Source organism: Eschrichtius robustus, chromosome 21, assembly GCF_028021215.1.
Source record: "Eschrichtius robustus isolate mEscRob2 chromosome 21, mEscRob2.pri, whole genome shotgun sequence".
Lineage (NCBI taxonomy): Eukaryota > Metazoa > Chordata > Mammalia > Artiodactyla > Eschrichtiidae > Eschrichtius > Eschrichtius robustus.
In genome coordinates, this window is record NC_090844.1 from 7,102,380 (window position 1) to 7,174,468 (window position 72,089).

The following is a 72,089-nucleotide window of genomic DNA, read 5'->3' on the forward strand; positions in this document are numbered from 1 at the left end:
TCATGTGGTTCCTCTTCTTGATGTTTCTGGTTCTGGCTGGAATCTATTTTATCACTTAAAGAAAGCTAGAGGGAGGAGGAAGAAAGGAAACAATATATATATAGATTAAAAAGTAATGTTGATTTACTCTCCAGACGATAGGATACATGAAACGATTTTTTTTCCTGGTGTTATTTTTTTAAATCTTTTTAAAAATTGAGGTATAGTTGATTTATAATAGTATTAGTTTCAGGTGTACAACATAGTGATTCACAATTTTTAAAGGTTATACTACATTATAGTTATTATAAAATATTGGCTATGTTCCCTGTGTTGTATAACATGTCCTTGTAACTTATTTATTTTATACATAGTAGTTTGTACCTCTTAATCCCTTTTCAGAGGCTGTGGTACCACAGATATGGAGGAACCATTTATACAGAGGGCCAAGTTCCACCAGTTATATACAGATTTCTGACTGTGTGGAGGGTTGGTGCTCCTCACCCCCATGTAGTTCAACTGTAATTTGAACTTGTAGTTCAACTTGGTCTCTTGAAAAAGGTCAAAAGTGTTCGATTCATAAATAAAAAAACAAAACTCCAAAATCTTTTCTCATCTATTCCCCCAACCTCACTCATCGTAGCCTTCCATATACTTTTAGTCTCTCTCTGTTTTTCTCAAAACTCCCTAAAACTCACTCAGACTCAGCCCAAAGCGGGTCTTGCATTTCCTGGTTTTTTCTCTGTTCTGCCTTTCTTGTATAATTCAAGCGAGCCCAATTTTAAAAGACTCAGGACTGGAGAGGGAGGGAAAGAAAGGCCTCCACTGGCTGTGTGTAGTATGTTGGATATTGCATTGGGACGAAGGGGGAAAAGTTAGGAAAAGCAGAATAGAGGCTGAGAAAACTCATTTAAATTTTTTTCCCTGTCACAGTTATTTTTTTGCATTAACTTTCACCCTACTGAAGTGATTGGTGCTCGTAAATATTCAGTGAGTGACCAGAGAGATGTGATGTTTTATAAATGAACTTCTCTTTGAAGTGCTTGAACTTCAAATGAAATCAGAAGTAGTTTTGGACACTGTACCATTTCAAATTTCACAAAATACAAACATTACCAGAAGGATTCTTTTTTTTTTTTTTTTTTCCCTTCTTCTTTTTCTCCTATCTTCAAAAGAAACCTCTTTGGGTGGAATCTAGTCATGAAGAATTAAAATCTAAATTTTAAAAAAGGCAAATATTATGAACTATTAAAAAGAGATCTTTAAAGGGAAGACCCATTTTAAAATTCTCTCTCCCCTCCTGTCAGAATAGGTTAACTCAGTGCTTTGTGACTACCTAGAGGGGTGGGATAGGGAGGGTGGGAGGGAGGGAGACGCAAGAGGGAAGAGTTATGGGAACATATGTGTATGTATAACTGATTCATTTTATTATAAAGCAGAAACTAACACACCATTGTAAAGCAATTATACTCCAATAAAGATGTTAAAAAAAAAAAAAAGAATAGGTTAACATTTTCATTCAGAATCAACAAGTATTTATTGAGCTCCTAAAGAATCTCAGGTGCCATGTGACTCACTGGGTGTGAAGTGGGGCTCAACACAGACTGTCCTTGTCCTCTTGGAGCTTTCAGATTTAGCATGTGTCTGTGTGTGCAATATAAAATATAAAAACAACCACCAAACACAAGTATGTGGAATCTAAAAAAGTCAAACTCTTAGAACTAAGGAGTAAAATGGTGGTTGTCAAGGATAGAGGTGCAGGAAACGGGGAGATGTTGGTCAAGGGGTACAAATTTTTAATTATGAAATGAATAAGTTCCGGGGATCTAATGTACAGCACAGTTACCGTAGTTAATAATACTGTATCATATACTTGAAATTTGCTGAGAGAGTAGATCTTAAATGCTCTCACCACACACACACACACACAAAAAGTTAACTGAGTGAGATAATGGATGTGTTCATTGATTGTGGTCATCATTTTACGATGTATAAGTATATTAAATCATCATGTTGTACCTTAAAAAATCACATTGTATTGTACAACCTAAATAAATAGAATTCATTATAGTCAATAAAACTGGGAAAATTAATAAACATGAGAAATAATATGGAAGAATAGAATTTTGGCGATAATTAAAAAACAATTGGGAATTTATCACGAGGGTGTGGAAAGCCACAGGAAGTAATCCCCTCACCTGACATCCTGGGGGTAGGGGATAGCATCTTAGGGCTCAGACCAGGAGCCAGGCCCCTGGGTCCTGCCTTGGCTCCGCCCCCTACCTGTCTGTACCACTGGCTCTAGACCATCCATCAGCACCTTGATAGGCCTCTTCCCCCTTACCCTTCTCTTTACTCATAAATAATAACCGCCTGGTATTTGTAACAGTGCAGGATGTATTATAAAGTAACAAGAGACTTTCACATACGAAACCAGGCTGTGCTTCATACGGATCTCTGTGGTAGCGTGGAGGTATAGTTAATGCAAGCATAGCATAATTCAGCTGTGGAAGTATCCCTTGGGCCTGCATAATGATTATGATGACACGTCACACATGGTGTGAACAAACGGTGACATTACACTGACCTGGCAGCCAACTGCAATGTTCTCTCCCATGTTCTAAAGGGAAACCGTTGGGTTCACAGCCCTGTATTTATAGATGGTGTTCACTGAAGGAGAAAGGCAAAATCTAATTTATTTTTTACATCTCACATCAGTTCACTTAACGTATCTCGTCGTACAGAGTTCGCAAGTTGGGAGCAGAGAGGGACGCTTCAATGTGGGCAGATTTTGGCTGAGAATTGCTTGCTGTTTTGAAATTCCTCTCCCAGGCTTGTGAGGTGCTTTGGGGTATTGCTGTTCAGATAATAAAGCAGGCATCCTCTGAAAGGAAGAGGAAGCAAACTGTGCTTTGCCTGTTGTTACGGCTTCGGCCTCAGGCAACCTTTCAAAAGTTCCCATTTACCACGGCCTAGCTCAAGATACCTTCAGAAACTGCACTGAAGTCTTGTTTGAAACCCTAGGCGCTGCAGACAGATCAGAACCGCAGAAGAACTAATGGAAGGCCGGTGGGTGGCTGGTAGCGTCCAAGGGTGACACACTCAAGAATGGTAAATTCATTCGGGAGGAAAGGGAGCCATTTCCCTAACAGGCCCCATCCCGATCCTTCAGGTGGACGCCACGCCCCTTCACCTCCTCGGTGAGCCGCAAAGACCTCCAGCGAGTCTCGGTCAAGGTCATTGACTGGGGCCTTCGTGGCGCGCATGCTCCCGGGGGAACTTCGTGGGCGGCCTCCCGGAAAAGTTCACTTACAACTTGAGACGATCACCTTGGCCCCTGTGGTGAGAGAAACTGTCTCTTCATAAACATGGCATTTGTGAACCATCCAGTAAGAGATTCCGTACTGAACTTCTACGGAGAATCACTTTGTGACCAAGTTCCTTTGACACGCGCTAAAGGAACGCACTTCTCTGCCGGTGTCTCCACGGCTGTAGAATAAAGGGGTCCAGCTAGACCGTCTCAGGCCTCCTCTGGCTCCGAACAGCTCTGATTTTCTTTCCTGTTTAACGTAACTGCGCTCCTTCGTCCTTCTGTTCAAAGCGCCCCCTCCTTCCATGTTTTTTCTCTCCAAACACTCTTTTCCATTTTTTCATTTTATTTAAAGGAAATACTAGATCTGAGATTTCATGATACAGGCGTCGTTCAATTCCATTAGTTAATTGATTCCAATTAATTTAATTTAACCAGTCTCCTTATGTTTGCCGTCCCACGCAGGGTACCGCCCTGGGCTCCCTCTCGTCTCCTCTCTCCATCTCCATCCTTCCTCAGGTTTCTTTATTTATTGCTTATTTTCCCTCTCATCTTTCTTTCATTTTTTTTTTTAATAATTACCAAATTGACCAGATACTTTATTTATTTGTTTGTTTGTTTGTTTGTTTGTTTGTTTATTTTTGGCTGTGTTGGGTCTTCGTTTCTCTGCGAGGGCTTTCTCTAGTTGTGGCAAGCGGGGGCCACTCTTCATCACGGTGCGCGGGCCTCTCACCATCGCGGCCTCTCTTGTTGCAGAGCACAGGCTCCAGACGCGCAGGCTCAGTAGTTGTGGCTCACGGGCCTAGTCGCTCCGTGGCATGTGGGATCTTCCCAGACCAGGGCTCAAGCCCGTGTCCCCTGCATTGGCAGGCAGATTCTCAACCACTGCACCACCAGGGAAGCCCCTCTTTCATCTTATCTCACTACTCACGCTTACTTTTACTCTGCTTCTTGATTTCAAGTGTGACTAGAATCAGCTAGGCTGTGAGGTGATCAAAATAAAGCATGAAATTTAAGAGTTTCACCACAATCAAAGTGTATTTCTAGTGTGTGTCAAAGTCCAGTATGGGTTGGATGGTTCTCCTGGGAGGCTGTCCTCCAGGCTGTGACTCAGGGGTCCAAGCCACTTCCATCCAGTGATGTCACCGTCCCCAGCACAGGCCTCAGTGACAGGGAGGTCACCCAGGGGGTTTCAGGCCAGGCCTGGAAACGATGTACATGGCAGTGATCCCAGTTCTACCGGCCTGAACCCAGGCATGTGGTCCCAGTTTACCTGCAGGGATGCCTATACGTTATTCTGCCTGAATGGCCAGGTGTGTATCTAGGGAATCGCAACCAAATTATGTTAAAGTCTGAGTATTCAGAAAGGAGAAAATTGTAAAATGAGGGCACTTGAGAAATTGATTAAGTGGGGGAGAAGAAATAAATGTGATTTTGTACTCATCATAGTTAAAAAAAGTAAAAACTAACTTTAATTTGTGACTGTAAAATCAACTGCTACGGTAATGATGACGGGGATAATAATCCTGCTAGTAGAGACCGAACGCTTTCTCTATGGCAGGCACTGTGCAGTGTACATCACCTCCTCATCGTCTGTCTACACAGACGATGTCTACTACTGCTCTTCCTCTTTGAGGTGAAGAAGCTGAGGCTTGGAGATCAAGCCTGAGTTCTGTCAGGGAGTTAGTGACAGACTGAGGTTCCAAAGCCAGCTTCTCGAGATCATCACCCTCAGGTCCCTCCCCTAAAATAACAATGACTCTTCATCTCATTGAACTTAATCCTCACTGCGGACCTAGGATGTAGTTTCACCACAGAAAGGAAAACTGAAATTTTCACAGATGTGGAAATTGAGCCTTGCACCCAAACCACAGTTCTTAAAAATATCAAGCGTCAGTGACAAGGCAAATTAATCTAATTGACTTCATCCAAGTTTTACAGTTTGACCTTCAAACCTAGAACATCTGCCCCAACTCCTAGGGTTTCCAGCTAGATGACCTCCAAGTCTTTTTTGCTCCCCATTTCAAGACAGTGTGTATGGCGGCCACTGAGCCCAGGCACGATTTCCAAGGTGATATTGCAAAAGAGGGATTGGTCCTAGTTTGGATCTGACTCGACTTTTTTGATGACTGCTGCTGCTTTCACATAACACTACGCTATGTTTCCACCTCGTTCTGATGTTTTTATGCAAACAATTCTCAATTATTAAATTTCATTGAAGTGTAACACAAGTCACCTCTTATTTTATAATATTCTATATCTTTAGATACATCACAGAATTGGGTAAAGACTTCTTGAAAGACCAGAACATAAAATATGGCATTGCTTATTTGAGAGCAATTTGTTTTGAAGGCCTCTGCTGTATTTATGGGGAGAAAAAAACAACTATGATAAAACCATAAAGCAAAATATTCTGAAAGGTTCCGTGACATTGGGCTATTCAAGTTGCTTTCATCTGTTGCCCAAGAAATTGGATCATCTAACTTCAGACATGCAATTCAAAGACGTAACCTCTAAACTGCATTCTTAATATTTGGGACACTTTCCTTTTAGTGACAATAAACTAATTAGATATAATAAATCTGCAGTTTATATAACAAGTTTTTTGTTTCCTTTCTTTTGAAACCCACACTCCAAGGCCCTATGCAGCATTATTGTAGTTAAAGGATGGACCCAGACTGTCTGCCATGGAGGTACTTAGTGAGTGACCTTGCTCAGGCCACTCACTTTCTGTGTCTTGGATTCTGTAAATGAGGTAGTAACAGCAGCCGCTTTATACAGTGGCTATGAAATTAAACAAGCAATATTTATAAACTAAGGAAGAGCAATTCCTGGCACAACGAAATAGCTTTATAAGCATTTGATTTTTTTTTTTGAAAAAATCTTTTTTTGTGTCATTAATCAGCAGCACATCCTTGCCCAGAGTCAATATCATCTACATTTTGCTTAGAAGTTGGTTTTCTTTTGGGAGAGGTCAACCCGATGTGACGAGAGGTAGAATGGCCTTTTAGTGACCAGTACGCAACCGGCTACTGAGAACAGGATGCACTGTTGATTCTTTATTCTGCTGAGAAAAGACCTTGAAGAAATAGACTGAATTATGGCAAATCAAATACGAGGACACTTCACTCTTCTTGAATCTTCCTAAGCAGCAAGCTCGAGTTCAAGAGGCAGGGATGGAAATGCACATGGATGACCACAGGATGGGGTATGAGCTCTAACAGAGGGCCCCTGTGAAAGGAGGGGAGCGGGACAGCACGGTTCAGTTTGCACCGAGTGTCCATCAGAAGAGCCTTGTGGAGGTGACAAAGTCTCTGCCAAGGGGCACCCAAAACATAATTCCTCTGGATGCGTTACAGATCACTTTCTTCCTTTGGTTCTTCTTTGAAGAATCTGTTTTCTCTTTTCCATCCTACTTGTCAAGAACCCTCCTGATCTTAAGGCCAGTCAACTCCTGTGATTTCCCCCCTGGTTTTCTGCCATATTCCATGCCTTTCTGCTTTATCCTCTTTTATTCGCTCTGTTGGGGGAAGGGTCCTGCCTCCTCAGAAGATTCTGCTCTCCTGAACAGAGCTGCAATTTGTGCCACTGTGAGGCCAGATCTACAGTTTGTGTGACAAGGTTCGGATTGAAGAAATGTAGTGTAAAAGGAACATTTCTTGGAACAGACAGCAGCGAAGGGGAGTGGACCTCATGGGGGAGGCTCAGAGACCAAATGTTCACACGGCAGAATGTACGGGGAGTGGGTGTGGATGAAAGTGGTTGGAAGAGGTCCTGGGGAGCAGTTCTGTGGGTCCTTGAAAGAGAGAAGACATCCGTTCTGTGGTTCCCTGGGAAGAATCTAGGTGCTCGTATCAGCTGAATCCACCTGGGTGATCAGGAAGACCCCGCTTCCTATTGGGGTTGGGACGCCTCCTGCTATGGTTGTAGGCACCTGGCACAGCCGGCTTCCTTGTCTGGACCAAGACGTGGGTTGCCTGGGAACGCGAGGGACCTGAATTCCTTCAGGAGGGGCCAGGGAGCTCGCCTGGACCTCTTGAGCATCTTCACATGAGAGGCTACAACAGGTTTTGATGGAGGCAAAGGATGCAGGTCCTAAGGTCAGTCCCTGTTCAAGACAGAGTACGTTACGAACAAAACAACCACGTGTGTTCCCTGGAAAGAAGCCCCAGCAGGGACAGAGTGGGGGGCAGCAAACACATAGTTTCCCCAGATGCTGGGGGGGCCGTGGAAGGAAGGCGGGGTGGGCGCAGCTGTGACCGTTTGTCCTCACAGGGGCGCGCTCTGAAGGAGGCTCGTACATTTCACTAGGAGACACGACCTGCATGACAGGTGTGTGGCTTCATGACTGTGCTCTGCTCCCCACTTCAGCCTCCTAATGGGGACAAACCACAGGCCCAGCAGGCTGCGCATGGGGGCCATTCAGTCAGCTTTCCCGGACCACCGGGAGGAATAATTGTAATAAAACAGAGATGCCTGTTAACAGTCGTTTGGGGCCCATCTTCTTAAGTCTGCATATATTTCAGGAAAATAAAGAAAGCTGTCCTTTCTCATGGGTGTGGTAGGAGCCCATCAAGTGGGTGTCATGCTTTCAGATTTTAAAACAATTTAAAAGTATTTCATGATTGCTTACTAAATATTTGTAGAGGAGCTATTATTACTATTTTATATGTGAGGAACACAGAACAGATGACTGGCTTAGGTCAGAGAGCAGTGGTTGCTTTATCCATTACACTACCTTGGCCATTGGCTAATTATGCATTTCAATCCGATAGTTTCCTGGAATGGAATATTCTCAGAACGAGAAATCCGTGCATTGTCAAGTTCCACCATCCGATACTTTTAACAGACTAAGAATTCCAGGAAAGTATAGTCAACTTGCGTTTTTAATATTACGGAAAGAAGAGAAAACAGAAGACATTCAAACAAATCTATATCTCTTTATGTCTCAGAGTAGCCTCTGAATGAGATTATTTATACACATACATATATATATATACACACACACATACATATACAGTTTAAACATTACATCTAATTAAGCTAATTAAATTACCTTATAATTAATTAGTTAAATTAATTCATTATGTTTTAACTTAAGAATTAAGGCTCTGGACATTGACATCCTATCTGGGGTAAAGGTGAACCTAGGGTTTGGTCTGGGTTTTGATCCTTGGGACCTGACCTGGGTTCAACTGGGCATTTATCACGAGTGACTACAGATCACATAACACAAGGCACACGTGGACACAGCTGAGGAAAGTGTCGGGAAGGGTGAGGAGAGAAGAAACAGCTCTGGAAACCGAATACAAGGCACGGTGAGCTGAAGTGGCTCAGGGCGCTGTGGGAATCAAGGCACGGGTGTCAGGGACCCGTCTCGTGGGTGCTGGCCTCAGGGGATTGTGCAACTTAAGGTCAGAGAGCGGGCCGGACACCGGACCCTTCTTCCAGTGACCACTCTCGGGCCTAACCTTGAAATGTTCAGCTCAGCGTCTCCCCACGCTTTCCCTCCTCAGCACGTTTATGAATCACACACGTACGTCTGTGGGCTGTGGGTGTGGGTTTGGGGATGAGGAAGAGGCAGTATTTCTCCTAGTATTTCTCCAGGTGCTGACAACGTTGGCCAGGGGCCCTAAGGGAGGGTGGGAAGGTCGTCTGCTTCCTAAGCGCCTAACCCCACGTGAACCTGGCTGGCATGACTGGGTCTGCATCTCGTGGCCCAGAATTCACACTCACTTCTGCTTTTTTAGTTACCGACCCCTGCCCTTTGCCTTGTGACCCTTCCTCTGGTGTAAAGGGGAGATCCCTTAGTTCACTTTTCAGATGAGTGACTCTAGATTCAAAATGTGAAATGCAAAGTCTTATCACTTGTACGAAATAAGACAGACTGCTTATCTGGCTTTCCCCCGTGCCCAGAGATTCAGAAGGATGCACCCTCCAAATTCTTGAAAACAGGAGGAGCCCCGAGAGTTCCCTGCCTCATCGAACATGACAGAGGAGTAATTGCAGGCAGCTGAGAGGGTTATTGAAGGGGGTTATTGCCTCAACCTGGAGAGTGGCTGTCTGGGCTATCTCAGTGTGGTCAGAGGGGGGTCTCTCTATTAACTACATGCAAGTAATTTCTTTGGAGAAACAAGGAAACTGAACACACTTGCCTGAGTGAGCCTCATCAGGGTCTTAGGAGCACAGAGGTTGAGGGGAAAATCCTGGCTGCCTGTGGTTCCTACACGTTCCAGAACCCCCTTCCTGCACGTGTGCAATGAATACTAACACCGATGGTGTGATCGTGGACAGAAGAGTTTAAAAAGAAGCATTGAATGCACTGAGCTATTTTCTTGGGAGAAAGTACTGAGCCTTTTTTAATACAGTTGAAGAGACTTTTCAACTATAATTAAAACTTTAATCAAACTTGTTAATTTTTTTCAGATTTCCAGTGAAGAAACATTGAGTTAATGATATGGACTCTTAAGTGTGTATAATCCAAATGTTCTTGGGTGCTACAGATGAGTCAGATATTAGTATTTGTAGTGGACATGATCTCCCCAGTATTCCTGCCTGTCTTCTCCTTTCTTAACAGCTGATTGATTGTGGAATCAATGAGATTTCAGAGAAATGGATCCCACCCCCAATTTAAGGGGTGAAGCATGACAGCAGCTAGACAAATTGTCACAGTTCAGCTCCTAAGCCGTGGATGAGTTGGAGGTGGGATGTGGCTTAAACCTGTATAATTAGAATAAATGTGTTAGTCATGCTTGGGTCAGGGTTCCCCAAGGAAACAGACCCATGGCAGATGCGCATAAAGGAGATTTATCATGAGGCATTGGCTCCAGTGATTAAGGGGGCTTAGAAGCCCAAGATTTGCCATCTGCAAGCTGGGGACTCAGGAAACCAGTCCAAATGCGAAGGCCTGAGAACCAGGGGTGTCCATGGTGTGAATCCCAGTTCAAGGGCAGGAACAGATGAAATGAGATGTCGCAGCTCAAGCTGTAGAGCGGAAAAAGGGGGAGAATTCCTCTTTCCTCTGCCTTTTGTAATATTCAGGTCCATATTGGATTGGGTAATTCCCATCCTATCTAAAGTAGATTGGCGAAGGCAGTCTATCAATACTTTCCTGAGTTCACTGATTCACATGCTAATCTCATCCAGAAACACCCTCCCAGACACACCCAGAAATAAATTAACCATCACAGGGCATTTCCTAAGCATGTTGGAGGGAAGATGCTTCCTCTGGGAGGAGGGAATGAATGAGGAAGCATGTAACCCTGGAAACTGCTGGCAGGCATCTTGGGACCATCGGGAGACCCAGATAACACCAGGGAAGGGAGAGTAGAGAAACAGAGGGAAAGAGACCTCTTGCTGACATTGCTGCGCTGCTGGATCAAGCCTCACCTGAGGCTCCAGGACTTCCTTTGGACTCTTTGTCATGAGAGCCAATAAAGTTCCTTTCCTGTTCACTCTGATTTGGGTAGGTTTTCTGTAATTCACAGTGGAAATGTTCCTCACTGATATGGACAGAGTAAGTGCCTCTGGCTGCCACTCCCCTGAGAGAACATTGTTCACCAGGATGTGCCATCTCCCAGATGCTCCCCTAAGTTACAAAGCTTGCCCAGCGCTAACTGGTTGCTTCCTTCCATTCAACTTTGCTGCGCTGGCATCCCACAGAATGGAGAACACCCTCTGTCTCGGACATTATCACGCTCTCCAGGAAATGGCTTATGTGGCAGCAAAGCATACAGGTGAGTTGAAGAGAATCAGGAGGTCCAGCTACGTTGGACGTTCACCTTAGACACTCATTGCTTCTCTTATGGTCCCAGCATGAATTAAACTTCCCGGGCCTTTTTATATTATATAAACTTACACTCAGCATTTTCTGGGCAGATTCGCTTCTCTCTGAGTGTCTCACATGATGGTTTTGCAGGTGCGCGATATCCCTGAAGGCTGGGCTGAGTTTTATCAACTAACAAGAGCATCCACCCCGCCCCCAGTTGTGTCAAGTGGTTTGTGAGCTCCTGTCTGGCAAGCACTCACTCTCGCAGGTGCTCTGTGCTGAGTCACCTATGTCTGTCGCAGTCCCTCTGCAGACGCGGTCGCAGTGTAGCCTCCTGTTCTCAAGGATCCAGACCCATGTCGCCCTCCTGCCAGGAGGCCTGGCTACGTACCCCCAAGTCTCCTCTCGACCCACGTGACGGCATCACGGGCTCCCCTTGCTGTCTTCTCAGCCCCCTGCTTGGAGGACCTCTGTGTCAGGAGGGCTCCCCCTGGAACCTTCCCTTTGCCGTTTACAACACGACCACGGAAACTGATGGCGTCCGAGCAGCGTTATCGCAGACGAGAAAGCATTGGAGGGAAGTAGGACCACGGCAGCCCAGGCTCAGTCCTGTGGGTGTGAAGCTGTTCAATTTCTCCAGGCTTTTGTTCACTCATCTGTGAAAAGGAGATGCCTGGGGTCCTGCCCTCAGAGGATGGCCCTGAAAACAGAGCTGCTGTCTGTGATGGGTCCAGCATCAACACGGTCTGGGAAAGCACAACTCAGTTATCATTGACAAAAGATTGGAACCCAGCTTCTCTAGTACCCGGACTAGTATTCTTTCTACCCTGGCTTGTTGTTTGAAAACCTCAGGCTTTTTTAATGGTACTTAAAACTAGACAGACAAGACAAGCAGCATACAGGAAGAAAACCACACCGCAAATGAACCACGACCTACATTCAGTAGTTGCCTCTTAATCAGTACAAGTCCCCATCATGTATGCCCCGCCTGGTTAACACTACGTGTTTTCAAGACTCGACTCTGGAATTGGTTTTTCTAGGAAATCCTCTGCTCCCTGCCTGCTTCTCCCAACACAGACTTGTCTCCTGTCTTCCGCTGACAGCACACTTTTCCTTTCTTGTGCTTCCGTGGATGCCCCACCTGGATGCCATTGAATGCGTGGTCTCACCTCATCCCTCAGCCTGACCCAAAGAGACCACAGGGCAAGGACTCGGGGACCAAGCCATGGGTGCAGGTGTGAAATCTTTGCTACCTGACATGGTGACTTTTTAAAGTCCAACATTAATGAAAACGCTTTCCTCTGACTTAAACCCTTCGGTGTGACCTGGGTTTCCTTGTATGAACAGTGCAGACCACTCTCCAAGCTCGAGCCCAGAGTTGCCAGAAGTCAGAACCCCCAGAAGCAGACCTGTCAGGCCGCTGTCCTGCTGGACACACAAAATCAACGTCTCCCATCGGACAGCACACGGGGAGGAAGACGTCCTCATTGCTTTTCCCAACTCAGCTTCGCAGCGATCCTGAGACACGGAAACGCGGCGGCCGGGGAAACTCAGCCGAGCACCAAGGCCTAACGTTTCTTCCATGTCCCTGAGGTCACTGGTATCCTCCGCTTACCCTCTAAATAGTCGGTCTTCGTCAGTGCGGGCTGCTGTGAAAAAACACCATCGGCGGTGGGGCTTAAACAAGAGGTAATCATTTTCTCACAGCCCTGGAGGCTGGGAGTCCAAGAGAGGGGTGCCCGCATGGTCGGGTCCCGGTGAGGGTCCTCTTCTGTGTTGCAGACGGTCAAGTTCTCACTGTGCGCACACGTGGCTGTTCCTTGGTGCGTGTGCTTGGATTTGGAAGCAGGGAGGAATCTCTCTCTCCCTCTTCCAAGAGCACCAACCCCATCATGACGACCTAACTTCATGACCTCATCTACCTTATTAGCTCCCAAAGGCCCTACCTTCAAATACGATCACACTGGAAGTTAGGGTTTCAACATAGTAACTCTGTATGGGGTCACAGACATTCAGTCCATAGCAAATTCTAAAGAAGGCAGACACCCCAACTTATCTGTGTCCCAGCAATGTTCTTTGGAAAACAGAACCCTTGAATAGGCAGGGTGCTTGGAAACTGCTACCTCTTTTGTTACCTGGTGGGATCTTGGAAAGAGAGGCTCAAACGTGAGCCAGAAGGAATTCTGACCGTGTCGATACGTAGGAGGAATTAAATATGTATTTAATATATTATAAATGATTCCTAAGTTCCAAATTGACCTGGAGGTCACCTTTTATTTATCTTTTAATCAAAGTGCAGGGTGTACATAACTGCTTTTGCATTAGTTTCATTAGTCAAGAGTCATTTTATCGTTAATTGGAGAAATGATCATTCATCTTTGTGTGAGTGCTTCCTAGCTTCCCAATTTAGGATTTGAAAGGCTGCTGTTGAATTCAGCTCTTGACTCCCAGCCTCTGCTGTGACGTGGGAAGAGCGAGTCTGATTAGGAAAAGAGAGACACGCAGAATCCTGGACTTGTTCAACGTTCCTGCCCCTTGGTACCGAGCAGTTGAAACCAGCATTTTCTCTTTTCTGCTGTTATCAAGCAAATAGGCAGAGAGAACACTCTAATTAAATGCAGCATGCATGTGTCCCGTGGCTAATTCAGATGGGTGGTGGCATTTTAATTAGAAGCCGCAAGACGTTTGTCTGTGCTCTGCTTTCGGAACCCACAGTCTGCTGGCCCTGGTTAGAGTAGCATGATGGCAGGGATTTGGCATTGGATAAGACAGAGGATCATTGCAGGGAACTCCAGTGATGCCACTTCATGATAAATGAGAACATCTTGTGAGGTGAGGGCTTTGAGGAAGAGTACATTAACCCTTGAACAGTGCGTTTGAAATATCCCTGGGCATTACGGTACGAGATAGCGTGTGAGAATTATAGGTCAGAATGTGAGTCCTTCAGAGTAGGGCCTGCGTCTTACCCTTCCTGGTTCCACAGCCCAGCATACACCCAGACACATGCTAGGTCATCAATAATTGCTTTTTTTAAATTAAAAATTGTGGTAAAATATACATAACATAAAATTTACCCTTTTAAGCCATTTTTACGTTCAGTGTCATTAAACCTGTTCACGTTTCTGCACAGACGTCACCCCCATCCAGCTTCAGAACTTTTTTTTTTTTATAATTACTAAGATGTTACTATTTTTTTTAAATTAATTTATTTATTTTTTGGCTGTGTTGGGTCTTCGTTTCTGTGTGAGGGCTTTCTCCAGTTGCGGCAAGCGGGGGCCACTCTTCATTGCGGTGCGTGGGCCTCTCACTATCGCGGCCTCTCTTGTTGCGGAGCACAGGCTCCAGATGCGCAGGCTCAGTAGTTGTGGCTCACGGGCCCAGCTGCTCCGCGGCATGTGGGATCTTCCCAGACCAGGGCCTGAACCCGTGTCCCCTGCATTAGCAGGCAGATTCTCAACCACTGCGCCACCAGGGAAGCCCCCATCTTCAGAACTTTTTCATCTTCTCCAACTCGAATGCCTGTAACACTCATTAAATAATATCTCCCTGACCCCCCTCCTTCAGCCCTTGGAAGCCTCCCCTCTCCTTTCTATCTCTGTGAATTTGACTTCTCTGGGAATTTCATAGAAGCGGAATCAGAAGTATTTGTCCTTCTGTGGCTGGCGTGTTTAACTTGACATGATGTCTTCAAAGCTCATCCCTGTCAGAGCCTGTGTCAGAATTTCCTTCCTTTTTAAGGCAGAATAATAGTCCATTGTATGTTGTGATGGTTAATTTTACATGTCCACTGCCATGGCCGAGGAGGTGTCTAGAGAGCTGGTAAAGCCTTCTTTCTGGGTGTCTTTGAGGGCGTCTCCAAGAGATCAGCACTTGAACCGGTAGACTGAGTAAAGAAGATCACCCTCCCCCATGTGGGTGGGCCTCATCCAATCTGTTGAAAAGAACAAAAGGCAGAAGAAGGGCGAATTTGCTCTCCTGCTCGAGCTGAGACTGGCAACTCTTCTCCTGTCCTTGGACATCAGAGCTCCTGGGTTCTGGGGCCTTTGGATTTGGGCCGAATCACACCACTGGTTTTCCTGGGTCTCCAGCTCGCAGAGGGCAGACCGTGGAACTTCTCAGCCTCTATAATCATAAGAACCAATTCCCATAATAAATTTCTTCTTATGTCTCTCTCTCTGTACATATCGTGTTGGTTCAGTTTCTATGGAGAGCTCCAACTAATTCCTATGTACTTATCACATTTTGTTTATCCATTCATCCATTGATGGGCAACTTAGGTTGCTTCCATGTTTTTGGCCATTGTGGATATGCTGCAGTGAACATGGGTGTACAGATGTTTGTCTGAGTCTGCTTTCAGTTCCTTCGGGAGCGTAAGTGATTTTTTTTAAGCTGGCATTTGAAGTGAGAAGACAAAACTGAATCTGAAGAGTGAGGACATGTCACACATTTGAAGTTCGAGGACTAAAGTTCCCACTCTGGCATTCGGGGCTGGTTTTGATCTGACCCCACATGACCTGCAGGGCGCCTACACTTCGTGCCATGGCCCATCTTCCAGGCTTGTGCCCATTCTCACCCCGTCTGGAATCCTTCTCTCCTGATCCGTTGTCCAAAATCCCGCATCCTTCGAGGCCCGCTTTGTGCCGTGTCCCCACCAGCCCTCCTGGACGCAGCAGGTCCCACGGCTCCCTCTCTCCCACGCGGCGGTCAGAGCGGCCTGGGCACTTGCCGGCAGTCAGCCTGGTGTGCCTGCACACGGCTGCAGCCTTCCTGGGGACCAGGACGTGGCATCTGCTGACTCCTGCTGTCCCAGCCTCGGGCAGGAGGGGCCTCAGGCTTCTGCTTAGACTGGCTGGGTCAGTCCGGGTCAGAGGACAGTCCAGGGCCAGTAAGCCCGGGTGTGATGCCCAGGACAGTAGACAGTCTGGAGGTGTCGTCCTGTGTCCTCTCTTGCTCTCGTCTTGATTCATTACTAAAGAGGGCTCCCTTAACCGAAACCTAGCCCTTGTGTTCCCCGCGTACTGTTCAAGAAAGGCCAGAGGACGGGAATCACCCGTCTTCTCATTCGATCATCAGAACGATGCCGTGTGGCAGGCGCCATTCCCAGAGTGGGAAACGAGGCTCAGAGAGGCTAAGCAACCTACCCGAGTCCCCCAGCTAGCGGGGGGGCGGGGCTGGGAGCCAAACTTATGTCGTCACCTGATGCGAGTTCTAGCAGACAGACCATGCTCCTCACTGCTCCCAGAGACACAGGTGCACCCTTGGAGCCTTGGGGCCGTGTGCATCACCCTGGGGTGGTGGGTGGGTTTAGCTGAGTCCCCTTTCCAGTGCCCGAGATGAGTGACGGTGACTGATTGCAGCTAAGTGCTGGGCTGGGTGTTGAGGAACTTCTCTGACTGGAGGGAAGAGAGAGGGGCTGCCAGCAACTCCGTCCTCTCCCTTGGGGCCTCCTCCTCCTGGGCCACCTCCAGGGCCTGGACCCACCTCTTCTCCCCGGGAGATGAAGACAGTGCTAACAGCTGTTGGCTCTTCCGAGTCCTCTGAATAAGACTTTCCTTAGGTCTTTGCTGCCTTAACTAGAGTTAAGCTGTCCTTACAACCAGTACTTGATGGTAGATTTATTTCTTTTTAATTGTAGTTTCGGCCCATCCACACTCCCCATACCACCCACACAGATTACCCTGATTAATTATGAATTGACTGCAATTTCATCAGTACTGAATGATTTCTTCTTCCTGCCGTGGTCCCAGGTCCTCCAGGGCATCTGGCTTCCTCCTCGGCTTGTCCCTCCCTCTGAGTGTTGCTGCGTTTGGAATGCAGCCTTCTTTCTGATAGAGACATTACACATTGTTGGAGGGAGTGTTTACAAAGAGCCTGGTGGCATCAATGCCCCACACAGACCTCCCCCCGGCCAGGGAAGCTGCCACTGGGGCCTCCTTGGAAGGTGGCCTGACAACGAGCATCTTCATTACACACGTTGGATTTGTCTAAGGGAGCCGGTGTTCCTGTGGTTGGGAGTTAAAAGGGTGGGTTGTTGGCGTCAGCCTCTCCCTATCAGGAAACCAAAAGAAAAAAAGTGTCCTGGCCGCCTGGGAGAAAGGGCACATCCTCCTGCATAGTGACAGAAAACACAGCTCCGTGCTGCCTGTTGGTTTCAGAGGAAAGAAGCAGGTCAGGGACTAGTGCTTGAGGCGTGTTCCACCAAATCGTGAAAATGTGGAGTTAGAGATGGAGGGAGTGAGAAAATAGGGCACAAGCTAGGAGGTGGATAAGGAGATGGGTTGTGAAGCCTGTTGTATCTTGGATCCTTTAACAGTTGGAGAGGTTACAGATCAGATGCACATTGGCACATACGTTTCTCCTGCATCGTCCCTGGGTTTCAGGACTGCATCAATGGACCCCAGGCTAAGAACCCTGGCTGGTCTCCTGGTTCTGCCCCCTCTGCAGCCACTCCCACCGTCCTCTCAACTAAGTCCTCACTAGATTGTTCCAGAGTGTGTATCCGATTGGCTTCCTCCTGGCGTAAAGCCTCTTTAAAGCAGAGATTCTCAAGTATGCGGCGTTCACAGCCCTCTCGTCCAGCTCCTGCCTGCTTGCCTCTTCTGTGAACCTCCCTCGCCCACGTTCTTTCGTGCTTGTATCTGGTGGCAGTGTCCTCGCAGGCCTCTGCATATCTGCCATGCGTGCGCACATGCATTTGGATTCTCACTTACTAAGGAAGGAATTCAAGCCGCACTCTGCCTGGAACACGCTGGCCCTGATGTATCTGCCTGGATCTCCTTTTCACCCCCCACGGACACTCGGTGTAGGAGGCCGCTCCTCTAGGAACTTTCCCGAGCCTTCGCGATCTGGATTTCCTGTTGCGCCTATGTGCTCCTGAGTGTCCCGTGGACAGCCCAGCTTCACCTGCCTCTTCCCACATGGTATCAGTGTCCCTGCCAGGTGGTAGCGGCGGGCAGCGACAAGGCCTCACTGCCCCCAGTACACAGCAGACGCTCAAGTGGTAGAAACTGTCGGGGACAAATTACCTTCACTCTGTATCAAGTTAAATAAGTACAGGAGACAGAAGTGTTCCCAGGGATAAGAGTCATTGCAAAACAACCAATGAAATAAAAGAATGCAGAAAATATTTGCATGAGGAACCTAATAGTTTAGAACTTTTAAAGAAAAACAAAAGAAACCACCTGGCTTTACCTTCTCAGCGATTGCATAAAGTGACAGTAATTCCCGGTTGCTGCTCCCTGCCCCACGTGGGTCAGTACTGGTCACCATGATGACTCTTGTTCAGTTAGATTGTGCACATCCCTGGCTGACGTCACTATTGGTGACAGCTCCTTCCCGGCTGCTACCTTTCCGAGCTGTAGTTCATGATTCTGATGCCGTCCCCAGGCAAATATCTAAGTGTGGTTTGAAGACCAGAGTGTGACACACACCTTCTCTGAATGTGTGCACAGGTGACCCACCCCTTGCTTTCAGGACCGGAAGGTAACTTGGGAACTTCGTTCTCCAATTTGAGGCTTAGGCAAAACCAGGAAGCAGGAGAAGCCTGTCTTTCCTCCTCAGTCTCCTTGAAAAGGGCAACGTGCGCTGTGAAAAAGGGACAATGAGTGAGTCCAGGCAGAGGTTTGAAAATGCTGCTTCCCTTCCTGTAGCTGCCCGTGATCAGGCACAGGAAGAGGGACTCGGGCTTCAGGGAGGACCGCTTGGTGGGCAAGCATGAAAGGCAAGACTTGCTGATGGGAAAATAAAACTGTTTCACATTTCCAGGTGTTGCGGCTGGCAAGGTTCCCAAAGTCAGAAATGGCCTCTGGGTCAAGATTAAATCCGGGGGTGGCTCTGAGAAAACTTAGCTGTGCTCTCAGAAAGATTTAAGACACCCTGGATAGAACCTCTCCTCTAGATGAAAAGGCATCTAAGAATTGCAAGAACTCTGTCCCCCAGCAGCCTAATATGTGTAAGGCAGAAAGATGCCATCTCCAAAATGAATTATGGATGTAGATTTTAGGAGACGGAAACCTCAAAAACTCCATGGATGGCTCACAAAGCCTTCGAAAGAGAGGTGTTGGTGAAAGTGCCACCTGCCTGGACTAAAAAGGCCTGAGATAATTCAAGGGTGACAAGAGGCCCCTCATCTTCCAGCTTTCAACGGCGGGGGGAGGCAAACTAAGAAAGCTATCCAGCTGCAAACACAGCTACATTTCTTTAGAGAAAGGAAGACCCTTTCAGAAGATGGAGCCCCAATTGTAGGGAACAATGGGTTCAGGGACCATGCCAAGGAAACAGAAGAGGTTCAGGACATTTAGCAAGTTAACTTCTGTCTCTCTCTCTCTCTCTCTCTCTCTCTCTCTCTCTCTCTATATATATATATATATATATATATATATAAATAGATATAGATATGTATATACACACACATATAAATACCTATCAGAGAAGTATAAGAGGGTGAACAATAAACACTTTTATGCATAAAATGTATTACAGTAGGAAAAAATTCTGTGGTAGATATAGAATGAAATATAAGTTCCAGGTGAAAAACAAACGAAGTAAAATTTCCTACCGTTAAATAAGTAATTATTCATATCAAATTGATTTTGTTCTTAAATTCCAGTGGGTATGTATAAAAGACATGCACACTTTATTTTTTAATGTCAATATTTACAATAATGCACCAGAATTTGTATTAATGCATTATTCTGTTGCAACTGTTTAATTCCATCAACAAATTTTACAGGCCAATTAAAAAACACACAGGATGAGGGGCTAGTGAGATTTTGAAAATTATTTTGGGGAGTCAACGAACAAGAAAGTTTGAAGAATACTCCTCTGTATTTCAGCCCAGGTTAATTTAGTGCAGGTCAAAGGTACTGAAAATTCCTACAATAATGTAAAGTATAATGAGATAATAAATTGTCAACTCGAAACTGGAGGGATAGTACTAACCAGGATAGTTAGGTCCTTCTGCATATGGGAACTGGCCCAGAATTATTTGCGGGTTGACTGTTGACTATCTGAGGCTCTCTCTTGGTCTTTGATTCAGGTACTTAACCTACTGGGGCTACTTAATTATCAAAAGTAGACGTGAGTTCTCTCTACCGATGCAGTAAGTTAGAGCAGCATTCAGCGAATTGGGTTGGAGCACGGCCTCACGCTTGCTGCTCTCCACTGCTTTATAAATAAGACCGCTATAAAGAAGTGGTATTTCTAGAGGGCTCTGCAGCTGAGACCTGACTTTGTTTTTTTGTTTTTGTTTTTTTAACATCTTTATTGGAGTATAATTGCTTTACAATGGTGTGTTAGTTTCTGCTTTATAACAAAGTGAATCAGCTATACATATACATATGTCCCCATATCTCCTCCCTCTTGTGTCTCCCTCCCACCCTCCCTATCCCACCCCTCTAGGTGGTCACAAAGCACTGAGCTGATCTCCCTGTGCTATGCGGCTGCTTCCCACTAGCTGCCTATATTACGTTTGGTAGTGTATATATGTCCATGCCGCTCTCTCACTTCGTCCCAACTTACCCTTCCCCCTCCCTGTGTCCTCAAGTCCATTCTCTATGTCTGTGTCTTTATTCCTGTCCTGCCTTGAGGTTCTTCAGGATCTTTTTTTTTTTTTTTTTAGATTCCATATATATGTGTTAGCATACGGTATTTGTTTTTCTCTTTCTGACTTACTTCACTCAGTAAGACAGACTCTAGGTCCATCCACATCACTACAAATAACTCAGTTTCGTTTGTTTTTATGGCTAATATTCCATTGTATATATGTGCCACATCTTCTTTATCCATTCATCTGTCAGTGGGCACTTAGGTTGCTTCCATGTCCTGGCTATTGTAAATAGAGCTGCAATGAACGTTGTGGTACATGACTCTTTTTGAATGATGGTTTTCTCAGGGTATATGCCCAGTAGTGGGATTGCTGGGTCATATGGCCATAGTTCTATTTTTAGTTTTTTAAGGAACCTCCATACTGTTCTCCATAGTGGCTGTATCAATTTACATTCCCACCAACAGTGCAAGAGGGTTCCCTTTTCTCCACACCCTCTCCAGCATTTATTGTTTGTAGATTGTTTGATGATGGCCATTCTGACTGGTGCGAGGTGATACCTCATTGTACTTTTCATTTGCATTTCTCTAATGATTAGTGATGTTGAGCATCCTTTCATGTGTTTGTTGGCAATGTGTATATCTTCTTTGGAGAAATGTCTCTTTAGGACTTCTGCCCATTTTTGGATTGGGTTGTTTGTTTTTTTGATATTGAGCTGCATGAGTTGCTTGTAAATTTTAGAGATTAATCCTTTGTCAGTTGCTTCATTTGCAAATATTTTCTCCCATTCTGAGGGCTGTCTTTTTGTCTTGTTTATGGTTTCCTTTGCTGTGCAAAAGCTTTTAAGTTTCATTAGGTCCCATTTGTTTTGTTTTTGTTTCCATTTCTCTAGGAGGTGGGTCAGAAAGGATCTTGCTGTGATTTATGTCATAGAGTGTTCTGCCTATGTTTTCCTCTAAGAGTTTTATATTTTCTGGCCTTACATTTAGGTCTTTAATCTAATTTGAGTTTATTTTTGTGTATGGTGTTAGGGAGGGTTCTAATTTCATTCTTTGACATGTAGCTGTTCAGTTTTCCCAGGACCACTTATTGAAGAGACTGTCTTTTCTCCATTGTATATTCTTCCCTCCTTTATCAAAAATAAGATGACCATATGCGCATGGGTTTATCTCTGGGCTTTCTATCCTGTTCCATTGATCTATATTTCTGTTTTTGTGCCAGTACCATACTGTCTTGATTACTGTAGCTTTGTAGTATAGTCTGAAGTCAGGGAGCCTGATTCCTCCAGCTCTGTTTTTCTTTCTCAAGATTGCTTTGGCTATTCGAGGTCTTTTGTGTTTCCATACAAATTGTGCAATTTTTTGTTCTAGTTCTGTGAAAAATGCCATTGGTAGTTTGATAGGGACTGCATTGAATCTGTAGATTGCTTTGGGTAGTATAGTCATTTTCACAATGTTGATTCTTCCAATCCAGGAACATGATATATCTCTCCATCTGTTTGTATCATCTTTAATTTCTTTCATCAGTGTGAGACCTGAGTTTGGATTAAGTGAGACCCTAGCAGCAGGGTTCCTGGACTACAGAGGCCCGCCTTCCCACAGACATACCTTTAGCAACTGGCCTTTGCTGTGATGCCAGGGCCTCCACAGAGGCCAGCCCATCGGGAGTGTTGAGGACATGGCTTGCTTCATTCTGCAGTCAAATGCTCTACCCCTGAGCTATACCCCTGACCCTTCATTCTGTAAGCTTCCAGGGGAGGGATTTCCTGCCATCTGTGCTCTTATTTATTAAACTATCCATTTAACTCATATAATTAACCATGTTTCTCACTTTATATTGACTGCTAGAAAATTTACAGCTAAACTTCTGCATCTTCCCAGCAAATGGAGGAGACCTCTTCAGAGTCTTGATCCCACTCCTGGCTTTATGTCATTTTTCTTAGTTCACACTTCTTGCTTATTTGCTTTGAGCCTAAGTTCATCTTGTTGTACTGCCTGTAGCTCTATAAGTCACCTTAAATTATATTTAACACAAGGAGTGGTATAAAGAAATAAAGAAAATAGTTACGAGGAAGTGACAAACAAGGAGTTCATCGTTGTTATGTGTGCTGAACAGATGGATTTAACATGAAGCTCACGAAGCCTAAGCTCCAAGGCCCCTCACCTGCCTGGGCCTCTTCCAAGGTCCTGTACTTGATTCTGTATTTGTGATTTCCTGTTCTTTTTGTCTTAAAAAGTGCATAAGCTCCAGGCTCTGCAAAATATGCACGTGCCCCTGCTCTCGTAACATAATGACTTTTAATAATAAAAGAAGTTACAGCATCAGTAGAAATAAAAGAGAAATATTCAGTGCCTGGCTGGCAACTCATGGACTTTTACAGGGTCTGCTCAGCCCCCAAGCCTAGCGGTTGGCGTATAGAGTCTCCGAATGTTAGAACCAGATGGTGTGGTACTAGTGACCATACAGCTCTATGCCCTTTATTTGACAGAGAAAGGAGCTCCACTGGGCATTTAATGAATATTAATTATCTGATTATCCTGAATATGTGCCATATGTATGAACCATGTATGTGAAAATGGGTTTTCTAGTAGAAGGGGGAATATTCAGGAATTAGTTGAGTATTTACCCTAATACTATGGCCTTTCCCGGTTCTGACACTGGATGATTCCAAATGGCAGCCTCCACAGATATGCTAAAAATAACTCATCCCAAATAAGCCTAGGGGTTGTCATTGAGGTGGTAACTGATCTTGCAGGGAAAGGGGAAGTTGTAGCAGTGCTTTTTAAAAAAAATTTAATTGAAGTATTATCGATTACAATGTTGTGTTAGTTTCTGGTGTACAGCAAAGTGATTCAGTTATATATGTATATAATGTAGCTGTGCTTTTAAGAGACTCTTCTGATTCTGGCTGGTCTGAGTTCACCTGTGGGATGTGACCCAAGAATGAAAACCTGAAATGGTTTTAATTGTTCACCACTCAATAGAGAGGAGGGTGGATTGGCTGTTATCTATACATCCCTCTTTCTTAAGCACTTTGTGGCTTTAATAGCTTCTTTCTGCTTTCAATTTCATTAGAATCAAAATCCTGAGCTTGGTGTAGGGACAAAGTCTTATCTTTTTCCATCTACTTTCATAGTGACAATTGAAATACCCTGTTCTTTTTAGTAATTATTTACTATTTCTTTTTCTCTTCTTCATCCAAGAAATAGTAATAATAGAGGGAAACGCTGCATCAGCACTCATCTTCGGTGCTTCTAGGATGGGATAAGTCCTAAGTGTTAGCAATGGAATGAGGAAGTTTCATCCCACATCTGCATCATCAAGCCTGGTGATAGAACCAATCTTTCACCAAAACCAGAGCTGATTCACTGATTCAGATGTGATTCCCATTTTCCGCGATCACTATGATGCAGCAGAAGAGATAAGACAGAAGCTAGTGGGACATTTTTATCATTCTTTAAAGTGCAAGATACATAGTGTGTTAGTGCTGGTACTGAACATGACCCCTTCCACCTGCTGAATTTTGTCGACTGTATACTGAGAGGGGGGCCTTCAGATTTGCTGAGCTATGTTATTTGGAAAAGGATAGCTTAGTGCCCTTTTCGTCAAAGTTCAGTTTTCTAATTAACACGATTTCTGCTTTTCTGTCTCTAGATTCCACAGTGACATGACATCCCCTCATGTTCCCTGCTCTCACTGTTTCCTGGATTTTGCAGTTATTTTACAGCCTCCTCTCTGGCCTCCCTGCCTCCAGCCTTTCCCTGTGCAGGTTTATGTTTCACAGCTGTCTGAGTGGAGTGGTTCACCTTGAGTGCTCGCTTGCTTTGTGTACCAACGTCATGTTTCTCTAGCAACATCCAAGTCAACGTTGCTCCTGCCAAGCAACATGCTCTAGGTCTTTGAATGTTAGTGGGGAACATTCTCCCCTCCCAGAACTTCCTCCACGTAGGTGTCTCCTGCTTGTTTTGAAGGTACAGTTTAGAGCCATCTCCTGTGCAATGTCTTCATTGAATCACCTCCTCAAACCCCCACCTCCAATTAGGTGTTTCTTCTTTGTGCTCTCTTGATACCAGAAGAACTGCTACTGATGAATCTTTGTTGCTTCTTTAGCTTTAAGTCCTGTTTCAAACTGGCCACAAGTAAAAGGTGCTGACTCTAGAGCTGTGAGGTTTTCCCAGTGTCATTTTGCAGATGGCGTGGTGGGGGCAGCCTGCTTCAACTGCTTTCCAGTGTAGCTAAAACTGGCTTCACTGGTTAAAAAGATCCTGGGTAAGTAGGAAGTATTGGAATGCAAGGATGGCTGGATTGTATTCAAGGAAGAGAAGAGAGGGTGGGCTTTCGAGATTGGAATAGTTGAGTCATCCTGCTAATTAGTGAGTATGTGTTTGGGGCACTCCAAACTTACACCCCCTGAGCATTTTTAACTTGCAGATATCCTCAAGGATTAATTTTTTATAGTTTAACTATTTTCAGTTAGAGGGGTTTCTGAATTCAGGTAATAAATGCCATGCTGGTGAGAAGCCCAGTTTTCTTTACCAACATATGAGAAGGCACTGAGTGAGGTTTGGGAAGTTGGCATGGAGTGAAGGTGGGAGGTGAGTGAGGGAAGCCTCTCTTGTGCAGGTGATGAGAAGCTCGTGAAGGACAAGAAGTTAGCGAGGCTTCAGTGAGTTTGCAGACAACAGGAGGAAAGATAAAGCTGAGGAGTCTTAGAGGGATGGAGAGTGAGTTAATGACTCCAGCAGAGAGTCAGGGAGAACCTGCCACCAGGTCATGAAAGTCTGCTTGGACCTTATCCTGGGAGCAGTTAGACACTTTTCAGGTTTTAAGCAGTGCTGTCCCAGCTTAATGGCTACGTACTTTGTGAAGTTTTCCCCAGTCTCTCTAATAAAAATCAGGCACTTTTTCCTTTATTCCCTGTAATTAGAGTCATTAATTTATTTATCCAGTAAATGTTTATTGGCACCGTACCATTTACAAGGCAGCAAGAGGCAGGCAGACAATTAAAACCAATGGGGAGATTGCTTTGTTAGAAGGATGCAAAGTCTTCAGGATCCAAATTAGACTCACGAATCTGGGAGGGGTCCTGGGGTGAATCCATGTGTAGAGGTAGCTGAACACAAAGGCAGTGGCAGTGAGAAGAGATTCCAGTGGCCAATATAGCTTTGTTTCTTTTTTTTATAAATTTATTTTATTTTTGGCTGCGTTGGGTCTTCGTTGCTGCACGTGGGCTTTCTCCGGTTGCGGCGAGCGGGGGCTACTCTTCGTTGCACTGCGCAGGCTTCTCATTGCAGTGGCTTCTCTTGTTGCAGAGCACGGGCTCTAGGCGCACGGGATTCAGTAGTTGTGGTGCACAGGCTCAGTAGTTGTGGCTCGCGGGCTCTAGGCTTCAGTAGTTGTGCAGCATGAGGGCTTAGTTGCTCCGCGGCATGTGGGATCTTCCCGGACGAGGGCTCGAACCGGTGTCCCCTGCATTAGCAGGCGGATTCTCAACCCCTGCGCCACCAGGGAAGCCCTAGTGGCCAATGTCGCTTTAATGGGTCTAGTTTGTTGCTGCCCTGAAGTAGAATGTCTAATGCCCCCTGGGTGCCTCCTCCCTGTCATTGGTATTTAATTCATCGAAGGGATCTGAGCCCTTCTTTCCTTCTCACTGGCTCAGAGACACTTCATGCCTGACCATCACCCATGAATCCTGAATAAATGGCTGAAGTTTTCAAATGTAGCTGCTGTAAGAAGTTTTCTGGCTTAATCATGTCATTTTCTAGGACAAATTTTGTACTCAGTCTCATGCTTTATCTACACCAAGTAACTTAGCTGTTTAAGTCTGGTCCCTGAAACAAATAAAAAGGTCATTACCAAATAATTTCCATCTTCTAAAACTCCTCTTCACTGCTGAGTGCCATGAGAGAAATCATTAGAAATAAAGGATTTGCATTTTTCAGTTGAAGCTTTTTAGGCATAAGACCGTTGTCACTGTATTGAGCCAAACGCTTACGCCAGTAACTGCACTTACGTAGCCAAACAAAGTGAAGAAAAAAAATAATCACTTTTTTGCCAAGGCAAAATGAAGCATTCATTACATCGTTCATACATCACTTACTAAGAACAATAAAACAAAGCAAGCTGCAATACTGTGATTCATGTTCGCATGAAGGAGTGAAGATAATATTCCTAGAGAAGAGTAGCTCAAACAGAACTGCTGTAGCATTGTGAAGGTGGATTGCCTCTCCTCCTTTTCTCCTTTTTTGCGCTCATTTTATCCACCCGAGAGCCCACTACCTTAGCTCGTGCGTCTCCCTTGGGACACGTGGCTTTGCTTTCTAGTGGCTGCTGGTTAATTTCCAATCATGTCTGAACAACAGCTTCGTTGATCAAATCTTTTCTGAGCCAAGAAGGAAACTCACAAGTATGAGTGGATCACTGTGTCCAAGATAGTGGATGCACAAGTTATGTCTGTTGTTCACAAAAAGCCTGAAGAGTAGTTATCATTTGGTCCACAGGTGAGGAAGCTGAATTTGACACAGATTATGTAACTTTTGGAGGATTTGAAATGTCTTCTCTCCGATGCCAGAGTTACCAGTTCATCAGTCCGTTTGTCATTGGATAGCTTCTTACTGAGGTTTCACTAGGTGGGCTCACAGCCTAGTGGGAGAAACAGAAATAAAGATTCATCGCTATCAATGATAGGGGGTTACAGGAAGGGAGCCCATGATCCCTAAAATTTAAATCAGCCTCTGGAGACTGGAGTGGGTGGTGGAAGGAAAGAATCTGTGGGGAGGTAACACTTTATCTCAATTGTAAAGGACCAGTCGTATATTTCCAGGTGGAGACTCTGAAGAAAGGCGTTTGAATGAAGGTGGGCATCTCATGCTTGTGGTCTTCCCCGAAGAGGCAGCATGAGGTGTGCCCAGTGTCCAGATGCAAACAGAGAAGTTGGGCACTCAACGCTGGACGTTGAGGAAGTCACCAAGTGCTACGAGCAACGCACGCACTTCCTGTTATCCTATCCTGTCCCATTATAACCTAGTGTGACACCCTGGAGGCCGTAATAGTCCTATGAGTGTCAGTGTGAAAAAGAGGATGGTGACTTCTCCAGCTCGGGAAGCGGGAAGAAGCCTTGCCGAGTGGTGACATTTGAGCTGACCCTGGAAAGATGCAGGGGATTTGCCATCAGAACATAGATGAGGGCTCTCTAGAAAAGCAGACAGAATGAACAGGAAAGCCGTGGCGTGTGGAGGGGGAAGTGGCCAGCACTTTTGTGTGACTGTATAATGCAATGCTTCCTGAGGTTATGTGCAGTTTTAAAGCAGACTTTGATACTTAAAGCCATCTCAAAATGCCAATAGAATCCTACTGTAATGATACACATTTCCGACCCGCAGACAGACAGGAGAGTGAAGATGAGGGGTCTTTGGGTGTGCTTTCAATAATACTACGGGGCACGTATCCGCTAAGCTCCAGTGCAAGGCCCGGCCTGTTGGGTTCTGAACTAAACAAAGGACAGAAATGTATTCCTATGAATGTTAGCATTGTGGGTGCAAAGTGTAAGAAAATAATAGGGATGAGCGAGATGGAAAAAGACTGAAAAGGAGTGAATAACATCAAATTTCAACAGGGAAACTCTTTTGTAAGTAAGCAGCACTTTAAAACAAAATTTGAAGCCATTATTTTAAATGTGACCACTTAACCTACTTTAGACGTTTCAAATGTGGAACCTGCAGCTACCACTTCAGCGAGGAGTTTGTGTTCTTTGGTGAAGATAAACTTCAGGTTTTGCTTCTTATACCAATTTCTGCGGTAACGTGTGTACCCAGCAGAACTTCGTCTTGTTAGACTCAAACTTTTTCATGGAGAGGGAAAATGACCAGGTTCCAGACGCCAGTTCTTTCTGGTTACGTAGTGACCATCCAAGCCATCTACTATATCATGAAATATGAGGGCAGTAAAACCAATTCTTAGCAGAAGCCGTTAGAGCTGTATTTATATTAATAGATGGTCACTGTGCCCCGGGAGGAGGGCAGCCCATGTGCCCTGGCTCACGATGGATACTGTCAACAGAGGCGTCCCCTGGAATTCTGAGGGATAAGATGCACGATCAAAGTGCACTGCGCAGAAGACTGCAAAAACAGAAACAATATTCGATAAACAAAATTCAGTGAGCTTAAGCCAAACCAACTGAAATAACTGGGACCCTCTGAAGCTGCCTGAAAACTATTGCTTTCCAACACCGTCTGTGAACCAGGCCCAAACCTTCATCCAGCGCCTGCAGCGCACAAGCTGCCAAGCAGACCTGGAGATATAACTAGCGTGAGAGTCGTCTCTGAGCCACGGCTGGACTGCCATCAACAAACACTCTTCTTCCCCCATTTTGTTAGTTTTTGAGAATGATCTGTCGTAAAGATATATCAAATAAGTCACAATGTGTTTAAGGCTTATCTTTAGCAAAAACACTAAAATTACCCAAATGCACCTGCCCTGAAAAATTCAAGATATAGGGTTCCTTTTCATAACATTTCTGTATTTTTTTTAAATAAATAAATTTATTTATTTATTTATATTTTTGGTTGCGTTGGGTCTGTTGCTGCGCACGGGCTTTCTCTAGTTGCGGCGAGCAGGGGCTACTCTTCATTGGGGTGCGCGGGCTTCTCATTGTGGTGGCTTCTCTTGTTGTGGAGCACGGGCTCTAGGCACGTGGGCTCAGTAGTTGTGGCTCGCGGGCTCTAGAGCTCAGGCTCAGTAGTTGTGGTGCACGGGCTTAGTTGCTCCGTGGCATGTGGGATCTTCCCGGGCCAGGGCTCGAACCCGTGTCCCTTACATTGGCAGGCCAATTCTTTTTTTTTTTTTTCCACACACACACACTGTATTTTATTTTTACAAGAGATAAACTGACACCAAGCATTGTAGATGGATGACCACAACAAAAGCAACAATGATTGCAATTACCAAACATGAAACACACTCATACTATGTCATAATATTGACATTCAGTCCAGTAATCCTCCACTGTAACAGCTCCTTTACTTTGCAGTGAAAATTGATTTGTATATTTTTTGCCTCTGAGTCCTTGTGGCAGGCCGATTCTTAACCACTGTGCCACCAGGGAAACCCCACATTTCTGTGTTAATGATCTGCATGATGATTAATATTCTGCATAATGATTAGGTATTAAGATCTACTAGTTTATTGGAAAGAAATACTTGCCTATTTTTGCAAATTTGTATGACGTTGGAGTTAAATTCCAATGTAGTTGGAGCCTTCCCAGCTGGGGCACCTGTGTCAAACTCCTCAGTGATTTATAATATTAACGTTTCCTATGTGCCTCACAGTGAACCAGGTACTGGTGTGTGTGTGTGTGTGTGTGTGTGTGTGTGTGTACATAGTCTGAGTCTCAGTGATTCCAAGTCAGCTCAGTAAGTGAAATATAATTATCCTGTCTTTCTCAATGAGTGCCATTACAGATGTCTGTGTTCTATGATGCTTTAGAATCAGGAACTGTCGGCACATGTAGTATTTTACTTGAGGATGATAATATAGGGGGTGAAAAGCTCATAAAAAACAATTACATATAGATGCAATAAAATGTATAATGTATAGATGCAATAAAATGTATAAAAGGGAAAGAAGAGAATGATTAAAACAGGATTTAGGACTACTTCAGCTGGGTGGAGGCACAGGGAATGGAATAGTGGTGGAAAATATACAGCAAGATGAAGGCTTTTACCAATGTCCTAACTTTTAGTAGTGGATTGAGTAGTGGATATTTAACTGATTGATATATTATTAAAAATAACTAATAACTTATATATGAATACATACATCCATACACAAAAGTGGGCCATACATAGACTAAAGATGAGACTGTGTTATCAGTCAAGGACTATGATTCGTTTTATTCCGTACACCGATGGTCCAAAAGGAAAAATAAATAACACAGGAAAAGGACAGCATTCTGAGGACTTGGAAGCTTTGCGATTTCCCCTCAAAAGCAAATAAAAGTGAGACTAAGACAATGAAAAATTAGGATATGGAAAAGCAGAAAGGTAATCCAATTTATGGATTATTAGTGTCCCTAAAAAGAGAGTCAATATGACTTTTCAGATATAACACTAAAGGCAGGAACCATGAAAGAACTGATAAGCTGGACTTCATTAAAATTAAAAACTTCTGTTCCACAAAATACAATGTCATGAAATTGAGAAGACAACCACAGACTAAGAGAAAATATTTTCAAAAGACACGGTTGATAAAGGACTGTTATTCAAAATATACAAAGAGCACTCAAAACTCAATAATAATAAAATGAATAAGCAGATTTTAAAAAATGGGACAATGACCTGAACAGACACCTCACCAGAGAAGATATATGGATGGCAGATAAGCACATGAAAAGATGTTCCACATCATATGTCATCAGGGAGATGCAAATTAAAACAATTAGATAGCACTACACACCTATGAGAATGACCAAAATCCAAAACACTGACAAGCAAATGCTGGTGAGATTGTGGAGCAACAGGAACTCTCACTCATTGCTGGTGGAAGGCAAAATGGTCCAGTCACTTTGGAAGACAATTTAGCAATTTCCTACAAAACTAAGCATCTTCTTACCATATGATCCAGTAAGCAAGATCTTTGGTATTTACTTAAAGAGTTCAAAACTTATGTCCACACAATAACCTGCACACAAACATTTATAGCAGCTTTATTCCTAATTGCCAAAACTTGGAACCACGAAGATTCAGTAGGTGAGTGGATAAATAAACTGTGGTCCATCCAGACAATGGAATATTATCCAGCACTAAAAAGAAATGAGCTATCAAGCCGTGAAAAGACCTGGAGGGAACTTAAATGCATATGACGAAGTGAAAGAAGCCAACCTGAAAAGCCTACATATTGTATGATTCCAACTCTGTGACATTCTGGAAAAGGCAAAACTATGGAGACAGTAAAAAGAGTAGTGACTGTCAGTAGTTGAGCACAGATGGGAGGAATGAATAGGTGGAGCACAGAGGATTTTTAGGGGAGTGAAACTATTCTGTATGATGCTGTAATGATGGATACATGTCATTATCCATTTGTCCAAACCCAGAGAGTGTACGATACCATGAGTGAACCCCAATATAAACTATGGACTTTGGGTGATTATGATGTGTGAGTTTAGATTCATCAGTTGTAACAAATGGACCCTCTGGTGGGGTTGTTGATAATGGGGGAGGCTGTCTATGTGGGGAACAGGGCATGTATGGTTCTCTCTGTGCTGTCCACTAATTTTTTGTGAACCTAAAACTCCTCTAAAACATAAATTTTATTAATTAAAAAAGAGGGAGGGTCAAGATAAAGAGAACATAAGTAATAGACATAATTGAAGATGGCACCCCTATGTTGAAAAGAACTAGTGTTGCTTTGTAAGAGTGGAAAACAAATATTTATCTGCAGAATTAAATAGCAGCATCTCAGAATAATAGATGTAGAATCTATTTGCATTATTTTCTAGATAGTTCTGAGATAGTTTGCAAGACAAGGCTCCAGTACAACTGAACCCTCTTTCTGTCTCTGCCACCAGCTTGCTGGGCAACACTGTGCAAGCTGGCATGTCGGGAATTAAACTAGATGCTCTCCAATCACTCTTTGTTTTTTTAGTCTTTATTTTATTTTTTTAAATTGAAGTATAGTTGACTTACAATGTTCTTTAGTTTCTGGTGGACAGCAAAGTGATTCAGTTATACATACATATATACCTATTTTTTTTCAGATTCTTTTCCTTTATGGGTTCCAATCACTTTTGAATTCTAGCATTTCTATTTAAAACTTTTTCCATTAGAGAAGGCATTGCTGAATAAATAAATAAGCCCAAGGATACAGCTGAATTATGTTTTAGACAGCCAAGGAGAGAAACTCTGCCATGAAATATGGACTAAATAAAAACGCTTTAAAAACTGCAGCATCATTACAGGCACTGAAAATCAATATTAAAATTATCCACTTTTCCCTAATATATTAACTCAGGCATCTAGGTTTTCTTTTAGGAAGAAAGAAAAAAAAGAGGTAGCAATAATATTTGAATCACTTAAATCAGTTATTCCCCACAACTAAAAACTATCAAAAATAACTCTTGGAAGATTTTTTATTTCCTGCTTTCAAAGAAAAATGAAAGAAATATTTACAAATATCATTGCATATATTTTCAAGTGAATTGCAGTCTTGAAGCAGCAATGTCAAGTTGTTTTAAATGTCATCAATTTAATAATTTAAATGCAATCCAACAAAAACTGTAAGATTTGTGCTCAGTGAGGTCCAGCCAAAGATTTTTCAAATTTTTGGTGGTATTTTAAGGCCATTTGCCTTTTCTTTTTCCTGCTGAAGAAATGTTCTCCCTGTTGAAGTTCTACCCTAGTTAGTGAAGCTTTATTCTTGGTTCAAGGCTTTGCCCTCACCGTTTAGAAGCTGGTCTTCTGCCTTGTGCCTGCTTACTGAGTCCGGCTCACTTGTCCAAGTTTGTCTCTGGTTTCACTTTTGCCAATTTTGGCCAAACTTGGCACCTTTGTAACACATGATTCTGTTTACTATGTTTTCATAATTTCATATGTGAGAATCTCCTTCTGTAAAATTTTTGAAGGCAGCAATCCTGTCATACTTTCATAAGAAAGAAATATCTGTAATATTATCTGTTATTTGCAGATATTACATTTGTGGTTTGCAATCCCTGCAAAGGACCGTAACATCCATAAAACATAAAATATGAAACATAGTCATTTATGATTTTCCAAGATTTAAATCTAAGTCAAAAGCACACCATTTCATTGACCTTCATTATGAAATCTCAGACTCGTGAAGGAGATGGGTCACACATCTATCATCTCACTGTTGCTCTGTTTCCTTATTGCATCTGACATAAGGCAAGAAAGAAACGCTTCTTTGTGGGAAATGGCACTGAACAAGAAAGTGTTCAGAAAAAAAAAGAATGTTCCACAGGAATCTGTAGTAGGATTCATATCCTTTTTGGATGTCCAGGGCCCAGTGTATAATGCTGGTTGATGGTGTTCTATTCTCTCGGTTTCAATCTATAAAAATCACCTAGGCAACATATTCAGATAACTGATACCTTTTTCCCCCTCCGGAATCATCCTTTATCTGGACAGTCTTAAAAATTACTGAGGTCCCTGAGAACTTTTATTTTTTTATTTTATTTTTGTCATTCTGTGTGTGTGTGTGTGTGTGTAGTGAAGAATTGCTCAAACTTTTAAATTTCAGGATTCCTTTCATATGTATAATGGTATTTTCCATAGAAATGATATTTCTGTTTAAAATTAAAACAAATTTTTAAAATATTTATTTTGAATTCATTTAATAATAACAAATGATAAGCTCATTATATGTTAACATAATTAATACATTTTTGTAAAATATATTTTACAAAATGACAAATCTTTAGTGAGAAGGGTAGCATTGTTTTATATTTTTGCAAATATCCCTGAGGTCTGGTATAACAGAAGCTGTATGGACTCTGTATTGCTCCTGCATCCAATCTTTCACATGTTTTGGCTGAAGGATATGAAGAAAATTGGACCTCACACAAATATAGAGTTGGAAACTAGAGGGGTATTTTAATAGCCTTTTTGAACAATTGTGGATACCAAAACTCAGCAAGAGATAGTTGCTTAAAGGTTAGTTGCAATTTGGAATCCAAAACCACACCAATAAGTTTTTTATCCTTCGTTACGTTAAAACCCATTGGTCGTTATTGCACTTTGAGTGGGTCTTTTACCCATGCATGATTTTATAAATTTGTGCACTGGCCACTGAGAAAATAAATATTGCTTTGCTGAGTTATATGGGTCTTACAAATGTTGACACATTCCACAAGACAATTTCAAAAAGCACATTTGTTTATGTCATCCCCTACCTTATGAAAATGTTCTTTAAGTATTGTAAAGTTGTCAAGTTCATGGCGGTGGATACAAGTTTTCCAGTATTCTAATTTTCACTGAAAACTCAAACTTTATCACTGTTTTCCTTCTTTCTAAGACTATGTCGTCTAAATACCCGAGTCTGAATCGCCATAGGTTGTCAGCCATTCTTTCAGGTAAAAGTAACGTGCCAGGAAAAAGCAGCTAGTTGAGCTCGCAGCTCAGTCCCACAGGAAAACAAGCATTTCCTTGAAACCTCCAAATGCAGCAGAAATGCTCTATAAATGATTCCCATTTCGTCACACCGAGTATTAGAAAGATGTGTACTCAGGAGCTGAGATTTAACTAAATTAATACATATATTACTGTGTTATATATATTATACAGTATATATTATATAGACTATATTACATATTACTGTATTTATTATATACTATTGTGTTTCATCAAGGATCTACTTAAGTGAAACTGTTTTTCTGCAAGTGTGTAGAGTCAGAGTCTGCTGATGCACCAGCCTCATAGTGAGGCGCCTGCAGTTTTACTCACCGTTGCTTTTGCACCATCAGTGCAAATGTCAACCCGGTGAAAAAGGCAAATAACGTCCGAGCGTTATTATGAAGGCAGTCTTGACCTAGCAGAACCATGGGAGGAGTCGCTCAGGGACCCGCACAGCACACTTTGAGAACTTCTGGGCTGTAGGATTAAATTCACACTTAGCAGCAGGACTTACGTCCTTCGTGATCTGTTCCCTGCTCCCCTCTCTACCTTCTCTTCCACCAGCCGGGGGAACGGGCAGCTCCAGGAATGAACTTCACGCCATGCTCCCATCACCACTGGACTTTCACACACGTAGGATGTGTTCACGCTGCAGGGCTGCAGGGCCGCTGGTGAGCTTTGTGCACTGTGTCAAGTGCCCATGGTCGGGACAGTGGGGTTTAGGTCCGGCTCACTCTCTGCTCATCAAGCCCTGCACCCTGGAAGAAAAGTGCCTTATTCTTTGCACATATGCATCACCTACTGATGTTTTGTGGGGCTGCATCCGTGCCCAGCAGGGACATGTGTCACCTGCTCACCCGAGGGGCCTCTAATTAGAGCTCCCCATCTGGTCTTCAGCCACGGCTTCCCTTGAGTTCTCCCACCTTTTCCGACCACCTGTTATAATTTGTATTTGTCCTTCTAAGGCCACTTTCTGGTAACCTTTTCTGGTGCCATGTTCTCACTACCCCACCGCTGTCTAGGTTACGAGGCCCTCGGTTCTCCTGCTCAGGACCCTGGATTTTCTCTACTAGGGCAGGGCCCACACTCCATCCACACTGTTTATTCCTCTGTCCCCTCTGCTAGATTATAAGTTCTTTGAGGGCAGGCAGTCTAACACATTCCAGGAGTGCAGCTGACAATAAATGTATACAGAATAAGTCGTTGTACCGAATGAAAGGAACAAAATCTGAAGCTGTGTGAGATCTTACTCACAAAAGCACTGAAAAAAAGTTAATGGCAAAACGTCTCCTTACATGAGACATGGGCCTCTGTTGGGTCTAAAACTTGATGATGATTTGGGGACGGCTTGGAATAGAGCCTCAGGGCTCCAGTTAAAAAGAAAAAAAGATGAACAGATGTTTATTAGGAAACTCAAAAATAATCAAAGCCAGAGGAACAGGTGGAAAGGAGTGGGGTGGGGTGGAATGAGAGGGGGTGGGGAAGAAATGTTAATTTCAGATGAGACTGAATCAAAGAACAGTTAATAATGGAAAATTTCCAAAATTTTACAAGTTCATACTGATAAAAGGAACTCTCCCCAAATGAAGTTATATTATGCTCTTTTATGTGCCAATTAAAATATCACCCACATTTATGAAGCAGAAACTATCAGAAGTAGAGGGAGAAATTGATAGAAACACAAATGGCAGGGCTGACTTTAGTGCCGAAATTATCAGCATTTGAAAGTCAAGTAGATTTGTCACACAGGCAAATGGAAGAATAGAATTTTTGAATACTGTACACGATTTTGATTATAAACGTGTACCTCTCTATATTGAACTTGGTATGGAAATTTGAGAAACATTGAAACATGTTTTTCATTGCAGTGTAACTTACATAAAGAAAAGCATATACACGTGTACAACTCAATGCATTTTTACAAACTGAGAACAATTTGTATAACCAGCACCCCAAAGTCCCCTCATGCTACCTTCCTGTTACTACCCCTCCCTGTCTAGGGTAATCACCATCCTAACTTCTCATATGGCCTAGCGAGTTATTAGAAGACAAATGCTTTCGTCCTCACCCCTCAAGACAGGAGATGGAAGGCTCTGCATGTGACTTATCCCATCACAGTCACCCCCGGCCCAAATAACCACACAGCCAACCATTCACCTGATTCTACGGTAATCCTTTCCTTGCATTCCCGTATTTGTGCATAACCTAGATATGTAATCTTGCCCATTTTAAAAAAGTAATATGTCTTTTAAGTGTCTTATGAGCTATTGGTTCCCCTCCATGCCTTCTTTTTCTTAAATTTATCTGTTGAAGGACTCGAATCATTTGGTTGGAAGATTTTCCCACAGCTGGGATTTTGCCAATTTCAGACTCAGGGCACAATTCAGCATGTAACCCTGCTATCTGTATTTCCTGCAAACTGGCCAAGGGGTCCAGAAATTTGATCAGACTCATGTGCTGACTCCTTGGCTAGGCCATAGGTGGTGGTCCAACGTCCATTTCTCAGGAAGCACATTATGTCTGTTTTTCACTCTTTTTTTTTTTTTTTTGGATGTTAGCTCAATGCCTTGATCCCTAAATTCACTGAAAGTTGCAAAATGACGGTGTTGTAATTCAATCACTTGGTTTTTGTTTATTAGCTGGAATGTTCTTGTAAGGAAATTCTCCCCCTCATCTACTATTTGGGTGCTGAGTGGTATTCCTTTATGAATTATAGTTCAATACAGAAAAGGTTAATATTTGATTTTTTCCTTTTATTTATCTTGTTTCCACAATGATGAATTGGTTCCTTGTCATCCTCAGAAGGTGATCAATTATTATTATTTTTAAAATGACCATAAACTCATGTTTTTACATATATTTGATGAATTTTTATCCACGGCAATTTTTATTTACATGGAAACAATCATTCCTACTTAAGCCAGTGGGAGCCTCTTCTGGATGTTTCCTGAGTCTGTTTAGCACAATCCGATTGTCACTGATAGCTGCATTGCTCTGATATTTCCAGATAGACCAGGCTCATTTTGTGCATTTCCTGCCCCGTTTCTGGAATCAGCCGTGTCTTTTAAGAAGCTCAGGTTTTGTTTTAACCGGGAAATAGCAGTTTAAGGGCATCTGGATTCTAGGAATGCTCCTTGCTGCTGGTATAATCACTGGTTTTATGCCTTTTCAGAAGAGTTAGATTTAAATTAAAAGATAAAGCACCTCAGGAGCTTCTGCTGATATTTATAATTCAAATTTGGGACAAAACTGTTTTATTTAGCCATTTACATTACATCTATATCTTCTTTCTTCTGCATGGAGAATCTTGGTTTTCAAGGATGTAGGGCAGACATCAGAAAACTTTTTTTTAAAGGGCTAGACTGTAAACATTTGAAGTTTGCGGGCTGTAGGGTCTCTGTTGCAACTACTCAACTAAGCCTTTGTCCTGGGAGAGCAGCTGTGGACAAAATGTAAATGAATGCGCATGGCTGTGTTCCAATAAAACTTTCTTTACAAAAACAGGCAGCTGGTCCACGTGCCAGAGTTTGCCAACTCCTGATACAGGAGAAAAATAATTAGAATACTGATAATCATTTGCTTTTCTGACTTTACATTTCTATCTCAGAATATGGATACTAATACGACTAACGTATTTTGTAAAAATAAAGACATTTAAATACGCTGTTCCCATTTTCCCCCTCATTTTTACATGATTGTCCTGTACCTCTATTGTCAGATCATATAGCCATTATGTATTATAATTTCTCCCTTTTGATTTGCATTTAATCTTGTTTCTCCAAGTAACTATATATTTAATCTAACCACCAGTGCCTATGCCAACGTGTCTCTAGTAATTTTCTTTGTCTGAAACTTGTTCTCTGGTAGATTCCTTGGGAAGTTTTTATGCGAGCAGTAGTCCCTGAATTATCCAAGTATATATTATACTTGAAGATCAGATTTTCTGGGTATAAAATTCTAGGCTCATATTTTCTTTCTTGACAATCAACTATTTTATCCCTCTCTTCAGGCATGAAGCATTGGCGTGGGAAGGACTGATGATAACCTAAATTTTATTTTCCTAATAATTTAAGGGTCCTTTTGGCCTAAATGCCCAATGGATTTTTTTTTAATTAAATGAAGGACTTTTAATAGTAAATGTCTTGGTTTTGTTATTCTGGGTTGGTATGTATAGATACTCTATACTCTTTCAATATGTGGTTTCAAATATTTTTTATTTCAGAAAAATTCTTTTGAATTAGTTTGTGTTATTATGTTCCCTTTCTTTGATTTTCTTCTTTAGGGATATCTTTTAAACATATATTGAATCTTTATTGCCTGCCTTCAATATTTTTTGCTTTTCACTGAAATACTAAAATTTTTTTTCATTTTGCTTTATATTTAAAAACTTTTTTCCCCCGATCTTCTATTTCTCATAAGGTGTTGCTTGTTGTATCTGTTTTTTCTTGTGTTCTTTCTAGTTTAATCTTCATTTCTAAAATAATTTTTTCTTTTCCTCTAGTTTTTTTTCTTGAGCTCTATCATCATCTTATTTCTGAGTGTTTCTACCTTTGATTCATGTTGTTTCTTTCATGTCTTTTACCTTTCTCTTAATTTTTTGGATTATTTTGAAATAGTATGTCACAGTTTTAATTTTTTTTTTAGTGTGACTTCTGATGTATTTTCACTGTAAGGACATTATTCCACTCTTTATTCTCTTTTTTTTTCTCAGAGTAACTTGGTATGCCACTTTAGGTACATTTCTGCTTGGTACTTTTCTGTTTTTTTTGTGTGCGGGTGACATTTATTTTTCTTAACTTTTAGAAAAGAGTTCAGATAGCCTCTGTAACTTCAGAAAGCTCTCTTTTCTTTTCTCCCCACATAGTGTTTAAAACATAAGGCAGTGTGCCTTCTGAGATTCTTGGGCTCTCTCTCCCTCCCTCTCTTTTATTTGAACACTCCCCTTCTTTTATCTGGGTTTTGCTGTCCTCAATTCTGATCCCATTTCCAGCAGTTTCTCCAGCATGGGGGCCACGTCAGTTCTAAGAATTCACTGGTCCAGTTTCTTTAGTCCTTACCATGGCTCCCATGCTCACCCATATGAGGTGGGCAAAAGCCTCTCGCAGTCCCTCTGCTGCTCTCAGTTTGGAACCCCCTGCTTTCCCATGAATACTTGTTGACTCTCTGGGGGCTTTTCCTGTTCTTAGGTCTTTTCCTTATTGCTTTTCTCTCCCATACAAAGGCTGATAACACACATGTCTCATGGCTAGAGGTGATTTGTCCCCTCCCACCTATATTTTCAGATTTGTGGAGATCCCTTATCACCTAGATTTTTTGTGAACCTTGACCATGGGGTTCTGGCTTTGATAACTAATTGCTCTGTCTGTTTTTATGTGTGGACTTGGGAAGATCAAAAAACTAGGCTGTCATCACCACCACCATCTTTTAATTTAAAAAAAAAGTTTTCTCAGGAAAGTATAATTGATCATAATTTGCTAAAACTTAAAAACAAGGATTGAAAAAACCATATTCACAGAAAGATAGACAAGATGAAAAGGTAGAGGGCTATATACGAGATGAAGGAACAAGATAAAACCCCAGAAAAACAACTAAATGAAGTGGACATAGGAAATCTTCCAGAAAAAGAATTCAGAATAATGAAGTGAACATGATCCAGGACCTCAGAAAAAGAATGGAGGCAAAGATTGAGAAGATGCAAGAAATGTTTAATAAAGATCTAGAAGAGTTAAAGAACAAACAAACAGAGATGAACAACACAATAACTGAAATAAGAATACACTAGAAGGAATCAATAGCAGAATAACTGAGGCAGAAGAATGGATAAGTGACCTGGAAGACAGAATGGTGGAATTCACTGCTGTGGAACAGAATAACGAAAAAAGAATGAAAAGAAATGAAGACGGGCTAAGAGACCTCTGGGACAACATAAAACACAAAAACATTCTCATTATAGGGGTCCCAGAAGGAGGAGAGAGAGAGAAAGGACCCAAGAAAATATTGGAAGATATTACAGTCGAAAACTTCCCTAACATGGGAAAGAAAATAGCCACCCAAGTCCAGGAAGCGCAGAGAGTCCCATACAGGATAAACCCAAGGAGAAACATGCCGAGACACATAGTTAGTCAAATTGGCAAAAAATAAAGACAAAGAAAAATTATTGAAAGCAGCAAGGGAAAAACAACAAATAACATACAAGGGAACTCCCATAAGGTTAACAGCTGATTTCTCAGCAGAAACTCTACAAGCCAGATTATTGGAGTGTCAAGATATACTTAAAGTGATGAAAGAGAAGAATCTACAACCAAGATTACTCTACCCAGCAAGGATCTCATTCAGATTTGACGGAGAAATCAAAAGCTTTACAGACAAGCAAAAGCTAAGAGAATTCAGCACCACCAAACCAGCTCTACAACAAATGCCAAAGGAACTTCTCTAAGTGGGAAACACAAGAGAAGAAAAGGACCTACAAAACAAACCCAAAACAATTAAGAAAATGGTCAGAGGAACATACATATCGATAATTATCTTAAACGTGAATGGATTAAATGCTCCAACCAAAAGACACGGGCTTGCTGAATGGATTCAAAAACAAGACCCATATATATGCTGTCTACAACAGACCCACTTCAGACCTAGGGACACATTCAGACTGAAAGTGAGGGGATGAATAAAGATATTCATACAAATGGAAATCAAAAGAAAGCTGGAGTAGCAATACTCATATCAGACAAAATAGATTTTAAAATAAAGAATGTTACAAGAGACGAATAAGGACACTACATAATGATCAAGGGATCAATCCAAGAAGAAGATATAACAATTATAAATATATATGCACCCAACACAGGAGCACCTCAATACATAAGGCAACGGCTAACAGCTATGAAAGAGGAAATCGACAGTAACACAATAATAGTGGGGGACTTTAACACCTCACTTACACCAATGGACAGATCATCCAAACAGAAAATTAATAAGAAAACACAAGTTTTAAATGACACAATAGACCAGATAGATTTAATTGATATTTATAGGATATTCCATCCAAAAACAGCAGATTACACGTTCTTCTCAAGTGCACACGGAACATTCTCCAAGATAGATCACATCTTGGGTCACAGATTAAGCCTTAGTAAATTTAAGAAAACTGAAATCATATCAAGCATCTTTTCTGACCACAACACTATGAGATTAGAAATGAATTACAGGGAAAAAAACGTAAAAAATACAAACACATGGAGGCTAAACAATACGTTACTAAATAACCAAGAGATCACTGAAGAAATCAAAGAAGAAATCAAAAAATACATAGAGACAAATGATAATGAAAACACGACGATCCAAAACCTATGGGATGCAGCAAAAGCAGTTCAAAGAGGGAAGTTTATAGCTATACAAGCCTACCTCAAGAAACAAGAAAAAACTCAAGTAAACAATCTAACCTTACACCTAAAGGAACTAGAGAAAGAAGAACAAACAAAACCCAAAGTTAGCAGAAGGAAAGAAATCATAAAGATCAGAGTAGAAATAAATGAAATAGAAACAAAGAAAACAGTAGCAAAGATCAATAAAACTAAAAGCTGGTTCTTTGAGAAGATAAACAAAATTGATAAACCATTAGCCAGACTCATCAAGAAAAAGAGGGAGAGGACTCAAATCAATAAAATTAGAAATGAAAAAGGAGAGGTTACAACAGACACCGCAGAAATACAAAGCATCCTCAGAGACTACTACAAGCAACTCTATGCCAATAAAATGGACAACCTGGAAGAAATGGACAAATTCTTAGAAAGGTATAACCTTCCCAGACTGAACCAGGAAGAAATAGAAAATATGAACAGACCAATCACAAGTAATGAAATTAAAACTGTGGTTAAAAATCTTCCAACAAACAAAAGTCCAAGACCAGGCGGCTTCACAAATGAATTCTATCAAACATGTAGAGAAGAGCTAACATCCATCCTTCTCAAACTCTTCCAAAAAATTGCAGAGGAAGGAACACTCCCAAACTCATTCTATGAGGCCACCATCACCCTGATACCAAAACCAGACAAAGATACTACAAAAAAAGAAAATTACAGACCAATATCACTGATGAATATAGATGCAGAAATCCTCAACAAAATACTAGCAAACAGCATCCAACAGCACATTAAAACGATCATACAGCATGATCAAGTGGGGTTTATCCCAGGAATGCAAGGATTCTTCAATATACACAAATCAATCAATGTGATACACCATATTAACAAATTGAAGGAGAAAAACCATATGATCATCTCAATAGATGCAGAAAAAGCTTTTGACAAAATTCAACACCCATTTATGATAAAAACTCTCCAGAAAGTGGGAATAGAGGGAACCTACCTCAACATAATAAAGCCCATATACGACAAACCCACAGCAAACATCATTCTCAATGGTGAAAAACTGAAAGCATTTCCTCTAAGATCAGGAAAAAGACAAGCATGTCCACTCTCGCCACTGTTATTCAACATAGTTTTGGAAGTCCTAGCCAAGGCAATCAGAGAAGAAAAAGGAATAAAAGGAATACAAATTGGAAAAGAAGAAGTAAAACTGTCACTGTTTGCAGATGACATGATACTATACATAGAGAATCCTAAAGATGTTACCAGAAAACTACTAGAGCTAATCAATGAATTTGGTAAAGTGGCAGGATACAAAATTAATGCACAGAAATCTCTTGCATTCCTATACACTAATGATGAAAAATCTGAAGGAGAAATTAAGGAAACACTCCCATTTACCACTGCAACAAAAAGAATAAAATACCTAGGAATAAACCTACCTAGGGAGACAAAAGACCTGTATGCAGAAAACTATAAGACACTGATGAAAGAAATTAAAGATGATACCAACAGATGGAGAGATATACCATGTTCTTGGATAGGAAGAATCAATATTGTGAAAATGACTATACTACCCAAAGCTATCTACAGATTCAATGCAACCCCTACCAAATTACCAATGGCATTTTTTAAGAACTAGAACAAAAATCTTAAAACTTTTATGGAGACACAAAAGACTCCAAATAGCCAAAGAAGTCTTGAGGGAAAAAAACGGAGCTGGAGGAATCAGGCTCCCTGACTTCAGACTATACTACAAAGCTACAGTAATCAAGACAATATGGTACTGGCACAAAAACAGAAAAATAGATCAATGGAACAGGATAGAAAGCGCAGAGATAAACCCACACACCTATGGTCAACTAATCTATGACAAAGGAGGCAAGGATATACAATGGAGAAAAGACAGCCTCTTCAATAAGTGGTGCTGGGAAAACTGGACAGCTACCTGTAAAAGAATGAAATTAGAACACTCCCTAACACCATATACAAAAAATAAACTCAAAATGGATTAGAGACATAAATGTAAGACCGGATACTATAAATCTCTTAGAGGAAAACATAGGAAGAACACTCTTTGACATAAATCACAGCAAGATCTTTTCTGATCCACCTCCTAGAATAATGGAAATAAAAACAAAAATAAAGAAATGGGACCTGATGAAACTTAAAAGCTTTTGCACAGCAAAGGAAACCATAAACAAGACAAAAAGACAGCCCTCAGAATGGGAGAAAATATTTGCAAATGAAGCAACTGACAAAGGATTAATGTCCAAAATTTACAAGCAGCTCATGCAGCTCAATATCAAAAAAACAAACAACCCAATCCAAAAATGGGCAGAAGGCCTAAACAGACATTTCTCCAAAGAAGATATACAGATTGTCAACAAACACATGAAAGGATGCTCAACATGACTAATCATTAGAGAAATGCAAATCAAAACTTCAATGAGGTATCACTTCACACCAGTCAGAATGGCTATCATCAAAAAATCTTCAAACAGTAAATGCTGGAGAGGGTGTGGAGAAAAGGGAACCCTCTTGCCCTGTTGGTGGGAATGTAAATTGATACAGCCACTATGGAGAACAGTATGGAGGTTCCTTAAAAATCTAAAAATAGAATTACCATATGACCCAGCAATCCCACTACTGGGCATATACCCTGAGAAAACCGTAATTCAAAAAGACACATGCACCCCAGTGTTCATTGCTGCACTATTTGCAATAGCCAGGTCATGGAAGCAACCTAAATGCCCATCAACAGATTGATGGATAAAGAAGAAGTGGTACATATATACAATGGAATATTACTCAGCCATAAAAAGGAATGAAATTGGGTCATTTGTAGAGACGTGGATGAATCTAGAGACTGTCATACAGAGTGAAGTAAGTCAGAAAGAGAAAAACAAATATCACATATTAACGCATATATGTGGAACCTAGAAAAACGGTACAGATGAACCAGTTTGCAGGGCAGAAATAGAGACACAGATGTAGAGAACAAGCGTATGGACACCAAGGGGGGAAAGTGGCAGGGGGGTGGTGGTGTGATGAATTGGGCGATTGGGATTGACATGTACACACACACACACACAAAAAAAAAACAAAAAAACAAAACAAAACAAAAAACACCAAAAAACAGGGATTGACCTCTAGGACAAAATGGCAAAAGGTCCTAAAAAAGTGCCCTCTCTAAAAAGTTTCACATCCAGACAGCTTTACTCTTAAATTTTGTTCAAATTTTTTAGGCCAATCATTACTATGAAATGTAAACTTGCAGAACAAAACAAAAGCTAGAAATTGCCTCATTCATCTTATTTATAGAAAATCTTTATTGTTTCTTCTGCTTGTAAAAGATATAAATAGTCTTTTAAAAACAGTCCAGCCATGCAGATATTTGTAAGAGAAAAAGCACTTATCCCCAGTGTATTAGCTTGTTAGGGCTGCCGTAACAAAGCACCTCAAGTTGGGGGGCTTATATCACAGAAATGTATTTGCCCCCTAGTCCTGGAGTTCAGAAGTCTGAGATCAAGGTGTCATCTGGGTTGGCCCTTTCTGAGACTGCAAGAGAGAATCTATGCATGCTTCTTCATCCTTAAGTTTTCGTTGGTTTGCTGGCAATCTTTGACATTTGTTTTCTTGTAGAAGCCTCAGCACACCCCTGCTTTTGTCTTCAAATGGTATTCTCTCTGAGTGTTTGTCTGTGTCCCAATTTCCCATTTTTATAAGGACACCAGTCATGTTGGATTAGGGCCCACAATACCCCAGTATGACCTCATCTTAACCAATTACGTCTACAATGGCCCTATTTCCCGATAAGGTTGTGTTCTGAGGTGCTGGGACTCAGGACTGCAACACATGAATTTTTGTATGGCAGTTCAGCCCCAAACATCCAGAAATTCATTTCTTTTTCTTAACAAGGTGGAACAACAAAAAATAACGTATATTAGCAGTTTGCTAAGAGTCTTCTGAGTTCTGTTTTTCCCTTTTATTAATGTGTGAATATATAGTCATTACACAAGTTGTTACACTTACTTCTAAGGCAGAGACTGCCAGTTACCTACTCAATACTCATCTTCATCTTCCTTCTTATGAACAGAACCCTCTTTTTATTGAGGGGCAAAAATATGCTTGACTAAAAGACTAGATTTTCCATCTTCTCTTTAATTTATGTGTGAGCAATGGAATATAAGACGACTTAGATGAACATTTCTTCCCCTTTTTCTCTGTCTGGAAGCAGATATGATGGCTGGAGCTCCAATGTTCATCTTATGAACATGAGGCAATCTTGAAAATGGATACCATGCATCAAAGATGGAAAAGCAGGAGGTTAGAATAAGTCTATATTTCTCATGCCAAATGGAAACAATCGTGGTAGCCCTGGACTACCTCTCTCCAGCTTCATTTTATTTGAAAGAACAATAAATCTCTAAATTTGTTGAGCCACTGTGATTTTGGTTTTCTTTTACTGTCATCCAAACCTAATTCTAACTGACATAAACATATTAAGTAATACTCTTAGTCCCCTATTTCTCTTCAATTCATCAATTTCATAATTGAAACTGAATGTATCAATTTCTCCCATGAAAGAGGAACAAATCAGCACATTTTATTTATCCTCTTCTTTCTAATCCTCATTCATCTATTTGCTACATCCATTTGCTGACATAGTCTGGATTTTATCCCAATCCACAGCCACCAAATTATTTATACACTACTCATCTTTTATTTCAGGAATTATAACAGCGTGTAATGGCATTTTAACTCTATTTACCCCAACCATTTGGCTTATTCTATGTTTAATTAAATTTAATGTTCACTACATTTTCTTTCACAAGCAGTTTGCTCATTTGTGATTTAATCTTTTATTTGGCTTTAGTGTCTTTTGGTGCCACTTAGTATTAAAAGATGTCTGGAAGTAGTCAGGACAGGGCTGAGACTGTGGCGTCATGAAGTCCTTGGAGCTCCAGGCTGCTGTGACTCTGGCCTCCTTGTGGTCAACATGGCCACAACTGGATGGAAGGGAAGTTGGAAAGTACAATTTTTAATCTGGGCAGCTATGTGCCTGGTTAAAATTAGGAATCCCATCACTAAGAAAGAAGGCAGAGTTCTATACTGGGGCAAAAACATGCAGACCCTGGCACAGTCTTCAAATATTTATTCCCTATGAAGTCTATGAAAGTCGTAGATCCTCAGTCCTTGAAAATATGAGAATTTTTTCTTTTTACAAATGAATCACAACTTACAAAATTGACATAGAAAACTTGCAAACTATTTTTTAAATTACCTTAGTATAAGCATACCTTCATTCTCTTGTGAAATCCATTCCTGTTGAGATAACTGTGGCTGAGATTTTCCATGGCTGGTGATTTGTTAATATGTCAATATGTTTTTCTCCTTGAATCAAGCAATGAATTATCTATTATTTTTATTGGGAATATGGGATGACTTTTTAATTACAAATTTCTGTGTCCTTTATTTCTGGAAAATTTTCTTATAATTCTAAATATCCTGTTGTTTTTGTTGCCTTTGTTTTATTTTCTTCTTCAGAAAAAATTTTGAACATATTGGGTCTCTATTTGTCCTCCATGTAATGTTTTTTTTGCATTTAGCTCATCTATTTGATTTTTCACTGCTTTATGTGTAACTTTTCTTAAGTTAATATCACTGAATTAATTTTAAACAGCATCAATTTTATATTCTATGTCACGTATTGTTTTAAATTTGCAAGAAATTTTTTCTCTTTAATTTCCTTCATCAGCTCTGCCAGCTTACTTTTTATATTATTCTGAGTTTTATCAACTTTTTTGTTGTTGTTGTTTTTATTTTGAAATAATCTCCTGCTTGCAGAAATGATGCTACACTAGTACAAAGAGCTTTATTTCTGAATAATTTGGGAGTAAGTGGTGAGAGGATTGCCCAGCAACCATAATACTTCAGTGTACATTTCCTACAAACCAGGCTGCTCTCCTGCATAACCCAAAACAACCATCACGATAAGGAAATTAACATTAGTATCATACTACAATTTAACCTACAGACTCCATTCAAGTTTCACCAATCGTTGCAATAATGTCCTCTCGAGTATAATGGTTTAGCCCAGGTTCAAATGTTGAATTTAGTTGTCCTCTTTTTTAGTCTACTTCTGGATGGAAATCTTCTGTCTTTTCTTGGCTTTCGTGGCCTTGGCAGTTTTGTTGATTACAGGTCATTTACCCTATAGAATGTCCCTCAGCTTGGGTTTGTCTGATGATTAGATTCAGGTAGTACAATTTCGGCGGGAAGATCACAGAAGTGATAGTGTTCTCATGCATCTCATCACAGGATAGTTGATTGCAATTGGTCCCCTTACAGGTGAAGTTAACTTTGATCGTTTGATTAAGGAGGTATCTGTCAGCTTTCTTCCCTATAGAGTTAAGTTTATTGTGGGAAGGTAATTTGAGAGTATGGAATATTGCATTTCTCTTGTAACTTTCATCCACAAGTTTTAGCACTATTTGACATTTCCTGGCTGAATTGTTACAAGGATGCTCACTTCCACTTTCCTCAGTTGTAATCTACAGATGAAGTAAGAAAAACGTTCTCTTCTCTCCATTTATTTTTTCCTTTGCTTATATCAGGCTAGACTCATGGACTCTTATTTTATTCAGTAGTATCATTATATTCTTGCTCAGATTGTCAGATCTGGCCAGTGGGAGTCCCTTTGTGCTGGTTTCACTATCATTTTGGTGTGTTCTCATCATTATTTTGAGCACTTACTATTTTTTCTCTCCTGGAACAATTTTTTAACCAGTTTTTTAATTTGAAGTACAGTTAATTTACAATGTGTTAGTTTCATGTGTACAGCAAAGTGATTCAGTTATACATATATACGTATTATTTTTCAGATTCTTTTCCATTATAGTTTATTATAAGATATTGAATATAGTTCCCTGTACTACACTGTAGGTCCTTGTTGTTTATCTGTTTTATATATAGTAATGTGTGTATGTTAATCCCAAGCTCCTAATTTATCCCTCCCCCACCCCACGCTATAACCTTTGGTAACCATAAGTTTGTTTTCTACGTCTATGACTCTATTTCTGTTTTGTAAATAAGTTCATTTGTATCATTTTTTTAGATTCCACATATCATTAATATCATATGATATTTGTCTTTCTCTGTCTGAGTGGCTTCAGGTCCATCTATGTAGCTGCAAATGGCAGTATTTCATTCTTTCTTTATGGCTGAGTAACATTCCACCGTATATATACTTTCTGGGTCAACAAGGCATCTCAGGCTCATCTTGTTTCTCCCCTGCCCCCGCCCTGGCATCTGCCATTTCTCTGTAGAGTCTGATTTCTTTCCTTTTCTGTTTTGTAGGAAATTATATTGGACAGTAAACATGTAATCTTTTGTAATTGAAATACACAGAGTACTTCATTTAGAAGTAAAAAGGATTAATATTCAAACTGGGACGATAATAATAAAGAGAAACATTCATCAGGTCGAGAACAAAACTCAAAACAACACAAATCAATTTTGCTAATATTTACATGTCAGTCTGTGTCTAATGATGTCTAGCATGTCCCTACTTTCTGTGTCAAATTTTTAAAAGTATCAATATGAGCTTTTAAACGCGACACATTTTGCATGGGAATTGTTCAGCAATACCAGCTTTGGTACTGATCAGCTTTGTTGAAGCAAAAGTGAAAGTTGTCTAGCTAAGGTAACGAAGGAGTAGAGCTTTGTTTTATATGCTGCCCCGCCCTTAGTAACTTCAGTGCAGGAAGATGTCTTCTACTTTTATTAAACAAACTTTTAAAGAACTTCCTCCAGATTCTATACCAGCTTTCATAAAGAAAGCCCTAGTAAAGAGAACAATTTCTGCCTTTCTCAGATCTGCTGAGTCAGAGTATTCTTCATTATAGCTGTCATATTCTGGCAGCTCCCACTACTTAGCCACGGGACAAATGATATTTAAAGCCAGTTTGTTCAACTCCAATCTACTTGGTTTGGCAAGTCAAGAATGGGGGTGCTGGCGTGGACCATTTGTACTTTACATCTTTATTAGATAAGTGTGTTCCAAGGATGATGACCTTGAAACAATGACATCTGCATAAATTTTGTGGACTTGATTTGTAAAAAGTAGGTATCGGGTACTTCTTCTGAAAACAGAGAGTGAATAAGAGGGAGTAATATTAGCCTTCACATTTATTTGCCAGCAGAGGATAAAATCAGCTCAAAGAGCCAAAGCTAATTATCAGGGATATTGAATAAAGGAAGATCTCAATAAAGTTAAACCCTGAAGTCCTGAAACCCTTCCTGGAGGCCACAGCCAACAGGATTAGGATCTATACACACCACTGGGGTTTAAGATGGTGCCCAAAGGTTAGGAGCTGGTCTGTCAGTTTTTCTTCCACTTCTGAGGCCAGTCCCATCCCTGACATCCATGGATGCTGTGAGTCCGCCTTCCCGTAGTCTTGGAACACTCCTTTCCTATAATCACATTGGGTTATAATTTGTTTATTAAACATCTGTCTTCCCAGAGAGATTAAAAATTCCTCAGAGGCGAAGATCAAATCTGATGAATGTTTCCTTCCCTGTTGTAAAGCACAGAACTTGGCATAGTGTAGGTTCAGCAAAATGCAACTGGAAAGACTTTTCTTTCTCAATGTTCCTGTGAGTACAATTTTGCTTCTCTGAATAGGCATTTATTTTACTCTGTTGATGAGGAGAGCAAGGAAATGTGTTTCTCTCACTCCCTGAATTACAATCTTCTTGAGGATTAGACTAACCCCACCTAGTTGGGTACATGCTCAACACTGTTTTCAAGGAATTAAATTAATAGCTTTAGTATTCTAAAGATTTTAGAAATAATATTTATTTTAGTTTGGGTTCTTTCATGTATTAATTTCTTCAGATATAAACAGTAGTTGAGTCTTGTTGGAAGGGCTAAAGAACTGATGCTTGATGGTGGAACTGCCTAGAAAAACCAGAAGGTAGACTTTAAGGGCAGAACATAAACGCAGGCATCTTATCCCTGATGGGCAAGGACCCACCTGTGCTACGTGCTGACTCTGAGAATGAGCTTCACGTGGGTGGAGCCCCAGGGATGTGGGGCGGGGGGACAGGGGGGAGAGAAGAGGCGGCCCTCCAGCTTCTGATGAACATGCCCCGAGGTCCCGGCACCGGTACATCCCCTCCCGAAGGAGAACTGGGTCACATCGGCACAGTAAGTGTTGTGGTGCCTCTCCTGCCACCCAGATCCTCTCAGCTGCTCTTTGTGATTTTCTTTCTGTTCCGGGCTGCTCTTCAAATTCCCTTGAGCAGACTTCACTTGGGAGAGTTGGGAAAACTTGGTTTGCCCCCGACATGCTGAATCCCAGACCTACCTCTACCTGTCAAATCATGGTGTCACTAATAGGTTATTCTAGATATAAAAATGAAGATTGCAAAAAATTTAAAAAAATTTTTTTTAGTGTGTTCCCAGGTCGCTATTGGAAATTTGCGTTGGTGCTCTCCTGGGTAATTATAGTAATTATTACCACTGAGTGTGTTTTCCAAGGGCAAGTGCCTTCTCTGTCTGTCTCTCTCTCTCTCTACACACATATGTGTAATATATGAAATGTGCCTATGTATAATATATTAGTTTACAGATAGACCTTTCTGCTAGCGTACAGCTCTACAGTTTTATATCCTCATATCTCTACATGTTCTCACTTAATAATTACAGGTGCCCTGTGAGGTTGACACCACAATCCCTGCTTCACAGCTGAGAAAATGGAAGCCCAGAGCCTAAGAATATTCAACCAGTGAGTGGTCCAGCCAGGACCCCAATGTGAGTGTTTCTGATTCCCAAGCCACTGCTTTTCCACGCTGCCACGTCCCTCTGGGGACACCACTGATAAGTTCAGGGGTAGAAGTGAGCGAGGATGCCTGGGAACCACACGGCCCCAGGGTGCAGCTGGACGCCCATGCACCTGTTCCCAACCCGGGGAAGCCGCGTGGGGCTTAGGGGGTCAGCCTTTCAGAAGGTAGCTGAGGGGCAGCAGGGGTGCCAACTGCTTGACTGGCTTTGCTCAGTCACCGGGCTGGCTTTGCGCAGACCGCTCCAGAAGGCTTTGCATGAAGGGCTTTGACAGTGGTGCAGCCGCGTAGCTGCTGCTGGGGGGCTCAGGCAGGCGATGGTTTGGAACTGCTCTCTTTAGAGTCAGTGCTGGGACGATGGTCTGAGGCTGTCAGGAACAAGGAGCTCTTAGAGGGGGTGACAGACGCTGGAGGTCCCGGGAGAGCTGGGGCTGCTGCCGGGCATGGCTACCAGGGGACGGTGCACCGGGGAAGGATGCTGGCATTCTGCAGTGACACCCACTGGGTCATCCACTGGGTAAATAACAGCATCCCGGGGAAAGGCGGAGATGGTCGGCTTTAATAAGTACAAGTCTCTGGAAAAGGAGACAACTTCATCACGTTGGAGACTCTCAAAACTTAGATGGGGTCTTCCATGGACCCCAGAGATCCCCGCTCTAACCAGACTCTTGGCAGGGATGTGTACGGGGCAAAAGGAAGGTTCCATACATTTGTGAGCCCGTGTCCCCTCACTGATGCAGTTCATGACATGCTGCAAAACCCAAACTCTCAAATTAAAATGCTTTGGGATTTGCAAATTTGGCCCTATTACTGAGCATTTAAAACTCACTCTACCAGGCACCTAATATATGTCATCTCATTAATTTTCACCCCAAGCTAAGACATGGCGTTGTCCCCATTTTACAGAAGAGGAAGCTGAAGCTCAGGAAGGATGCAGGTTTGTGCACGCAGTCGTGCTGGCTGTGGGGTGAGGAATTGCTGATGCAGCCCATGGATTGGAATCACCTGGTAGGGATGCCGGCCTCATCCCCATTGGTTAAGGCCTCAGCACACGTTAAAGGTTAAAGAAATTCTCTTTATCCAAAGAGGTCAGGGTGTAGGGTAGTTTGAACTCCAGTTCCTCAGTTCCCCTTAGTGGAAAGGAATAATAAAGACTTCAGCCTTGGAGCAAGGCAATCCCTGGAATGTCGCCTGGCAGGGTCCAAACCAGAGAGATGGCTTCTAATAAGATGATGTGTCAGGATCCGGGCTTTTGCCAGACTGCAGCTCAGAGATCACTTCCCTGGACTTCTCACGGGAAAGGAGAGTTTCAAGCTCCTTCACTAAGTTATGTGAATTCTGCTGCTCTGGCGGCCTTGAACCTGTCACTGTCTGTGCTTAACGGTCCACCTGCACTACGGCAATGGGAGAAAAATAATTTAACATAGTCATTAAATTCAAAATAGATCTTCAAAACTTTTTTATTATTACACTCCATGCGAAAGATCCGCTCAAACCTCTAGTGAATGCTGATAGCCCATGAGAGAGGGTAGCTGTCTTTCCCCTGTTTTCCCCAATTCTCTGCACCTTGCATGCTGTTTATTACCTAATACTTTTCTGAAACACAGGTTGAGATGCACAGTAGGGTGAATTTAGTTAAGTGACTCTTAACATAGATCCACTAGCTTTCATTTTCAGGAAAAGCATTACTTGTTGAAGTAACACACCTATTTCTAATTCTGTAGCTTGTTATTTTAGCCAACTGCCAAAAAAAAAAAAAAAAGGAAAGAGAAGAGACAAAAAGAGAAGCTATGCTTAGGAAAGTTGCAGAGTGTAAGGGAGCAGCACGGAGCTTATGATGTGACAGGTGGGCAGGAGGCACCTGGAAGAACGCATTTCATGTGCAAAGAACCGTGGACAGAAGAGGAACAAACCCTTTATAGAGTCCACACTGGTTTTCAAACTAATGAGGCATTTCTGAGGATGAGGTCCAGGAATTCGCATTTAAATAAACACCTCAGATGAACTGTCCAACAAAAGTTTTCAAACCACTGCCTAATACTTGCGATTTAAACCTGTCTTCTCGAAGTGGTAGAATGTGAAGCTGGGGGAAAAGCCTTAGAGATGATTTTGTAGCCACGGCCCAGGGAGGCTGGATGCTCAGAGCTCTGGAATGATTGCTCTCAGGCCAGTTGCACACGTGCCTGCTTTATTTTCCCACCCTCCACAGCCCGTCTGGTCTCAGTACTACAGAATTCACAGAGGTAGAGGAGCGAGCGTGGATACACCGAGAACGTTCTGTTGATGTGTGTGTAGTTTACGATGATTCTACCAGCTCTGAATGCTCAACTAATTTAAGTTCCTCTTAGCTAGCAGTTTCAGACTCAGGTTTGAGTTTTCCAAACAGGACACAATTCAGTGAAACATACACTTTAACATTCTGATGATCAATGGATGCATTTTTTTCCTGTAGAAGTGGGCTTTCCCATTGAGATCTTCTAGAAGCTCATTTTGACATACCTTATGGTACATGAATTTAGGTTAACAACTGCTGGTAATGAACCACCTGTGTCACACGCAGATCACTGCTTATCAATTCATTCAGTTCACAACAAAAATGGGGCCAGTACTATTATTAATCTCCCTTTCTCAGGTGAGAACATAAATGTAGATAAGTTATTTGCTCAAGTTGACACAAGTGCGTAGCAAGGCCTTGGCGTTCATGGTTTTAACCCCCATCCACTAAAGCAAACCTGCCATCGTCCTCTCCCACATCCAGCGACGTCACAGAGGAGAGGCTGGGCATCACGCAGCAAGGCATGTGTCGTGCATTTTAAGAGGAATCCCACGTGTGCTGACAGATGGAGGAGCTGAAACCCTAATCAGTAGTTAAGTCCGTTTCACCTGAAACCTGCCTTCACTCATCAAGGTCTTTCTAATTGTTGCTGCAAAAGGCTCACCTGTCTTCCAAGCAGCACCGAGCCTAAACCATAAGATGTTCGCCCGAGCTGTGTTCCAGAAACTTGGAGCCAGCTGTGTCTAGTTCAGGTGAGCCGGTTGAGACTGGATAGGACCACCGACCTTCCAACTGGACATGCATGTCCACTCGGCGACCTTTTGACATGAGAGGGCCGAAAATTCCACCCTCAGACCACGCTACAGGCCTCCATTTCTGCAGGTGCAGAGGCCTGCAGCTTTGTTATGCCTGCTTAGCGTGACAATTGCTGCACCCTTTTCCAATCACCTTTCCCCACACTCCCCATACGACCCCAGACCACCCTGCTGCTTTATTCTTTAGCTCATGAATAGCCTGAGCCCCTTGTCTTCGGGGAGGCGGATTTGAGACGTGTTCTCCCATCTCCTCTCTCGGCTGCTGCAGACCTCTGCGTCTCAGCATTTCGGCTTGCAGTGTCCTGGGCAAGATGAACCTGCTTCGGTAACAAAGCTACGAGCATTCTCCGGCCACCGTTAGGAGAAAGCTGTGTTAAATGCAGTCACCCTTGTCCGCTGTCTTTGGGGACCACAGCTTGAGAGTGGTCATAACTCAGATCCTTAAAGAAAAGCCCACCCCACCCCCCCCCCGCCCGCAAACAAACCAGAGAGCAAGTTTGGGAAGTTACAAGTGGGAGAAACAGGGGGAGGATTGTTTCCAGAAGAAGCCCCCTGGAATACTTGAAGGGCAACATAGAGAATGACTGAGGGTAGATGCGTTGAGAATAGCCGGCAGGAGTCTTGGGATGTATCGCAGGGTCTCTCTTTTTAATCTGTGTAGTGTCAGAAAGTAGTCACACCCTTGGAAGAACACCTGGCACTTGTAACAGCCAGAGCAAAATGGATGTGGGGAGAAAGCAATGCTTCTACAATGGAGATTTCCAGAGCATCCTTGGGAGGCTGGTTCACTAGGGGGAGAGAACAGAAGTTGTCCCGGGCTCAGAGCAAGTGCCATCTCTCAAAGAGCATCGTCCGTCTCCAGCCTGGCAGAGGTGACAGCCGCTTTCATACACAGTGATACCAGCTCTTTATTGCTATTTTTAATTTTCAAAGTGATTTATAGCCTCATTCTTCTGAGAATTGAAAGTCGAATTCCATGAAAGCAAAGAGGTTTGAATACAATAAAACTCATCATTTTCTGCACAGACCTTTTCAACTGTGTTCTTTTCTCAGAGAATCATAGTGCCACGTCCCCCTTTGCCCACATCAGAAACCGGGGGGCCTCAGCTCTCCTCTGCCCTGTGCCCCCGAATAGTCACCGGTCTTCCTCCTCTTGGTGGTTCCACCCGCCTTGAGAGTCTCTAAGTCTAGCCCCCATTCTCTTTCCACCTGCCCTCATCTGGTTTCTCATCCTCGTTATTTCCCTGGAAACTTTCTGCACAGATTGTTCCGCATGGTCCAGGTGATGGCCACCTGCCTGAGGCTTAGGAGTAACTGGAGAGGTGAATTAATTCGAATTTGAATTTTAGATGTATATGGTGGGAGTGCCCCGCTAACCTCTTAATAACTAGCATGTTAGCCCGATTGAGCCCTGGCTCCCAGTTTTGGGTTCCTGGTTTAGGGGGTCATTAACAGTACAAGGAGACTGGGAAAGGCTGCTTGTGGAGGGTGGAGTGAGGGTGGAGTCCTGAAGTGTGAGTGGGAGACACTGGAGAGAGAAAAGTACACAGCCATGCCCACAGGTCTCTGATGAATTTTCTGTTACCCATGGTGGACACCCTGATCCCAAGGAGGAAAAGAAGGGAGAGGAGAAGGAAGGGAGAGAAGAAGACATGCCAGAGACTTACACGCCATCAGATCACAGGGGATGCTCTCGGTCCAAATGGATCTTTGCTGAGCTTCAGCCCACCTCCAGAGAACACCAGTGGAATATTAAAACGACAGTGGAGTAACTTGATGGGCTTTATGGGAATCTTAACTCCAAAGGAATGCCCTCCTGAAGAAACCCAGTGTCCGGCTGATAGGGACATTGCCTGGGTGACTCCCTGCGGTCTCTTGTGTATCACACACCTTATTGTGTTAAGCAACTCCGTTTGGGACCATCCAGTCTCGCGTGAAAGCCTCTCTTGATTTAAAGCCAAACGGTTTCATTGAACAAGCTGTTATTCTAACAAAGACTTGCTGGTTCTCTGTGTCCTGAATCTTTCAAAGGAACAACGAAGTAACACGGGCTTTTCTGAAAAACTGCAACTACTCGACTATTTTTGCAAAGGCACTGTCTCTCATAGAGGTGTTCCCCACAGCAGTCCCTTCTGCCCGACTCTCCGTTTGCATTTTAGAGCAATTTTCTTCCCTGATGACCAGCTTGAATCGAATGAGAAAAAGGTCACATTGAATCACCCTTCCAAACACATGTTAAGGAAACTCAGCTCTTCTCCCTCCGCCTTTGATGGAAACTCATCGCTGGAGGATTGAGATTTACGTTTAGGGAATGAAGCCTGAGGGTTTTCTGAAGCGCTTGCCAACCTGCCAAAAGCAAACGGTTTTCAATGAGAACTGCATTGTTGCTTTTGTTTGAGTGCCATTCATAGGCCAAAAGCAAATTACCCCAGGATGAATACCTTTGGTTCCTGATTCTCAATTTGTAGAGAAGCTGTTAAAATACAAAGCAAGAAACACCTGTAAATGCTCCACGGGGAAATTCTGTAGCCCAGTAAAACACATGAAAACGTTGTTGTTATTTCAGTAGGGCTGTGTTTGTAGGTCGAGACGCTCCAGAACTGGGCAGGCAAGGATAATACCTGCAATTAGATGAATTCACCAAGAGACTGGAATTGGCCTGGGTTGCCTGGTGTCCGCCTCGTGGCTTCATGATGGTGCTCTTCCCCATTTGAATCTGTTCTATTCGGGAAGTGACTGTTGGGTCCTCAGCTGAACTCCTGGGTGCCTTGAGGAGTGTTGGCAAGTGTCACGGGCTGGCGTGGTAACACCACTGAAGGTTATTATCATGGAAAAGTCGAAGAGTTTCTTTGGTCGGGCAAGTCAAGATAGAAATGGTTCAGCCAATTTCACTTTTCTTTAGACTTCGAAGGCCTTTGTTACCCTTAGTTAGAACCATTCTGGGTGTGGACGGATGTGAGAAATGAAGCGGTGATGGATGAAGCGACTGTGACCTTGTTGTGTTATGTATGTGCTTCCAAAATGGGTTCGTGTAAGTTAAAATGTGGGCCCGTTTAGGCAGCTTCTCCAAAATGATCACACAAAACCCTTGGGGAACAGAGACAAAGCGTGCTGCTGGGCGTCTGATCTGTACCTGGTGATGGGCTTGTGGTCTGGAACCAGGCATCTCCTTCAGGGTTTCTTTTATGTATCCACTCCTTTTTTTTTTTTTTTTTAGATTCTTTTCCCATATAGGCCATTACAGAGTATTCAGTGGAGTTCCCTGTGCTATACAGTAGGTTCTTATTAGTTATCTATTTTATATATGGTAGTGTATATATGTCAATCCCAATCTCCCAATTTATCCCTCCCCCCCTTAGCCCCTGGTAACCATAAGTTTGTTTCCTATATCCGTGCCTCTACTTCTGTTTTGTAAATACATTCATTTGTACCCTTTTTATAGATTCCACATGTAAGCGATATCATATGATGTTTGTCTTTCTGTGTCTGACTTACTTCACTCAGTATGACAATCTCTAGGTCCATCCATGTTGCTGCACATGGCATTATTTTTTCTTTTTTATGGCTGAGTAATATTCCACTGTATATATGTACCACATCTTCTTTATCCATTCCCCTGTTGATGGAGATGACCTGGCTATTGTAAATAGTACTGCAATGAACATTGGGGTGTATGTGTCTTTTTGAATTATGGTTTTCTCCAGGTATATGCCCAGGAGTGGGACTGATGGGTCATATTGGTAGTTCTGTTTTTAGTTTTTTAAGGAACCTCCATACTGTTCTCCATAGTGGCTGTACCAATTTACATTCCCACCACTCAGTGCTTTTTTATGAGTGTTTCTATTTTTTCCTTTACTGTCTGTGGCCCAGGCTCTCCAGGGCCAGTGAAGGCTGAGAGATCTAGGCTCCTGTGTCATGGAAGGTGGACTTAAAAGTGAGGCTTTTCAAGAGGCTTGTAGAATTTAGAAGAAAGGTGTGAAATTTAGGAGAGGAAGAGAGAGGACCAGAGAGAGACAGAGATGGCAGTTGAGGGCTGCGGATGGGTAAGAGGCACCTTTTGGGGACAAAGGTGACATACTGCTCTCCCCTCCCTCCTATCTGCTCCTTCTTTATGTCCCTCTCACTCTTCTCAGAAGCATTTTCTTTTATGTGGCTCAGTGCTTGGCCATGGATCAAAGGGAATCCAAAACATTTCACGCCTGGACTCTATATGGGTTAATAATCTGGGCCATACACACTGGAGATAAATATCTGACTTCGTGAAGGAGGAAAGCACAGTACAAGCTTTAAACTAACTCTCCAACAAGGCTTGAGGCATGGTGGGTCTGCCTGCCATGCTTGTTACGTGAGCATCTTTGGGATCAATATCTCTTCTCTCTCTTGTATTAAACACCCCTAATGAGCCCCAAAGTTCCATTTATTGACTTATATAGGAACATGCCCCCCTGTCTGGGGAGGAAAACTCAACTAACAAAAATCCCCAGAGAAGATGAACTATAAATCTAAATGCTGCATAGCACAGGGAGATCAGCTCGGTGCTTTGTGACCACCTAGAGGGGTGGGTGGGATAGGGAGGGTGGGAGGGAGATGCAAGAGGGAGGAGATATGGGGATATGTGTACATGTATAGCTGATTCACTTTGTTATACAGCAGAAACTAACACACCATTGTAAAGCAGTTATACTCCAGTAAAGATGTTAACAAAAAAAAATCTAAATGTCTGTTGGATCTTTTACAGTAGGAGATCTTTCTGAAAATCTTAGGAAACCACTCTCTCATTTTCTCATAATGAGACACTGCAAAGTTATCAGATAGATCTCCTTTTGACTGAGGTCGCAGAGACACTTTAGATAAAATCCTATGTACCTTGAAAGTCCTTGCTAATCCTGGTGGACCACAGGATATATATACAAGATGTGTGAGCTTCACTCAAATATGTGTTTAATATCTGGGGTTTCTCTCTGTCCTCTAAACACCATGCACCCCTTTTTCTTTTTCTTTTTCTTTTTTTTTACATTGGGAACTTCTGCTTCATTTCCTGCATGCTATTCATTCAACAAATATTTCCTGAGTGCCTTCCATGTGCCAAGCCATGATCCAGGCACCAGGCATGTGGCATGAACAAAACAGACACATCTCCGAAGTGCAGTGTACATTTTAATGCCTTATTTAATCCTTTCACTCCCCTTCTCAGAGCTGTGGTCCGCTCCAGATTATCTCTTTTCAGACAGATTTCCCTGGATTGGATCCTAGTAGTTATCAACATTCCTATTAGCTTTTTCTTTAACAGTTTTATTGGAGTATAATTGCTTTACAGTGGTGTGTTAGCTTCTGCTTTATAACAAAGTGAATCAGTTATACATAAACATATGTCCCCATATCTCCCCCCTCTTGCGTCTCCCTCCCACCCTCCCTATCCCACCCTCTAGGTGGTCACAAAACACTGAGCTGATCTCCCTGTGCTGTGCGGCTGCTTCCCACTAGCTATTTTACATTTGTAGTGTATATATGTCCATGCCACTCTCTCACTTCGTCCCAGCTTACCCTTCCCCCTCCCCGTGTCCTCAAGTCCATTCTCTACGTCTGCATCTTTATTCCTGTCCTGCCCCTAGGTTCATCAGAACCATTTTTTTTTTTAGATTCCATATATATGTGTTAGCATAGGGTATTTGTTTTTCTCTTTCTGATTTACTTCACTCTGTATGACAGTCTCTAGGTCCATCCACCTCACTACAAATAACTAAATTTTGTTTTTTTTATGGCTGAGTAATATTCCATTGTATATATGTGCCACATCTTCTTTATCCATTCATCTGTTGATGGACACTTAGGTTGCTTCCATGTCCTAGCTATTGTAAATAGTGCTGCAATGAACATTGTGGTTCATGACTCTTTTTGAATTATGATTTTCTCAGGGTATATGCCCAGTAGTGGGATTGCTGGTTCATATGGAAGTTCTATTTTTAGTTTTTTAAGGAACCTCCATACTGTTCTCCATAGTGGCTGTATCAATTTACATTCCCATCAACAGTGAAAAAGGGTTCCCTTTTCTCCACACCCTCTCCAGCATTTATTGTTTGTAGATTTTTTGATGATGGCCATTCTGACTGGTGTGAGGTGATACCTCATTGTAGTTTTGATTTGCATTTCTCTAATAATTAGTGATGTTGAGCAGCTTTTCATGTGCTTCTTGGTCATCTGTATGTCTTCTTTGGAGAAATGCCTATTTAGGGCTTCTGCCCATTTTTTGATTGGGTTTTTTTTTTTTTTAACATTGAGCTGCATGAGCTGTTTATATATTTTGGAGATTAATCCTTTGTCCGCTGATTTGTTTGCAAATAGTTTCTCCCCATTCTGTGGGTTGTCTTTTCGTCTTGTTTGTAGTTTCCATTGCTTTGCAAAGCTTTCAAGTTTCATTAGGTCCCATTTGTTTATTTTTGTTTTTACTTGCATTACTCTAGGAGGTGGATCAAAAAAGATCTTGCTGTGATTTATGTCAAAGAGTGTTCTTCCTATGTTTTCCTCTAAGAGTTTTATAGTGTCTGGCCTTGCATTTAGGTCTTTAATCCATTTTGAGTTTATTTTCGTGTATGGTGTTAGGAAGTGTTCTAATTTCATTCTTTTACAAGTAGCTGTCCAGTTTTCCCAGCACCACTTATTGAAGAGGCTGTCTTTTCTCCATGGTAATTCTTGCCTCCTTTATTAAAGATAAGGTGACCATATGTGCTTGGGTTTATCTCTGGGCTTTCTATCCAGTTCCATTGATCTATATTTCTGTTTCTGTGCCAGTACCATACTGTCTTGATTACTGTAGCTCTGTAGTATAGTCTGAAGTCAGGGAGCCTGATTCCTCCAGCTCCGTGTTTCTTTCTCAAGATTGCTTTGGCTATTCGGGATCTTTTGTGTTTCCATACAAATTGTGAAATTTTTTGTTCTAGTTCTGTGAAAAATGCCATTGGTAGTTTGATAGTTTGATAGTTTGATAGGGATTGCATTGAACCTGTAGATTGCTTTGGGTAGTACAGTCATTTTCACAATGTTGATTCTTCCAATCCAAGAACATGGTATATCTCTCCATCTGTTTTGTATCATCTTTAATTTCTTTCATCAGTGTCTTATAATTTTCTGCATACAGGTCTTTTCTCTCCTTAAGTAGGTTTATTCCTAGGTATTTTATTCTTTTTGTTGCAATGGTAAATGTGAGTGTTTCTGTTTCAGATTTTTCCTCATGTGTATAGGAATGGAAGAGATTTCTGTGCATTAATTTTGTGTCCTGCTACTTTACCAAATTCATTGATTAGTTCTAGTAGTTTTCTCATAACATCTTTAGGATTCTCTATGTATAGTATCATGTCATCTGCAAACAGTGACAGTTTTACTTCTTCTTTTCCAATTTGTATTCCTTTAATTTCTTTTTCTTCTCTGATTCCCAGGGCTCAGACTTCCAAAACTATGTTGAATAAGAGTGGCAAGAGTGGACATGCTTGTCTTGTTCCTGATCTTAGAGGAAATGCTTTCGGTTTTTCACCATTGAGAACGATGTTTGCTGTGGGTTTGTCGTATATGGCCTTTATTATGTTGAGGTAAGTTCCCTCTATGCCTATTTCTGGAGGGTTTTTTATTATATATGTGTGTTGAGTTTTGTCAAAAGCTTTCTCTGCATCTATTGAGATGATCATATGGTTTTTCTCCTTCAATTTGTTAATATGGTTTATCACATTGATTGATTTGCGTATATTGAAGAAGCCTTGCATTCCTGGGATAAACCCCACTTGATCATGGTGTATGATCCTTTTAATGCACTGTTGGATTCCGTTTGCTAGTATTTTGTTGAGGATTTTTGCATCTATGTTCATCAGTGATATTGGCCTGTAGTTTTCTTTCTTTGTGACACCTTTGTCTGGTTTTAGTATCAGGGTGATGGTGGCCTCATAGAATGAGTTTGGGAGTGTTCCTCCCTCTGCTACATTTTGGAAGAGTTTGAGAAGGATAGGTGTTAGCTCTTCTATAAATTTTGATAGAATTCATCTGTGAAGCCATCTGGTCCTGGGCTTTTGTTTGTTGGAAGATTTTTAATCACAGTTTCAATTTCAGTGCTTGTGATTGGTCTGTTTATATTTTCTATTTCTTCCTGGTTCAGTCTCGGAAGGTTGTGCTTTTCTAAGAATTTGTCCATTTCTTCCAGGTTGTCCATTTTATTGGCACATAGTTGCTTGTAGTAATCCCTCATGATCCTTTGTATTTCTGCAGTGTCAGTTGTTACTTCTCCTTTTTCATTTCTAATTCTATTGATTTGAGTCTTCTTCCTTTTTTTCTTGATGAGTCTGGCTAATGGTTTATCAGTTTTGTTTATCTTCTCAAAGAACCAGCTTTTAATTTTATTGATCTTTGCTATCGTTTCCTTCATTTCTTTTTCATTTATTTCTGATCTGATCTTTATGATTTCTTTCCTTCTGCTAACTTTGGGTTTTGTTTGTTCTTCTTTCTCTAATTGCTTTAGGTGTAGGGTTAGGTTGTTTATTTGAGATGTTTCTTGTTTCTTGAGGTAGGATTGTATTGCTATAAACTTCCCTCTTATAACTGCTTTTGCTGTATCCCCTAGGTTTTGGGTCATCGTGTTTTCATTGTCATTTGTTTCTAGGTATTTTTTTGATTTCCTCTTTGATTTCTTCAGTGAACTCTTGGTTACTTAGTAGCATGTTGTTTAGCCCTCATATGTTTTTATTTTTTACAGATTTTTTTCCTGTAATTGATATCTAGTCTCATAGCGTTGTCATCAGAAAAGATACTTGATATGATTTCAATTTTCTTAAATTCACCAAGGCTTAATTTGTGACCCAAGATATGATCTATCCTAGAGAGTGTTCCATGAGCACTTGAGAAGAAAGTGTATTCTGTTGTTTTTGGATGGAATGTCCTATAAATATCAATTAAGTACATCTTGTTTAATATATCATTTAAAACTTGTGTTTCCTTATTTATTTTCATTTTGGATGATCTGTCCATTGGTGAAAGTGGGGTGTTAAAGTCCCCTACTATTATTGTGTTACTGTCGATTTCCCCTTTTATGGCTGTTAGCATTTGCCTTATGTATTGAGGTGCTCCTATGTTTGGTGCATAAATATTTACAATTGTTTTTATCTTCTTCTTGGATTGATCCCTTGATCATTATGCAGTTTCGTTCTTTGTCTCATGTAATAGTCTTTATTTTAATGTCTATTTTGCCTGATATGAGTATTGCTACTCCAACTTTCTTTTAATTTCCATTTGCATGGAATATCTTTTTCCATCCCCTCACTTTCAGTCTGTATGTGTCCCTAGGTCTGAAGTGGGTCTCTTGTAGATAGCATATATATGGGTCTTGTTTTTGAATCCATTCAGCCAGTCTATGTCTTTTGGTTGGAGCATTTAATCCATTTACATTTAAGGTAGTTATTGATATGTATGTTTCTATTACCATTTTCTTAATTGTTTTGGGTTTGTTATTGTAGGTCTTTTCCTTCTGTTGTGTTTCCTGCCTAGAGAAGTTCCTTTAGCATTTGTTGTAAAGCGTGTTTGGTGGTGCTGGATTCTCTTAGCTTTTGCTTGTCTGTCAAGTTTTTAATTTCTCCATCGAATCTGAATGAGATCCTTGCCGGGTAGAGTAATCTTGGTTGTAGGTTTTTCCCTTTATTCACTTTAAATATGTCCTGCCACTCCCTTCTGGCTTGCAGAGTTTCTGCTGGAAGATCAGCTGTTAACCTTACGGGGATTCCCTTGTATGTTATTTGTTGTTTTTCCCTTGCTGCTTTTAATATTTTTTCTTTGTATTTAACTTTTGATAGTTTGATTAATATGTGTCTTGGTGTGTTTCTCCTTGGATTTATCCTGTATGGGACTCTCTGCACTTCCTTGACTTGACTGACTATTTCCTTTCCCATATTAGGGAAGTTTTCAACTATAATCTCTTCAAATATTTTCTCAGTCCCTTTCTTTTTCTCTTCTTCTTCTGGGACCCCTATAATTCAAATGTTCGTTCTTTTAATGTTGTCCCAGAAGTTTCTGAGACTGTCCTAAATTCTTTTCATTCTTTTTTCTTTATTCTGCTCTGCAGTAGTTATTTCCACTCTTTTATCCAGGTCACTTATATGTTCTTCTGCCTCACTTATTCTGCTATTGATTCCTTCTAGAGAATTTTTAATTTCATTCATTGTGTTGTTCATCATTGTTTGCTCTTTAGTTCTTCTAGGTGCTTGTTATATGTTTCTTGTATTTTCTCCTTTCTATTTCCATGATTTTGGATCATCTTTACTATCATTACCCTGAATTCTTTTTCAGGTAGACTGCTATTTCCTCTTCATTTGTTTGGTCTGATGGGTTTTTACCTTGTTCCTTAATCTGCTGTGTATTTCTCTGTCTTCTTATTTTGCTTAACTTACTGTGTTTGGAGTCTCCTTTCTGCAGGCTGCAGATTCGTAGTTCCCGTTGTTTTTGGTGTCTTCCCCCAGTCGGTAAGGTTAGTTTAGTTGGTTGTGTAAGCTTCATGGTGAAGGGGACTGGTGCCCGTGTTCTGCTGGATGAGGCTGGATCTTGTCTTTCTGGTGGGAAGACCATGTCTGGTGGTGTATTTTGGGGTGTTTGTGAACTTATTATGATTTTAGGCAGCCTCCCTGCTAATGGGTTGGGTCATGTTCCTGTCTTGCTAGTTGTTTGGCATGGGGTGTCCAGCACTGAGCTTGCTGGTTGTTGAGTAGAGCTGAGTCTTAGCATTGAGACGGAGATCTCTAGGCAAGCTGATATTACACGGGGCCGGGAGGTCTCTGGTGGACCAGTGTCCTGAACGTGGCTCTCCCACCTCAGAGGCTCAGTCCTGACAGCCGGCCAGAGCAGCAAGACCCTGCAAGCCACACGGCTTCTCTAGGAGACAGTGCTTTGACGGTTGAAGGAACAGTTGGCCATTGCACTTCACAGTACCCCCTGCGTGTTAAGTAGGATCTGTGAGCAGCAGACAATCTTCTACTAGACATGGCCCAGGGGTTAGAAACTGCATGAGTTTCCTGTATAAAATTTGAAACGTGCCAAATACATGGAGGGCATGGAGAGATGGAAGAAGGAGGCAGCCACTCCAGATTGGTAGGAGGTGGGTTAACAACAAGCAAGGGAATCTACGAGGCTTGCCTTGGGTGCCACAAGCCATGTGAATCTTGGCATCCACCCACCAGAATCTCAACAGTTTACAGAGGCCTTTAGGGGATTCAGTCGTGTATCCCATCCAAATGGCCTCAGCAACACCTTCTTTATTTTCTTTTTAAAAGTTCTTTTTATTGTGAAATGTAAAACATGAATAGAGAAGTACATGATATACATATTATATACAATTATATATACTGTAAATTATTGTAAAGTGAACAGCTATGTAATCACCACAGAAGTCAAGAAATAGAATATTGTCAACATCTAAAATTTGCCTAAGTATTATTTCCTAATCTAAACAACTGATTCCGTCCCCAAGAGATAATTACTATTTTAATTTTTATTTTAAGTACTTCCTTCTTTTCATTACAATTTTACTTTCAATTCAATTTCATATCCCCCCAAAATCTAGTTGAATTTCATCTCTTTTTAAAATCATTGTATAAATGGAACATACAGTTTGAATTCTATAATTCTGGCTTCTTTCTTTCAACATTATGCTCTGGGTATTCGGTCATATTGTTACAGGAATTTGTCCTTGTTCAGACTTGTTAAATCACACATTGCTGACCCACACCTCCAGAATTTCTGATTTAGTAAATTTTGGGGTGGGTCCCAAGAATTTATTTATATATATAATATATATTTCTTAATGAAAGAGGTCACTTTATTTTCTTTCTTTCTTCCTCCCCTTCCTTCCCCTCTTCCTCTCTTTCTTTCCTTCCTTCCTTCCTTCTTTCCTTTCTTCCTCCCTCCCTCCCTCCCTTCCTTCCTTCCTTCCTTTCTTTCTTTCTTTCTTTCTTTCTTTCTTTCTTTCTTTCTTTCCTTCCTTCTTTCTTTCTTTCTCTCTCTCGCTCTCTTTCTAGCTCTCTTTCTTTCTTTCTTTCTTTGCCTTTGACTCCCTTCACCCATTTCTCCCATCCCACACCCCACCACCTTGGCAACTACCAATCTGTAATCTGTTCTTTGTATTTATGAGCTTCGGGATGTTTTTTGTTTGTTTCTTTTTTGCTTTATTTTTTTAGATTCCACATATGAGAGGGATCATATGGTACCTGTCTTTCTCTTTCTGACCTATTTCACTTAGCATAATGCCCTCAAGGTCCATTCATGTTGTCACAAATGGCAAGAATTCATTCCTTTTTATAGCTGAACGATATCCCATGATATACATATATACATGTGCCACAATTTCTTTAACCATTCATCTGCTGATGAACACTTAGTTTGCTTCCATATCTGGGCTATTCTAAATAGTGCTGCAATGAACATAGGGAGGCATATATCTTTCTAAGTTAGTGTTTTCATTTTCTTTGAACAAATATCCAGAAGTAAGATTGCTGGATTATATGGTAGTTCTATTTTTAATTTTTTGAGGGATCTTCATACTGCTTTTCATAGTGGCTGCACTAATTTACATTCCCACCAACAGTGCACAAGGATTCCCCTTTCTCCACATCCTCACCGACATGTATTATTTCTTGTCTTTTTGATGATAACCATTCTAACAGGTGTAGGTGATATCTCACTGTGGTTTTGATTTGCATTTCCTTTATGATTAATGATGTTGAGCATCTTTTCATGTACTTTTTGAACATTTATATGTCTTTTTTGGAAAAATGTCTTTTCAGATCTTCTGCCCATTTTTTAATTGGTTTGTTTGGTTTTTGCCATTGAGTTGTATGAATTCTTTATATATTTTGGATATTAGCCCGTTATCAGATATATGATTTGCAAATATTTTCTCCCATTCAGTAGGTCACCTTTTCATTTTGTTGATGGTTCCCTTTGCTGTGCAGAAGCTTTTTAATATTTTAATATGAAGTAGTACCCCTTATTTATTTTTGCTTTTGTAGCTTTTGCTTTTGGTGTCAGATACAAAAAAAATCATTGCCAAGACCTTTGTCAAGGAGCTTACTGCCTTTTCTCTTCTTGGATTTTTATGGTTTCAGGTCTTATATTCAAATCTTTAATCCATTTTTAGTTAGTTTTTATGCATGGTGTAAGACAGTGGTTCAGTTTCATTATTTTGCATGTGGCTGTTCAGATTTGCCAGCACCATTTATTGATGAGGTTGTCCTTTCCCCATTGTATATTCTTGACTCCTTTGTCATAAATTAATTGACTATATATACATGGGTTTATTTGTGGGCTTTCTGTTCTGTTCCATTGATGTATGTGTCTGCTTTTATGCAAATACCATACTGTTTAAATTACTATAGCTCTGTAATATAGTTTGAAATCAGGGCTCATGAGGTCTCCAGCTTTGTTCTTCTTTCTCAAGATTGCTTTGAATATTCAGGGTCTTTTGTGGTTTCATATAAATTTTAGGATTGTTTCCTCAATTTCCATGAAAAATGACATTGGAATTTTGATAATGGTGGCATCAAATCTGTAGATTGCTTTGGGTAGTATGGACATTTTAACAATATTGATTATTCCAATGCATGAGCATGGAATATCTTTTTATTTATTTGTGGCTTCTTCAGTTTCTTTCATTAATATCTTGTAGTTGTCAATATACAGTTTTTCTTAACCTCCTTGGTTAAACATATTTCTAGGTATTTTATTCTTTTTGATGCAATTGTAAATGGGATTGTTTTCTTTATTTCTCTTTCTGATAGTTTGTTATTAGTATATAGAAATGCAACAAATTTTTGTGTGTTGAATTTATATCCTGCAACTTCACTGAATTTATTTATTAGTTCTAACATTTTTTTGATGGAGTGTTTAGAGTTTCGTATGCAATCATCCCTTTGTATCCTTGGTGGATTGGTATCCCCCATGGATACCAAAATCTGCAGATGCTCAAGTCCCTTGTAAAACTGTGTAATATTTGCATATAACCAATACACATCTCCAACTCTGGTCTCAATGCAATCCCAGAGAAAAACTTCCAAGGCATACGAGATCAGAGGTCACTGTAAAAAAAAAAAAAAAAAAAGAAAGAAAGAAAAGGAGAAAAAAGAAAAAGAAACAAGTCACTGTGAGTGAGAGCTGACAACAGACAGCAGAATCAGGACTTGAGATAATGCAATTATTAAAACAATATAAACGATTATGTTTCATATGTTTAAAGCAACAGAAGAGGGGATTGATGATTAAATGAAGGTGAGAGGGATAACTGATGTGGATAGATTGCCTCTGATAATCCAGATGGCACACTGCCATTGATTCATTACTTAATTTAATAGTATTGATTGAGATTCTACTATATGCCAGATGATGATTTAGGGGCAGGATGAGAGGTGGGATTGGGAGATCATTTTGGTGCCATGGAGCACCCACACTGGATGACTTTGATTTCCTTTAAAAAGATCACTAGATCAACTATCATGAGAAATGCTGGAGGGGGAGGTATTGGAAGCACGTGGAGGAACTGAAAGTTAGGAGGCGTCTAAGATGAAGAGGTCGTCTAAGAGTCTGACGTCCTCTTGGAAGCTTAGCTGAGTTGGAGACTGAGTTGAAGGCTGCCAGTGCCAACCAGCAGCAGTGAGGTGTTTTACATGGTGTCTGCTAAGGTGGTACTGTTTCCTTCCACGGTTTGCATCCCCAGAGAATTGCAGGCTAGCATGGGTCAAGAGATCTCACAGGTTAAGGGCTCCATCTCAAAAGATTGCCCCCACCCCACTTCAGATGTCAATCACAAGTTCAGATGATCACCTGTGCTTCTCACCTACTGGCTATAAACTGGAAGTTCCTGTGACCGCCCTCCAACCTCCGCTCCTCAGGTTCCATTAATGTGCTAGAGTGATTCACAGAACTCAGGAAAAGAGTTGACTTACTGGATCACCAATTTATAACAAAGGATCTAACTCAGTAACAGCCAGATGGAAGAGATGCATAGGGCAGGTATGTGGGAAGAGTCCTCTCCACCCTCCCAGTACCTGCACTGTGCACCAGCCCAGAAGCTCTCCAAACCCCAGAGTTCAGGGATTTTTATGGAAGCTTCACTATGTGGGCATGACTGATTGAATCACTGGCCATTAATGATCAATGCACCCTCCAGCCCAGCTCCCCTTCCAGGAGGTGGGAGTGGGGTGCGGCTGAAAGTTGTGATCTTCTAATTGCCTGGTTCACTCCCCTGGCAACCAGCCCTGAGTGAGTCCTGTAATTATCTTGGGGCTTTCCAAACATCACCTCATTAACATAAACTCAAGTGTGATTCCAAGGGGCTTGTCAGGAACAACAAAAGACTCCTTTCACCTTTATGGCTTTTATCAGCTAAGAAATTCCAAGGGTTTTAGGAGTTCCTGTGCTGGGAACAGAAATGAAGACCAAATATATATTTCTTATTATAAATCACAATATCACAGTATGTATTTATATGTTGCAGTTAGTGTGCCTGTGGTTCAATAAATACTAGGAGCGGGGGAAAAACTGCTTTCGCCAGACTCAGACTGCATCATGAAAAACATTCTGTTCATGGCACCTCAGCCTACATTATTGTGTACCTTTCTCAGCTGACTTGTGGTTTGACTTGTTTTTTAAGAAAGCAGTTTTTCATATTTCAGGTATCTTGCAAATATGGTAATATGCATCTTACATTCCTAGCAGAGTTACTTATTTTTCAAGTGCTATCCTCTGACTCATTATTAAAAACCTAGAATATGAGTCCAGAAGACATATTTGAGCAGAAAATTTAACATTTTAATTTACATGATTTAGGCAATATTCTGACTTAGGCAATGAGAGAGATTATGTGGACAGTCATTTGTTCTTCAGAGACTGAAAAGCCTTTCTTTCCTGCCAAAACATTGATATTAGAATTTTGTTGAATGTCAGAAATAATTAGGACATTAGCTCATGAACGTTTCTTAACTATATATATTAATATTCTAGGCGTTTAGTATCTAGTCAATGGAATTGTCTTTTATAATTTAAAAAGTCAAAGCTGTTAAAAATTCTACAGCATTCAAAGTTTCCTCAAGTGAAAGTCAAATTTATGTTAACTACTAGTCTTAATTGTATTTATCACTAATTCTTTAATAGTAGCAAGATATTTAGTTTAGTAGAGAAGCTTAGAAAATAAATTTAGGTCGAAACCTAAATTTGGCAATAGCTCTTGAATTAATGTTTTATAGCTAATCTCTGTCGAAGGATGTGCTTGAACCTATGAGCTGTTGAAAGCAAGAGTTTTTTTTTTAAAGGTTAATCTACTAATGTTGCATTTTAGACGGAAAATTCTATTTATCATTTGCACGAGTCATCATTTTTGGTTACAGGCAAAGCACTTAGCTCTGGCATTTTTAAGAAAAAAAGGGCAATTTTTTAATAACAATATTGGGTAGGTCACAGGAGTACCAGAAAGGTTGAAGAATCAGGCTGAGGAATACACTCCCTAAATTAAGTCATAGAATTGCTCTGAAGGACCTATCACTGCTGCTCCCACTAAGCTCCAGACCATTTTTAGCTTTTTCTAACCACCAACGGCACTAGTACAGGAGGCGCCTTAGTACTAGTGCGGCTGGTTCCTGCTGCCTCCTGATTCAGCCTTACTGTCCCTCCAGGGAGGTCCCCGCTCTCCGCTGCCTGTGTCTGCACGCCTTGCCCCCGATTCAGAGTCTGGACTAGATGTGAATGGCATAGCCTAAGTCAGCGCCTGAATCCTAGTGGCAAGGGATGCAGGAAAATCCAGCCCAGGCACCCGGGAGATATTTTGAGTTCCGTTACAGACCACTGCAATAAATCGAATAACACGATAAAGTGAGTCACACAATTTTTTTGGCTTTGCAGTGCATATAAAAGTTATATTTGCACTACACTATTGTCTATTAAGTGTGCAATAGCCTTTTGTCTAAAAAAACCCATGTACATACCTTAATTAAAAAATACTTTATTGCTAAAAAATGCCCCCCAAATTAAAATAGTAACACCAAAGATCACT